Genomic DNA, 69,638 nt, shown 5'->3' with positions numbered 1-69,638 from the left:
CTCTACCTGGACCTCTCTTCGGGAAAGATATGTTTCCCCGTCTACCGGCTGTCTTCTTCAGCTCCGAAATGAGTTAATAAACACCAATCGTGGTGACTTGTCTATTGTTGATTTTTTGGATCGTGTCAATTTCATTGCCGATACTCTCTTTCTCTCTCTCTCTCTCTCCGGTTCTCTTATCTCTGACGAGGACTTGGTGGTAATCGTTCTTAACAATGTTGGCCGAGCTTATGAGAGTACTGTGGCATCTGCACAGGCTTGAGAGAAAGCCATTTCCTATGCTGCATTAGAGGCTCTTCTTCTCAGCGCCAAGCGACGCCAAAAAGGTCACTCCATTCGTCCTTCTTAAGCTGCACCGACTGTTCTTGCTGCTCAGTGTGGAGGACGCTCCGATGGTGGTTTCCAGGGCCGTGGATCTTCCTATCGTGGTGGACGTGGATCTTCTTCTGGTGGTCGTAATTTCCACACTGGGAATTACTATAAACATAGAGGATCAAGTTCTGCTCATCCATCAGGTCCTCCACATTGCTCCAACAAGATGGAGTCCTTGGTGCTGCACCTTCCAATAGTGGTCTTGGAGGTAATGGTTTTTATTATCCTGGGAGAGTTCAATGCCAAATTTTTCATCGTCGTTGATGCAGTTCACCCATCAGTCACGGTCACGCTGCCATTGATTGTTTCAACCATCTGAATATAGCCTACGATGGACGTGTTCCTGGCTCTCGTCTTCAAGCCTTTGCTGTAGTTGCTCCATCCTCAGGCACCGGCAGTGCCCCTGTTGTTCAGAACTGGCTCTTTGATTCTGGCGCTAACGCCCACATCACCAACGACTTAGCTCAAGTCCCTGCTGCCCGTGACTATCATGGAACTGATCATGTGAACGGAGTAGTTGGTGGCACAGGTTTGCATATTTCAAAAGTTGGACATTCTTATATTCGAACACCTACTCAAACTTTTAAATTATCAAACACCCTATATTGCCCTAATGCCACAACTAATGTCATCTCCATCAATCGCTTTACCACAGATAATAAGTGTTCTCTAACTTTGTCTTCTACCTCTTATCATGTTCAGGACATGCAAACGGGGAAGATCCTTTTGCACGGCCAGAGTAGGAATGGATTCTATCCTTTTTCTAGTCTTTCCATCTCAAACAATAATGGCGTTTTTGCATGCATCGGTGCTCGTGTGTCGGATAATATTTGGCATTCTCGTGTCAGATGGTATTTGGCATTCTAGTTTAGGACATCCATCAACTTCAATTTTTAAATTTCTTGTAGCTAGGAATAAATTGCCCATTTCTGGTAAAGTCACCAGTGACGTGTGTCACTTGTGTCCATTGGGCAAGAGTCATAAATTACCATTTTCATTATCTACTTCTTTGTCGTCATTTCCTTTAGAATTGATACACTCCGATGTATGGACGTCCCCGTCCCATTCTATTAATGGATTCAAATATTATGTTATTTTTATCGATGATTTCTCTCGCTATTCATGGCTTTATCCTTTAAAATTAAAATTTGACGTCAGTGCAACATTTGTTACTTTAAAAAAATTAGTGGAAAACATGTTCAATACCACGATCAAATCATTTCAAATGGATGGAGATGGAGAATATATTAACACAAATTTAAAAAAAAAATTTGGCTACTCATAGCATACATCATCGTTTCACTTGTCCACATCATCCGGAACAAAACTGGTTAGCCGAAAGGAAACACCATCATTTGTTTGAAACTGGCCTTACCCTTCTTGCCCTTGCATTTTTGCCTGCATCTTTTTGGGTTGAAGCCTTTCATATGGCTAATTACCTTATAAATCGGTTGCCAACAAAAGTTTTACAACATGATTCTCCTTATCACAAATTATTTTCCAAAACTCCACAATATGATTTTCTTAAAGTATTTGGTTATGCATGTTTTCCATACTTACGTCCCTATAACAATAACAAGTTGCAATTTCGTTCCAAAAAATGCATATTCCTCGGGTATTCATTGAATCAACAAGGCTATCGTTGTCTAGATCCATCCACAGGTGGCATTTTCTTTTCTCGCCATGTTGTTTTTGATGAAAATTCTTTTCCATACAAAGAATCCATTCCTACTGTCCCGTCTCCTTCCTTTGACACACCTACTAACATGATAGAAATAGGGCTCCATTATCCTATCAATCCACTCACTCCCACTGCTTCCACTCATATTGCCACTTCCTTACCCTGCTCCGCCAGTCCTCAGGCACATCCTCTTCTTACCCTTTCATCACATCTTATCACCACCACCTTAGACCCATCGACGTTAGGTCCCACAAACACCAACTCTTTCCCAAGTTCGAATATAAGGCAAACTTCAACTAGTCCGCACCCACCACTAACTACTTCCTCTCACTCTATGGTCACACATGCTAAGGATGGGATTCGACAACCCAATCCTAAGTATGCTTTACTTGCTACTAATGTTGATAACTTGGTTAAACCTATCTGTTTCAGTCACACAAACAAGTATCCTAAATGGCGGTAAGCAATGGTAGAGGAGTTTAATGCACTCCAACGCACAGGTACCTGGACTCTTGTTCCCTATCAGCGTCATTTCAATGTCCTTCCCAACAAATGGGTGTATCAAATCAAGCGTAAGTCTAATGGTTCCATTGAACGATTCAAAGCACGTCTTGTTACCAATGGGTTTCATCAACAGGTCTCAATTATAGGGAAACTTTTAGTCCTGTTGTGACTCATGCAACAATCCGTCTCATCCTATCTATTGCTCTTCACTTCAATTGGCCTATTCGTCAACTTGATGTCCAAAATGCATTTCTCCATGGCACACTGGCTGAAGAAGTGTTTATACGACAACTGTCAGGTTTTGTAGATCCTCAATATCCTACACATGTTTGTAAGCTTTATCGTTCTTTATACGACATTAAACAAGCACCCAGGGCGTAGTTTCAGTGTTTTTCTCATCACTTGGAGGACTTAGGATTCATTGCTTCCACTGCTAACTCCTCCCTATTTACATTCTTCAATAGGGCCACTATCATTTATCTTTTGATTTATGTTGATGACATTTTAATCATAGGGAATAATGTTGCTCAAATTTCACGTTTCATTGCTCAACTTGGAAGCCTATTCTCTATGAATGATCTTGGGCCACTTAATTTTTTTTCTTGGTATGGAAGTCACACGTACACCTACTGCCGCGCATCTTTCTCAATCCAAATACATTATGGATCTTTTCCGTTGCACCAAGATGACCGACTGTAAGCCCACTTCCATTCCTGCTCCTGCTGGTCGTCGTCTCAGTCTCCATGAAAGGGAACCTCTCTCTGATGTCACAGAATTTAGAAGTATTGTTGGTGCTCTTCAATACCTCATCTTCACACACCCTGACATTGCTTTCGCGGTTAATCAAGTTTGCCAATATATGCATTCACTGACAACCACTCATTAGGCTGCTGTCAAACATATCATTCAATACTTAAAAGCAACGCATGATCGTGGCCTTGTCTACACTGTTAGTCCCCTCACTATTACTGCACGCTATCATGGTGGTGCACGCTATTGTGGCACTGGACGAGGTGTTTCTCCGTCCAACCATGGTGTTGTTTTCAATCAACTAGGTTCCAACCCTCGCAACAACAACAATCCACGACTTACTGCAGGTATTGTTGAAAGGTCTAATTTTGGTGAAAGAAATACTTGTGGCGGTGAAAAGATAGTTTGCCAAATTTGTGGCAAGCCTGGGCATCTAGCCTTTGATTGTTACCAACGAATGAATGCAGTAATCGAAGGTCGAATCCCAGCCAAACGCTTGACAGCCATGGCGTCCTCACCAATGACTCTTAATAGACAACAGAATGTATCATGGCTTTTTGACACAGGGGCCAATGCTCATATTACTCCCGATCTACAGATCTGGTGAATGTAAATGAGTATAATGGTAATGAGAACATTGGTGGTGTAGGTAATGATACTGGCATTTCTATTGCTCATTATGGTTCAAGTAAAATTCGTACTAAATCTTACTCATTTGATTTAAACCATATCCTACATTGTCCCACTGCTTCCACTAATATCATCTCTGCCCATAAGTTCACCTTAGATAACCATTGTTACTTATTTTTCCCAATTTTTTCCTTGTGAAGGACCTCAAGACCCGAAAGACGCTTTTTCGAGGGAGATGTGAGAATGGCTTATACCCATTTCCTAATGGCGGTGGACAATTTCATTATCCTATTTCAGCATTTGTAGGGACTCGAGTGTCAATTCATAAGTGGCACTTGCGACTTGGCCACCCAACGTCGTCAATATTAAGTTTTTGGTTTTCAAATAAATTAGTACCAGTTCATGGTACTTCAAATGTAGATTTCTGTCTGTCATGTCCTTTAGGAAAGAGTACTAAGTTACCTTTCACTTTGTCGGAGTCTGTTTCTTAATTTCCATTGCAACTCTTACATTCTGATGTTTGGTGTTCACCGGTCATTTCAATTGAAGGTTTTCATTATTATTTGCTCTTTGTGGATGATTCGATACTCATGGATATTTCCAATGAAACACAAGTCTGAAGTGTGTGATATTTTTATCAAATTTAAGGCAAAGGTCGAAAACATGTTGAATTTATCCATCAAAACCCTTTAATGCGATGAAGGAGGTGAATACAAAAGCCATGCATTTCAACAATTTCTTGTTGTCCATGGGATTTCTCAAAGATTTTCTTGTCCTAAACATGCTGAACAAAACGGTCTTGCGGAAAGAAAACATCGTCATATTATTGAAACCAGTGTTGTTATGCTTTCTCAATCTCACATGCCCAATAAGTATTGGTTCGATGCTTGTTCAATGGCCACATATTTAATCAATAGGTTGCCAACAAGAGTTTTGTCAAACACATCACCATTTGAAGAATGGTTTAAACGAACACCAAATTATCATATGCTAAAAATTTTTGGTTGTAGATGTTTTCCTTGGTTAGTGCCTTATTCACAAAACAAACTTCAACCAAAATCCAAATCATGTGTTTTCTTAGGTTATTCCTTGAATCATCAAGGATACAAATGCTTGGATTTTTCTAGGAGACGAATTTACTTGTCAGGATCTCACATCTTCCCAGGAAAACGTCAATCAAAAAGCTCAATCTCCTAATTTGTTGTTTACGATTCCCATAATTTCAGCACTCTCCAGTCTCCCCGATGCCTATAGAGTCCCATGATCTCTCATCCACCATTGTAGCCACAAATATTAATCATGTCCCTACTACTCAAAACACGATGCCCTCAATCCAAAATCCCACCCCACAAATACCTATTCCAAGTTCCAATGAACCTGTGACTCTACCACACCCCTCAATCCAAAATCCCACTACCCAAATACCTATTCCAAGTTCCAATGAACCTGTGACTCCACCACACCCTACTAATCCTAGCCCACAATCAAATGAGCAAGAGGTGGTCAACATTGAACCATTGCCAATTCAACCTTCACCTGTTGTTGCACCGAACCTGGCTTCGTTGTCACAGCATCCCATGACAACTAGATCATGTGCTGGAATCCAAAAACCAAACCATAAATATGCCATGAATGTTTCTATTAACAATATTGTTGTGGAACCGACATGTTTCAGTCAGGCGGTAAAGCATCAAGAGTGGAGGAATGCTATGATGCAGGAGTTTAATGCTTTGCAACGGTGTGGAACTTGGAGTTTGGTGCCTTAATCCTAAAATGAACCTTCTTCCTAACAAGTGGGTGTTCAAGATTAAGAGACGTGCCGACGGTTCCATTGAGAGACATTAAGCCTGTCTTATAGCCAATGGTTTCCATCAGAAGCCTGAGGTGGATAACATAGAGACTTTCAGTCATGTGGTCAAGCACAGTACAATCCGCCTTGTTCTTAGTCTTGTTGTATCCAAGAGATGGCATGTTCGACAATTAGATGTACATAACGCATTTCTGCACGGGTATCTTAATGAAGAGGTATATATGCGTCAACCGTCAGGTTTCATTGACAAGCAATATCCTAATCATGTTTGTAAGTTGCAGCGAGGCATTTACGGTCTAAAGCAAGCACCGAGGGCTTGGTTCCAAAGGTTCTCAGAGTTCTTGCTTCAATTGGGTTTCCAAGAATCCACGTGTGACTACAGCTTGTTCACGTTTAACCAGCAAGGGGTATACCTGATCCTTCTTATATATGTCGATGACATCTTGATCACAGGTAATAATTCTTATGAAATGTCTCGCCTAATTAAGAAACTGGGAACTTTGTTTTCCATGAAAGATTTGGGTTCCTTAAATTACTTTTTGGGCATGGAAGTTAAGTATGATGGTAGTCATATGCATTTGAGTCAATCCAAATATGCTTTGGATTTGCTAAAAATGACCAAGTTCACAGAAGCCAAACCCATCTCTACTCCGGTGCCATCTGGACAGAAACTCAGTGCGTATGATGGTGATCCTCATGAGAATCCAGAGATGTATAGAACTGTTGTTGGAGCACTGTAGTATCTAACCATCACACGACCTAATTTATCTTATGCAGTAAATCAAGTTTATCAATTTATGCATTCTCCAAAGACAACTCATTGGACAACAGTCAAGAGGATTCTTCGTTATTTAAAGGCCACTTACAATCATGGTCTCTTGTACAAACCTGGTGGTTCACAACTTATAACCTATTTTGATTCTAATTATGCTGGGAATCCAGATACAAGACATTCCACTGGTGGTTACTGTATTTATTTGGGTTCAAATCTTGTTTCCTGGAGTTCCAAGAAGCAAAAGACAATTTCTAGGTCGAGTGCTGAAGTCGAATATAGGCAACTGGCCTACACTGCTGCTGAGCTATCATGGTTAAGATCTTTATTTAGGGACCTACACTTGCATCTTGTTCGACCCGCGATATGGTGTGATAATGTGTCTTTGATAGCCCTAGCTTCTAATCCGGTTTTCCACTCTCGTACCAAACACTTGGAGGTTGATTATCACTATGTTAGGGAGAAGGTGGTTCGAGGTCAGTTACTTGTCAATTATATTTTCTCACAAGATCAAGTAACCGATCTTTTCACCAAAGGGCTATCTTCATCTCGGTTCAAATTGCTTGTATTCAAGCTTCCAGTTGTTCCTCTAACTATTAGCTTGCGGGGGGATGTTAGACCAAGTCGTGGTACAGCTGCAGTCAACACTACTTCAACTGTTTGAGTTGTTTTGTAATTCTTATCTTTACAGAAGTTGGCTAAGTGTAGGACTTCTTCAAATATTTGTTGTATGGTCAAACAGTCTGTAACTTATTTAGTGCTTCTGTTTGTATTTTGAATTTTGAATCTTCCTTGTAAATAGGGATTTCATTCCCTGATGTAATCTGGAGTTGAATATAAATACATGCAACCTCTCTTTGAAAAGGTAGGCAATTGAAGTGAAACATTGAGTCCTTAAAGTTTTACATTCATCGAGGCCTAAATCCTTGAAGCCATTGGCTTAGACTACGTCGACGAGAGTAAGATCCTCACTCTCCCGTTCGTCTGCGGCTGTCAAATTCTTAGCGAGGTCGCCACGATGACTCCCGACAAAGGTGGAAGCTGGTACTGGAAACATCATCGAGGTCGTTGGACTCGTGCGGCGTGGCAACTTGCACGTACACAAATGATGCAGTTAGGGTGGAAAAAAAAAAAGGATTTAGATATTTGAGGTTATTTTAGGAATAATAGGGTGGATTAATAGGATTTTAGTTTTTTTAATTTTTATGGTGGGTAAGATTATACTGTGGGTGTAGAAGTAGGACAATGAAGTGGGTCTAGTAGCAATCTTAAATAAATTATCAAGTGTCAACAAATGGGTCTGGGCATAGAGATGCTATATAGAATTGTAAGTGCAAAAGGTTTGAACTCATAAATCATGGACATTTGGTATTAGAAAATTTTCAGTGTGTTAGAAACACGACCCGTCGCACCAAATGTAACAATACTGGTTGCATTTTTTTTCTTCAAATTTCTAATTATTACATTTAATGCACCGAACCGTTATTCCGGAACAAAATTATAGTTTCTAAGAAATAGAGCACTGGTCTGCGTAATAAAATCTCTGACCCAAAAAAATATAAGGAAAACTAATGAAAATGGCTTTAAAACTTTTAGTTTTAACGATAAAGACAAAATAAAGGATAAAGTGAATAGTATCAGATTTGATTTTTTAATATAAAAATATAATTTTTTGTTAAAATAAACAGTAATACGTCTTTTTGTTAAAACTCCCAAAAATATATACGTAAAAGGTAAAAACGAATGTGTCCAAAAACACGAGAGAAAACATTAAATCTCGTATAGAAAACAAACTTTAACTCAAATCGGAGCGTCTATAGGAGCCGTTTAGCATCCAACGGCTACGATTACACGGAGTCTCAGGCTGGCCCCAACGTCTAAATTTCTTCCCAACGGTCAAAAATCTCAAAATACAGAGAAAATCAATATCCTCTCTCTTTCTCTCTCTCATCCAAGAATCGCAAATCAGCAGTTACAGTACAAGAACCCATCATCTAATCTTCCATATCCTCCTCAAATCGTTCGAACCCAGTGAGCGAAAATGAGTGTTGTTGAATACCCAGACGTCATTAACGCACCAGACCTTCAGGTATGGAACAACGCCGCCTTCGACAACGAAGACTCCGTAGGCGGCTCCTCCGTCATCAAAGCTTCCTGGTCCGAGCTACTGCAACCCCTTTCGCTGAATCGTTCTTCCGAGTCGTTTGATTCGGGTTGCAGCAAAGAGAATCTGAGCCCAGAGATTCTGAAAACCCCTGTCTGTGTCAAATCTTCGGTGCCCTTCAAGCCGCTGGACACAAATACGAATCTTGAGCCCATCTCGGTGGTCGCGAAGAAGAAGGGTATTGGGAAGGTTGAAGAAAGAGAAGAGAAAGTTCGAGATGAGGGAAAGATCGATGCTGAAATTGAAGAGATTGAGAAGGAGATTAGTCGATTGAATTCGAGGCTCGAAGCGCTTAAACTCGTAAAGGCTGAGAGAAACGAGAAGGCGGTAGAGAAGCGCGGAAGGGTTGTGGCGGCGAAGTTCATGGAGCCGAAACAGAGTGTGAAGAATTTGGACGGGCTGAAAAAGATTGAGTCTTTGATGATGAGTGTGAGGCCAAAGGTTAATCGGAGAGGAATGAGTTTGGGGCCCTCTGAGATTATAGCTGGAGCAGGATTTCGGAGGCCGAGTAAGCTCGAGATCACCCCTGTTCAGGCAACGCAGAGTCGCCGGAAATCTTGCTTTTGGAAGCTTCAAGACATTGATGAATTGAGGGCTACAAAAGAGAGGGGCAAGAGTTTGAGTTTGAGCCCGAAATCACGGAAAACTGTGTCCAAGGTTCAAGCTCCTAAACAGGCTGCGACTACTGTTGGAGGGTCTAAGAGACCTGTGAAGAAGGAAGACAAGGTTCTTGCATCAATTGAACCCAAGAAGCTTTTTAAAGACGGAGCCGAGAAGTCTGCGGCTGCCAAGAAAACACCATTCAAGCCTGGGAGGGTTGTGCCTAGCAGGTACAATCAGATAGGGAATTCGGCAGTGAGTGATGGCCGGAAGCGGTCTTGGCCCGAGGATGACAAGGATGACAGCAAGAGGTGTGACAAGAGGCGGGTATCCTTGGCAGGGAAGCCGCGTGGCATTGGCCGTGAAATGTCCAGGAGTCAAGGACCGGAGTGCCGGGTGAAGAAGAGGTGGGAGATTCCAAGTGAGGTAGTGGTGTACCAAGGTGTGGCGGAGGATGGTAAGTCACCTTCAGTTGTTGCTGAGATAGGAGATGTGCTTCCAAAAATTAAGACTGTCCAATGTGGTGTTGATACTCCGAGGGGTTCGGGGCCAGCCAAAAGGGTTGCTGAATTGGTTGGGATGAAATCCTACTTTAGCACCAATGGGGAGGTTTGCCAGGAATTGAATTTTGCAGAAGCAGATGCTGAGGAAGAATAAGTGGAATCGCCGAGGAACTTCACCTCCACTGAAATTGTTAATTTTTGTTCCGAAGTTTGGCTTGATTTTCGATTAGCCATAACTCTTGTTATGGAGACTATGCATTTTGTATTCATTAAGGAAAGTGTAATTGGTATTCCAAAAATCTCATTCTACACTCCTCACAAGTGTATTTTTTCTTTCCAAATATAGAAAGTTTGGAGTGTAGGATGAGATTTTTGAAGTTCCAATAACAGTTCCCTTAATCGGGTTTGTAAGTCTGGTTTCTCTGCTATGCAATAATGGATGAAGCTACTTTTCTTGCTTCCTAGCAAGATGAGTTTGTTTCAGCCTTTACAATCCGAGTTATCAGTCTGCTAATAAAACAGTTTCACTCGAATAAAAATGTCGAATTTGAATCATGTTTGATACAAATCTTTCGAAAATGGGCAAAGAAATTGATTTAATAGATACTATACCAATTGGCAATAGGAAGAGACACCTTCAAATCGAAAACAGAATAGTAACTCCTGCTTCTAACTACTTACAACGGTTTATTTCGTTTGAAATCCATAGGACCGGCAATTTGAGCGTAATCAGTCTGCTGAAAACAACAATTTTGCTCGAAGAAAACTGTCGATATTTGAGTCATGTTTGATACAGATCATTTCGAAAATGAGCAAGGAAAGTGGACGGCAGATTCAAAGCACTATAATACACCAAACCATATCTCCAACTTCTAACTGCTTACAATCGTTTGTCGTTTGAAATCCATAGGACCAGCAAGCTCCAAACTACACGAATCCATCTCCTCCGTTAAACTCAATGCCAAGTCCACCTTCCTCATCTTCTTCAGGTTCGTGATCAGCGATCGATAAACATACAGGGAAGTTCGAATCTCCCTCACCTTCATCTCATCGAAGAATCGGCATATACAGTATGGACTGGCATGGTTTCATGAAGTAATGCTAGATGCCAATGTACGCAATGCAAGTGAGAAGAAATTAAAGTATACAGAGTTTCATTTGAAATAAAATGCCAAAGATGTTCCATGTACTGTAAAATACTTCCAAAACAAAGAGAAAACGACAAAATCCATCCAAAACAAAGCTAAACAGAAACTATGCAAGCTCGTATAAAGATGCATGTTAAAATAATAGAAATTCTCTGTACATGACGTCTGCTCTTTATTAAAAAACAGACGCAGATCAATATTTTAAAAAATGTATCTATATTGGCAGTCTATTATTTTCTTTAATTAAAAAACGGACGTTATTTTCATGAATGGACATGATCCTGAAAGTCACAACAAAAATCTTGAACAGAGAGGAACGTTGATGAAAAAGCCTAGAGGCTATCTCAAAGAAAGAATGTCCTCCCCATTGCGAAACCCAAAATTTTGTGTTTCTGATTCTTTATGGGAAGAAAAGGTTTAGAAAGTTACAATGGCGGAATATATTTTTCTTTGATTTAGAGAAATACGAAAACTGGGGAGCGACAGATTCTAATGGCCGGGGTATGCGAGGGTCCGGGGTCCAAAGGTTAATCGGACACACTGCTTTTCTGGGTCCGAGGTTGACTTGTCAAACCGGAGAGTTAGGAACTTAGTAATATAATCCAAGAATCAAAAGACAACCACCTCATCACATGGGAGATTTTTTGGTGTGCCTGTAACACGGGATAGTAATCATATGTAACTATATAATTGGAGGAACACTTGAAAAAAAAATTCTTACTACTTAATAATAACAAGTGGCGTACTGCCTCGTGTTGAAGAATCTCTCCACATAGAAGAAGTCAGCTACTAACCAATTTTTTTAAGGGAATTTTAACGAAAGCTTTCGGGACTGTTCATTTTAACGAAAAATCATATTTTTACATTAAAAAGTCAATCCTAATAATATTCATTTTACCCTTTATTTTGTCTTTATCGTTAAAACTCAAAGTTTTCAAATATTTTTCATTAGTTTATTTATTTTTTAAATCATTAACTGTAAACTAGGTTTTTTGTTTCACAAAAAATTTAAAAAAAAAAAAAGATAAAAGATTAAGCTAAAAAATAGCAAATTGCAACACGCGTTAATTGGCAAGAATTTAATTAATTTGTAATGCTTCCACCATCTAATCAAACAAGGATCTCTCCAATGATGCATAAACTTTGTAGGACGTGAGTAGCCGATTGATTGGTAAAATCCATTCGATCGGTCACTCATTCACATTCCACAACTATTTCATGAGATTTGTCATTAAAGCATCTCCAGAGGTGGTAACATTTGGATAGCAAAAGGTAGATTAGCTAGTTTCCAAAAAAAAAAAAAAAAAAAAAAAAACCCTAGATTAGCTATGCTGCGTTTTTTCCAAGAAAGTAACAATCTGATTAGCAAATGAAAGAATTAGCAACTCGAATATGATCCTCTCTGGATCCTTTTGGTAAGGATCTTCGAGATCTGTAAATCATATCCGTTTATTGTACATCATGAGGTCAGTTTTTATCAAGTACGGTTTATGTTTATTTTTAAATAAAAATATTTAAAATAATTTTTTACCGCACAATGTATGATAAACGTACACAATTTACGAATCCTCGGATCCTCACAAAGATGATCCAGCGAGGATCCGGACTCTTAGCAACTTACTTTGTATATTTACAAGTTCAATTGCTACTTCTCCTAGTTATCAACTTTTCCAAGTTAGCAACTTTTGAAGAAAAATTTTGCTAACTCTTGGAAATGCTCTTATACAAATCAAATATGCATTATGTGAGTCTGTGACATTGTGTTGATATTGTACGTGCCATTAAAGAATCCAATTATTTGCCCGAAAATTCTCATTCAATAGAATGTATAGAACAACATTTTTACTGCAGTAAGTTCGACATATCGCAGAGTCAGAAGAACCGATAAAACAACCAATCTACTGCAGTAAGGGCGACATTTGCACATTCAGAAGGATTTGATAGAACATCATATTTACTAAGTATGTTCGACATTTCGCACATTCAGAAGAATGTACAAAAGAACATATTTACCGCAGTAAGTTTCGACATTTTGACAGTAAACGAATCGCATAAGCAAATGCAAACACTCATCATGGCACAACAATGAACCTAGCTATTAAGGATAACAATTTACATGTGCCAGAAATGCGCTTTGCCCTCTTCAAATACGGCTTGAATCTCTCCCGAAAATGAATCTCCTGGTCCAGTCCGATACCACAAGAACCCTAGTGCGCCAGCTCACTTGCTTGCTGAATAACGAAAACATCGTATAAAATCAGATTCAACTGTGCGCATATTGTATTACAACTTACAAGAAGTAAGCAGATGAGGAATACCTTGCATATACAGAATACCAGAGCCATTGTGTGCTATGACCCATGGAAACCCAGTCCCCGGGTAGCTCCGCTGCTGCTTGCTCTCCCCCCAACGGTGCAAATTGCCCGAAATGCTTGTACCTAGTGATTCACAGGTTACCGTTAACACATTGGTTAGAAAAATAAAAAGAAAGCAAATGAGATATAGCATGAACTTGATATTGTACATTGTGTCAAATGAAGAATCGTCAGAAATTTAGCATGAAAATAAGAAGGCATTTATGGAAGTTCTTGAAACTTTCATTTCCATTTTCAAATCATGAACAACAGCTGCCATTTCATGTACTAAACATTCGGGGATGACAATTTTGTGAAACTATATGTGAACGAGTGATAGCACAATTTGGTTTTCACTAAATGCCATCAAGGCGAATAATTGTGTTGTTTTCCAGGTGAATCTTTGAAGTATATGGTTGAAAGACAAGTAGAAGTAAAAAAAATCACATAACGTGAATAGGTTATATGACATGCAGTAATAAATGGCGCGAGTGAGTACATACCGAAAGGGAAGAAACTCATGTTGCCCAGAACTTTTAAAACGCCTCGGACCTTCAGGATGCTCTTTGCAGTGCTCTCTCCGGTTAAAGCAACTAGAAAGATATGTTCCCTGTTGCGCAGCAACCTGAATGCCAAAAGAGCGTACAAATTGAAGGTCCCTTTCTTATATTTGGTCGACCTGAAATCATATGTCACAACCAAGAAAGAAGTTTACTCCAACCATAAGATTAAAGACATATACCTGAGCAGTTGCAGGCAGACTCTTCATCTGTGAATCCACTTGAGAAAGGGCTAATTTAAATTCTTCCACGTTCACTTCCTTCTTATCACTACCATCGAGATCTTTCCATAGGTCTGTCACATCCTGCAGATGCCTGCTCTTTAAATAGAGTTCCACTTGGGGGTACCTTATGATTATGTCGTCAACTACATCTCGAAATTCATCAACCGTTAAGGTACCAGAGTTATCTTTGTCCGCAGCTTTGAATATGGTGAAGATATCTTCCTGAAGATGACAAGATGGTGATTAAGTAATAGTTAACAATAACATGTATAAAATAGCTTCAACTACAAGTTTAAAAAGGTTGAATATATTCTGCATACCATGATTTTACGTTGACTAATTGAAGCACAATCACCAATGGCATACACATCTTCACATCCCTTTACACGCAGCCATTCGTCAGTTACCAAAACACGTTTATCAGCCTGCACATTGAGCAGAAGATAAACTATGATTGAATAACCATGTTGCCCATACAACAGTTGATTATACTGTACATTCTGTGTTTCTCGGTCGTGTATGTGCATAAAATTTATGAAACAAACCTGCCCAATTTGTTGCATAAAGTCCCTCACAACTGGACGAGTCCCAATACCAGTAGACCACACAACCAACCCATGTGGTATAGAGCAAACCTCTCCCTTCGATTTCACCTTCATCGTGATTTCCTTATCAGAAACACTGACAACCCGACAACCTGTTTGAACATCGATACCATCTCTTGTAAACTTCTTCTCAGCAAAAGTACTAATTCTGTCATCGAACCTACAGTGTGAGGATACGAATTTTAGTTAGTTCTCTGAATGAACTTGCTATTTGCTCTTGGATATAATAAGAGTTCATCATTAAATCGGGTTTATTATCGAAATGTTTCCAAAAAGCAATCAATAATCTAAAACATGAGTGCATCCTTCGTACATGTTCAAGATGTGATCTCCAGATTGGATAACTGTTATTTTCACAAGATCCTTAACCATAGGATATAACTTGACTAAATCTTCTTGGAAATAATCATGCAGCTCTGCAGCAAATTCCACACCAGTAGGACCTCCTCCAACAATTACAAAATGAAGATTTCTCCTACGCTCTTCTTCACTTAGACCTGGAAGTACAGCCATTTCAAAGCAATCTATCACACTCATACGTATCTTTTGAGCATCTTCCACTTCCTGCATTAGAAGCCAAATACGTTTCGTTAGAAAAATTTCACATCAGCACCTTATGAAAGAAGAGTGAAAGCAATTTAGTTTTGCTGAAAAAGTTCAATAAACCAGACTTGCCTTCAGAAAATGACAGTTCTCCTTGACACCAGGGGTGTTAAAAGTATTCACTTGTGCTCCTAAAGCTATGACCAAGTAGTCATAGTCAAGGGAAAATTCCTTATTTCCCACCAAGTTTTGGTCAAAATTTGCCCGCAAGGAAACATTTTTATTTGCTGCATCAATCTTGACACATTCTGCTTCCCAAAATTTGATTTCTCCATTTCTCTGCCATGAAATAAAAGTAAAGCACACACGACTTGTATATCAAGTAAATGATGCTTAAGAAAGAAAAGAACAGTGCGATAGTGCATGTCTCGATTTGAGACCAATCTCCATTAATTTGTCTTATGAATTGGAACTGTTGAATGTGTCATTTACCTTTTTTATGATATTTCGAACGGGTTCTACTATGCTTCGTGCTTCAACCGTCCCACACGTGACACTCGGTAACAAAGGAGTAAACGCAAAATAATTTCGGGGTGAAACAACCTGAACATCATAAGCTGAAGCATCCAGGTACTTAAGGAAACTAGTACCAGCCCATCCTGTCCCAAGCACCACCACTCTCTTTTTCCTAGACTCGTTTTGATTAGGATCGACAATAGGAGAGCCAACGTTGGACTGCGATTCTGCATACGCCAGGAGACCTCCGCTACTGCAATAGTCCAAACGGAAACCGAAACAGAAAAAATATGATCGACAATGAGTTTAAGCGAACGAAGTTTTCTTCTTTTTTTTTTTTTTTTATGAATTGTGCATTTTGTCTACATTTGCTTGTCAATAACCATGTGGATGGATGTCAAATTGGCAAAAACAAAACAATGTGAGCTAGTAAAAAAGGTTACAATTCAAACAAAACAAAAAGGTAAAAAGACATGCTTTAATAAAGTATTTTATATCTTCAACATAACCCCTTTAGCGGTAGATCTATGTCAAGTTGCTTGGAATATGTAAAGTAATTGTAAATCTACAAGCTAATCAAGCAAAAGGGTAACTTAAGGGGTGAGGATTCTTTTCCGCAGTGAAAGATCACATGAAAAGAATTAACAACCTTAAAAGGCATGTTTGGTTGCTCAGAAAACAGAGAGAAAATTACATAAATTCAGCATAGCTAAGACTCCAAAACAAACATTTGCAGTCTATTTTCTCAGTAACCAAACAAAGTCTAGTGTCTGGTGGCTGAGAAACTGAGATTCAAAGAAAAGTTTAGATTCAGAGTTAATGAGCTGACATTTTGCTTAAACCACAGAAAGAAAAAACTGGCACTTGATTGAAATATAACCAAAATTAAAAAAGAATGTGTCTTTATATGCTATGATAGAAAATATTTCAACCCAACTCATTTTCTGGTCATGCATTTTCTCAGAAGCCAAACAGATCGAAAAGAAAATAACATGGTAGGCAAGAAAATTGCGAACCTGATAGTACAGAGCACCAGAAGCTTGGAGGCAACAGGGTGGCCATTGAAAGCTCTTGAAGCTCTGGTGAAGAAGGACAAGATCGTCATTTGGGGGTTGACCAGAATCCAGAGGCTGATCAAGTGAGAAGAGACTGGTCCTCAAATCACTCAACAAGAGGAGGGAGGGAGTTGCGGAGCAACTGTATTATTCATTGATTGACAAAAATAAAATAAAATTAGTCATCATCCAATGGACGCGTGGCACTTGTTAACTTGAGTTATTTTGTTGGATGAGGTCCTGAGGAAACTGAGTTGGTCCCACTCCTTTCCATCGGACAGTCGACATGTAGCCTGTAGGTAGGCTGCGCCCCACAGTACTGCCAATGTGTGATCCAATTATTTTGCGGTTTATCCTTGAGTCATCTGTTTCATCATTTACGTTTGAAATGGATGTCTTCTTTCACGTTTGCTTGTGATTGGATGCCAAACATGAAGAACGACTTCATATTAGGGAAATGTTTTAATTTTAATAGTCAAAGTATTACATAGTGTTTTAATTTTAATAGTTAAAAGTATTACATAGTTGAAGTATTACATAGTGTTACAACATTCTTACTTAGCGATTTAAGCCATGAGATAAGAACTTGACTTTTAGAATTATAAAAACTAAATTGTTACTAGCAGTTGAGTTGTTCATATTGTGAATCGATACGAATATTTGATGACTGAAAGAACAAAAGAAGAGAAAAAGAATATGAGTTTACAAGTTGCCCAAAGCCAATCTAGAAAATTTGTAAGAGAATCAACAATCAAATTAGGAATGCCAAACAATTTTCTTTTTATTTCCCCTTTGGTTTTTTACATCTATGCTTTCTTCTCACAAAAGAAAACAAATATGAGAGAAACTCAAGTTCGAATCGTCGTTGATAAAAAATTGATCGGGCACATAGTTTACTTGTAGTTCTAGTTGCCAAATTCCAACCCTAGGAAAATCCATGTTGTCAATTATGGATATACTAATGTTAAATCCTTTGTTCTAGACCAATTTTGTTTTTAGTTTTTATCTTCTGAAAGTTAGATGTAAAAAACTCTCCTCTTTATTCCCTTCATACAAGCGACATTCTATTTTAAACTAATACAAACGACATTCTATTTTATTTCCCCTTTGATAGAAGGGGTGTGGTGGGAACATATCTTGAAGTATGGTTACACGCACATTTGCACTTGAAAAATACATAACATAAATTTAATATGCTGCTATTATAGGTTTAGTTTGGATGGTCAAAAACCATAAAACGCACAAACAGCTCGAGTAATGTGTAATTGAACCCTTGAAGTGTTTGTATAAAACTGCTAGTTGTCGGGGTGTTTATTCTAATATACTATACTATTTTATAAACTGCTTGCTAGTCACTACTCTTCCAATGCCTATTGACCTTCTGGCAAACTCATGGTCATTGTGTTTTGGGAAAAAATGGTAGGCATTTTCGAAGAGTGAGCATGACTAGAATTTCTGTGTGTTGAAAAGGCAGGTTCTTTGGAAGGTGGAAGAGATGTAGATTCATTGCCCTGCAGCATACGAATTATCGAAGACATTGTTGGTCGATCAACTGGAGTTTCTTGAACACACAAAAACCCTACATGGATACACTTCAAAGCTTCATCGAGCCGGCATGTTTCCCTTATCTATTCATCAATAACCTCTATTCCTCTTCCATCTTTCCACATCTCCCATGCCTAATAAAAATGTTGAATTTACGGTCATTTGCAAATATGGCAGGCTTAAAAACAAAATGATAATGAGTTAGAGTAATTTTTCAGTACTTACCCATCCAGCAAGAGTTGGTGAATGTTCAAAGCGATAAAAAGCAGCATTCTTCTTTCCGCTTACAATCTCCAACAACAACACTCCGAAGCTGAATACATCTAATTTCTCAGAGAAATGACCATATCTCGCATATTCGGGTGACATGTAACCGCTGCACATGGATGGACAATATGTATAGAAGTAAGCAATAGAACATTACTAGAATGAAAACATGTGCCAGGTATATGTAGACTTACTATGTGCCAACAACCCTATTTGTATTTGCTTCAGTTTGATTCATCCCGAAAATCCTTGCCATTCCAAAGTCTGAAATTTTGGGGTTCAAGGCTCCATCCAATAGTATGTTACTTGCTTTTAGGTCCCTGTGGATGATTTTCAATCTCGAATACTTGTGGATATAAAGTACTCCTTGAGCAATGCCTTCTATAATTTGAAAACGTCTTCCCCAATCTAATTCTCCTTTTTCAGATGCATCTGATTGGACAAACCATGAAGAAAGATGAGCAAGTGTTTTTCTTTAATTTCATTTTAGATCAAAAGTTGGACACAGTGCATTTGATGTACATGGCATTTAAACACAAGGAAAACAATTTGCAGAAACAAAGAATCAACATGTCATTAGCATATATATATATATATGTATACATACCAAACAAAAGTTTGTCCAAACTCCGATTGGGCATGTACTCGTAGATCAATATCATTTCCTCGTCTTCAAGACAGCAACCCAAGAGCCTAACGAGATTGGTATGTTGGAGCTTGGCAATAAGTTTTAACTCATTCATGAACTCCTGTTGTCCTTGGCCTGACTTTTTTGATAACCTTTTTATGGCTACTTCTTGATTTTCACCCAAAATTCCCTGAACAGAGGAAGAAAAGCGCATAAGAGAAAAGTTTGTAAAAGTACAAAGGAACGGTCGTATTTTTGAAAGGATAAAATTAATTTTGAACACCTTTTTTTCTTTTCACGTCTATATGAAATTTGTTCCGTGATACGTCTTTTTAGAATTATTTGATTTAAAAGTTATAAATAAACAAGGATGTATGAGAAGAAAAATATAATAGTTTTTAAAGTACACAATGGAATTGTCACCTTGTAGACAGGGCCAAATCCTCCCTCTCCGAGTTTATTAGCTTCGATGAAATTGTTTGTAGCAGCTATTATAGCCCTTAAACCAAAGATAGGCAGTTCTGCATCGTTCTTTTCACCATTTCTTTTCCTATGCTCTCTTTTCTTTTCCAATGTTTTCTTCAGTAAGTAATAGCCAAAAATGACAACCAGCAAACCTGTGATTATTGAGACAATTGCAATCACAACACCAACATTCAATCCCTTGTTACTTTGAGAACTCTCTAACTCAGAAGCTGCAAGTCTGAGGTATAAAGTTCTTCCCTGGTCGTCACTTGATGTTGGTTGTTGCAAATCCAAGAGTTCTCCGTTCCAAATCGAACATCCGCTGCTGTCATAAGCATAAGCAGTGCAAGAACAGCCTATAAGGCAGAACACTTCACATTCGGTAATACTCCTAACCTCCATAGTGTAATTATTTTTAGGCAATGACATGGTACGAAGTTGAAGAAACCACTCTGGCTTTCCGCTCGCACTAGTAGCATTTCCACAATGCAGATCGGTTTTTCTCGAACACCCACCAGAGTAATCCTTTAAATCCCAATCTCTCTTCACCTTCGGCTCAAAACCTTCCAAGCAATTACAGGCGAGGGGGCTTACCTCATTGCAACTTCCGAAGGCCCCACACAAATCATAAACTTCGCATTGCTTTCTCTGTTGAGACCAAACCAAATTCCATTGCGTGGAATTCTCCATCCATGTCAGCTGTTGAATCTGGCCCGAAGTAAGCATCACGAATCGAGATATTCTACTAGGATCATAAATAGAATAGGTGAAATAACTTTCTGTTGCGTTCGTAACATAGCTGAGGTTGTATATTTTTGTATTGAACCCTGTACTAACCAAGCGGAAAACCCTTAATTTTGCGTCCCATGACCCACTAGTCCAATTCTGCCTAGACCTATTCCACATTATGAAAAACGCACTGCTTCCGTTCGGGTCTAACTCGAGCGAGAAAAGACCCGGTGCAGGATCCTCCGAACTCTTCCATGAAGTAAGAATTTGGGTTTGTTTGGTAACATTGTTAAACCCAATTCTACCTCCTGGCAGCCAAGTATGCGTTGGATGATCAAAGCTTTGCCATAACAGCTCTGATAAATTATTACTAGACCCGGCTCTCAAGACCAGGTTTCCGGTATCCAAAAGAAGTGCAGTGGCGGAGGAGGAGGAGGAGGTTAAATTCGTTGACCAAATGAGCTCTTTGGACTCGTTAAGCAGGACTAAATTACCATCTGAAATCATTAGAACCGAAGAAAATATATCGGAAACTGGTTTTTCCCTGTTTGCCACCCAAACAATGGTCCTCTCGGATACTACTCGGTCGGTGTACCATATGCCTATGTAGAAGTTTGAAAGGTTACCTGGTTTGAAGAAACCGAGCTCAAAAATCCCACCTGAAATGGTTTGATTGCCCGAGAGAGATTTGTTTTCGCTGATGGTGGCAGCTGCTAGGTAAACATGGTACTCGAGAAATGCACATAATAAAATAACGGAGAACACGAACTTTGAGTTTGGTTTGGTATTCATGGCTGCACAAAGAATTCAGCAGGCAGGCAAAGATTTACCGTATGCATGTTACTGGAACTTAACCTATATGCCCTTTTTGCGATGATCATTGCAAGTCAACTAAGTCAACTATTCAACCCTTCACATACGGTTCATTAGCTGGAAAATGAACAAAGTCTTTGGAAACTTAAATGCATGGAAAGGGCATCAACATTGGCCTCCCTCTGTCAAAGCTTCTGGTAGTATTACGGTTCCGTTCAAATTCTTCAATACTCTACGGTTACGGTTTTGTTCAAAATTTTCAGTACTCTACAGTTACGGTTATGTTCAAATTCATCAATACTCTATAGTCTACAATGTTAAACCCTGGAGGCATCACATATCTAAAACCCTGGAGGCAAAGATTTACCGTATGCATGTTACTGGAACTTAACCTATATGCCCTTATTGTGATGATCATTGCAAGTCAACTAAGTCAACTATTCAACCCTTCACGTACGGTTCATTAGCTGGAAAATGAAAAAAGTCTTTGGAAACTTAAATGCATGGAAAGGGCATCAACATTGGCCTCCCTCTGTCAAAGCTTCTGGTAGTATTATGGTTCCATTCAAATTCTTCAATACTCTACGGTTACGGTTCTGTTTAAAATTTTCTATACTCTACAGTTATGGTTATGTTCAAATTCATCAATACTCCAAAATCCGAGAAGAGATGGAGGTATGAGTTAAGATTAGAACATGTTCGAGTTAGATTGCTTCAACTTCAAGCTAATGTACCATACTAAGCACTCATGTTTACTGCAACTGGTAATGCTAGGATGACCAAATTTCTAAACCAAATTGTTTAAATTAAATAATGTGGAACAAATGGGAAATAAGCACATTATTAACACTCAAGTAAAAATCCAATCATCAACATCCACATCATTCGGTTACAAAATTTGGTTTAGAAATATGGTCTTTCTAGCATTACTCTAATACAAATTTTGGTTCATGTGTTAGTGATGCTCTGAGCTTAAATGTTGATAATTATCATAATCTTTTCCGATCCATACAAGTTTAACTAACAAAAATTGATCACAAAAACAAAATATATGCTAAATTTTTCAAATTCCGATTACAACAAAGTTTACAACATTCATAGACAATTAGACGTCCGTTTTTGGCCTGAATTCCAATAAAAAAATTTGTACAATCTGAACCCATCAAGACATGATTAATCGAAGGTAATGATTTTCGCATGCCATTTTCTCCACCAAACATCCTCTTGTTTCGATCCTTGTTTGTACCAATTGATACTCCTGCAAACAAATTAATCAGTACACAATCTAAATCCTCCAACAACAAATTGATTAGCAGGGCTTTGCGTTTGCCTGCCGATTTCTTTAATTCCAGCTCGGCCGTGAAATGCGCTGGGAACAGAAGATAGAAAAAGGTCCATGTAGCTGCTAATTTGATTGAATTCGAAGGCCATAATCATAGAGAAAAATAATCCACATACGAAGCCAAAAACGGCTGGGGAGAGGAAAGGTTCCACTTTCTAGGGTACTCAGTGGAGACGGGATGGGGCCTATAGATTTTAGAAATTATTCACTATATAAATTTCTAGGGTACTCAGTGGAAACGGGGTGGGGCCTGTAGGCTACTGAGCATACATTTTGGAGTCTATTTTCTCTAATTAAATAAAGTCAGCCTAGCTAGGACTCCAAAACAAACATTTGCAGTTTATTTTTCTCAGTAACCAAACAAAGTCTAGCGTCTGATGGCTGAGAAAACTGAGATTCAAAGAAAAATTTAGATTCAGAGCTTATGAGCTATGACATTTTGCTTAAACTAGGAAAAAAATGATGCTTCATTGAAATACAACCAAAACTAAAAAAGAATGTGTCTTTATACGCTATGATAGAAAATATTTCAACCCAACTCATTTTCTCGTCATGCATGCATTTTCTCAGAAGCCAAACAGATCGAAAAGAAAATAACATGGTAAGCAAGAAAACTGAGAACCTGATAGTACAGACTACAGAGCACCGGAAGCTTTGAGGCAACAGGGTGGGCAGCCATTGAAAGCTCTTGTGCTCTGGTGAAGAAGGACAAGATCGTCATTTGGGAGTTGACCAGAATTCAGCGGCTGATCAAGTGAGAAGAGACTGGTCCTCAAATCACTCAACAAGAGAAGAGAGTGAGTTGCGGAGCAACTGTATTATTCATTCATTAACTAAAATAAAATAAAATAAGTCATTATCTAACGGACGCGTGACACTTGTTAACTTCAGTTATTTTGCCGGATGAGGAAATTGAGTTGGTCCCACTCCTCTCCTCAGAAGAGATTTTTCAACGTGACTGTCACACGGAGTGGTACACCACGTGTCATTATATAAATTGTGAGATATGTGTGTTAAAAAGTTAATAACATAAAAAATAAAATTTCCCACCACTTACATGAAAACACATGATGTACCATCCGTATTCCCGTCACAACTAAAATTTTTTCCTCCCTCGGACAGTAACGTGGTTTCATGTTGTTGGTAGGCTGCATCCTACAACTGACTTTTCTGACACGTGACGTACTATATAGTATTGCCAATGTGTGATGCGATCCAATTATTTTGCAGTTTATCCTCGAGTCATCAGCTCCATCATTTACGTTTGAAATCAATCGATGCTGTCTTTCACATTTGCTCATGTGTGGATGCAAAACGTGAGGAACGGTGTGATTCTGGGAAATGTTTTAATATTAGTAGTTAGAGTATTACGTGGCGTTATCAATTATCATCATGATCCGTATACATGTAATTTTATCAAAATTAACACAATACTAACACATGCAATAATTAACCTGATGTTCCCGTCCCATGCAATAATTTTTAAAAAATCAGGGAATAAAGTAAGCAGTGGCCAATGAGCAACGAACAAGACCACCTTCCACTCCCACCAGCATGATCTATCCAATGCTTACTAAGCCACATTATTTATCACTTTTGATTGAACATGAATTACTTGCCAAACTAACCAGGGGTTCTCTTTTGCATTGTGTGCAGAGTTTTAGTAGCATCTGATAGGATTTTTATCACTTACAAAATAGGGATAAAAACACTTTAAAATACTTGCAAGAGTACAATATTATCATTGTATAACAACTCAAGCAAGATCGTTTTCCACAGGGATTGAAAGAATAATTTATATTTAAACTAATCCTTAGCTAATTATTTATAACAAAGATTCAAAAAGGTTGATTTTGGAATTTAAAATAATAAAAACGAATTTAAATAAAATATAATTAAATAATTGACAAAGTAAAGAAAGCAAAAGACAAGGGTTTTGGAAAACAATTTAAACACTAAGGTTCTACCGTCATCATTAACAATCTTATGCAATTTTACCAATTACTTATGAATTTCTACATACATGCTTTGAAGGTTAGGCTTTCCTAATACAGATTTTCCTCGTGATGTTTAAGCGAAAACGTATATCTAACATGTAACCCTTCTGTGATGTTCAAATCAAATATAAACATGCAAGACTCATTAAACTTTGTGAAAACCCTTTGAAAAACCATGCAACCCTTAAGAGCGTGATCCTCGCCTTAAGTGAACTTACAATTACTAATCACTAGAAGCCCTTCTCAATTTCAGGGTGATGTTCCAACAGAAATTGCATCAAATTACTTGTCTAAAAACTCTAATGGTCGCGAATCACTAAGATAATTAGATAATTTAATCGCGGTGATTAATACTTCAAAGCAATCATGCATTCATTCATAAGCAATTTAATAAAATCATATATTCATGCTAAGGCTCAAGACACCACCCTAGCAAAAGAACTAGTTACGAACAATCATAATAAAAACTAAAGAAAATATATTAACTAGAAAAAAGATTGAAAACACCTTGTAGATAAAAAGTCTGAAGTTCTCCAAAATAATGCGTCTCCTCCCAATGTTTCATCCTCAACCCTAATGGCTAAAAAGCCTTATTTATACTACTCCAAATTAAAACCCTCATAGAAAAAGGTTTTCCAAAAACTAGAAAATAAAATAATAAAATGATAACTAGGAATTACATTCCTATTCTGACTAGAAAATCTGCCCGGCATATAAATAGCCACGTTTCTGGACCTTCAGGGCACCAAAACAGGCCCAAAACGACTCAAATTAAGGATTATGACCTCCTCTTCAAGTTCCAAGAAGAGCCCAAGTCCAAAATCCATCATCTTTCAGCCCAAAAGTCACAAATAAATTCTGCAACCCAATTTGCCAGCACTGCACGCTTGACATAAATTAATTCACCATGATCAGATGCTTCGGAATAAAATTATGAAATTTTGATACAACCTTCTTGACAGATTCACGACGCTCCAACTGGAATCACTCAAAAATTCTACCGTTTGAATACTTTATGCTCAGAACAAGTTAGCATGTCCTACGTTAAAAATACATAACAAAGCATCAAAATCTCACCAAAATAATAACCAAAATATACCAAGAATAGGGAATAATATATAGTATAAAATTGACCCATCAACGTCACTTACCCAATGAACATTGTTTACGTTTTTACAATAAAAGATCGACACATGACACATTTCGTTAGATAAGATGAGACTATCTCTCCACAACAAGAAGCATAAGTACCCTGCCTCCATTTTGCATCAAAATGGGTAACTTCACAATTGTAGGGATCCAAAATATACGGGAAACCAAATCAGGCAGAAAAAAAGTAACAAGAAACAATGCTACCAACCTTATCGACAACATTCTTATTTAGCAATTTAACCCATGAGACAAGAACTCGACTTCTAGAATTATAAAGACAAAATGTTGCTAAACTAAATTGTTATTGGCGGTTGGACCATTCGTATTGTGAATCGATATGAATGTTTGATGACTGAAGAACAAAAGAAAAGAGAAAGAATATGACTTTACAAGCTGCCCAAAGCCAATCGAGAAAACTTGTAAGAGAATCAACAATCATATTAGGAATGCCAAATAGTTTTCATTTTATTTCCCCTTTGGTTTTCACGTCTATGGTTTCATCTCACAAAGGAAAACAAATACGAGAGAAACTCAAAAGAAGAAAGTTGAAGCAAAAAAACTAAGCCCCAAAACTGACACAATTTATTTGTACGCCCTCTATATTATACCATATTCATATTGTCTCTCTCAAACACAAGTTTGGTCTTGATTCTTTTTCTTTCTGCTTTAGCCGAAACCACAAAAGCTAGTCCCGATAAAGAATCAACACAACCATGGGTTTCAAGGTTGTGGAGAACAATAATGTCGAAACTGGCAGCGGAGCTTTATTCGAAATCAAACTGATGTCCTTACTGTAAAATTTGAAGTGTTCGCTGAATGGTTTATTTTCCAATAGTTCATTCATACAAGGATACAAGCTTTATACAATCAGATGCAGCCTATTCTAGGTAACAAATCTCTAATTACAAGTTGATTGCAATCTGGTCCTATGATAGCTCTAACCAGATCATTGACTATTTACATTCCCTACAATCATGTTTAACCAAATTTACTTTCCTTGAACACTCCCCCTCAAGTTGGAGCGTGGATGTCAAGAACGCCTAACTTGCGGAGAAGCAAATGGAAAGCAGGTGTTCGTAGTGGCTTAGTAAACATGTCAGCCACTTGTTCCCCAGTGTGCACATAGGCTGTCTTGATTTCTCCTCTTTGAATCCTCTCATGAATGGTGTGGCAATCAAGCTCAATGTGTTTGGTACGCTTGTGGAACACAGGATTCACTGCAATGTGTAACGCAGCTTGATTATCACAAAACAGCTTCACCGGACTAGGATGGGTTATTTGCAAATCCTTCAATAAGTATCTCAACCACGTGAGTTCACAAGTTGCTGCAGCCATGGAACGGTACTCTGCTTCGGCAGATGATCGTGCTACCGTGACCTGTTTCTTGCTCTTCCAAGATATGAGTGAGTTGCCTAGGAAAATGCAATAACCTGTAACTGAACGGCGAGTAGTCGGACATCGTGCCCAATCCGCATCACAATAGCCAATCAAATTTAGCTTACTTTGAGAAGAAAATAGCAAACCTTGTCCAGGGGCATTTTTAAGGTATCGAAGAAGTCTATGTGTTGCGTCAAGATGATGTCGTCTAGGTTCCTGCATGAATTGACTCAAGGTGTTGACGGCATATATGATTTCCGGTCTTGTGATTGTCAAGTATATTAATTTCCCAATCATTCGTCGGTATTGCGTAGGATCTTTGAGAGGATCACTACCAGTGGGTAGTAGCACTAAATCAGGTTCCATTGGGACCTTTGATGGTTTCGCACCAAGTAAACCCGCCCCTTCCAGTATGTCAAGTGTGTACTTGCGTTGACTGATGGTAATGCCAGCTTTGGACCGTGCAACTTCAACTCCGAGAAAGTACTTTAGGGGTCCAAGGTCTTTAATTCGAAAGCAGTGGCTAAGGAATTGCTTGAGATCATTGATTGCTCTATCATTATTTCCTGTAATAACCATGTCATCAACATATAATAAAACAATGGTAATGGAGCTGCCAGAGACCTTGGTAAACAAGGAATAATCCGCCCGAGATTGTGTGAATCCAATGTCATGGATGACAGAGGAAAATTTCTGAAACCAACTGCGGGATGCTTGCTTAAGTCCGTACAAAGACTTTTGGAGTCGACATACAACATGCTCCCTCTGTCGACGGTAACCAGGTGGAGGCACCATATACACCTCTTCGTGGAGTTCACCGTGAAGGAAAGCGTTCTGCACATCCATCTGATGTAAGGGCCAATGACGAACGGCAGCAACAGTCAATAAGCATCGCACAGTGATCAGCTTAGTAATAGGGGCAAAAGTTTCTTTGTAATCGATCCCCTTTCGTTGAGTAAAACCCTTGGCAACGAATCGGGCTTTGTACCGCTCAATTGTACCATCTAAATTGTATTTTATTTTGAAAACCCACTTGCATCTAATGGCACGATGACCAACAAGCAGAGAGACCATGCTCCATGTCTGATTGTCTTCGAGAGCTCGGAGTTCAGTGTTCATAGCAGCAACCCAATTAGGGTCATGGCGGGCTTGGTCATAGGATGTGGGTTCCATCTGATAAGAAACATTATGGATGAAGGTATGATGAGCAGGAGATAAGGAGGCATAAGAGACATACCGGTGGAGGGGATGGCGGGTGCTGGACACGGAGGAAGAGGCGACGCCAGGCGCAAGCAAAACAGCATGATGGGCCACATAATCTTTGAGATAGGCAGGGGGTCGTGTCAGGCGGGATGAGTGTTGAATGGGAGGGTGTAGAGACGGTACAGGTGGGGGGACAGGTAAGATGAGAGAATAGGTGGCAGGAGTGGGTGAGGTTGGGACAGTCTCGGGTAGGGATGGGGAAGGTGTTAGAGTTTGGGAAACTGGGGATGGTAAAGTGGGAGGTTGGGTCAAGGCATCTGGATTTGGACTAGGATGATGTGGGCCGGGAGTGAGTTGACTGGGTAGAGTGGGTAATGAGTCTGGAGAAATAAGGGGAAGAACGAGATAGTCATCCTCATGTTCAGGTGTTGATTGGGAAAAGGGAAAAATTGTTTCATGGAAGTGGACATCACGGGAAGTAGAGATTTGATGCGTGTCGAGGTCATAAACACGATAACCTTTTTGACCAAGGGGATATCCAAGGAAAAGACAACGGCGAGCACGAGGGTCAAACTTGTGTTTTGGGTGAAGGTTGGTGACATAACAAAGACATCCGAACACGCGAAGGTGAGAGTAATTGGGCAAGTGACCATGTAAAAATTCGTAGGGAGATTTATGGAATAATAAGGGTGTGGGAATGCGTTTGATGAGATAGCATGCGGTTTGAACACTATCTCCCCAAAATTTTAGTGGTAAATTGGCTTGGAACCGAAGTGCACGCCCAATGTTCAAAAGATGTCGATGTTTACGTTCAACAACCCCGTTTTGTTGAGGGGTGTGAACGCATGAATACTGGAAAATGGTGCCATGGGTGTCTAAAAAAGTGCGCATGGAGAGGAACTCTCCACCATTGTCAGCGCGTAGAATTTTGATGTTTTTTGTGGAATTGAGTCTTGACCCAAAAGAAGAATGATTTCAATAGTGTTTGTGTATCGGATTTAAAACGCATAAGGTGTACCCATGTAAAACGAGTAAAATCATCCACGATGGTGAGAAAATAACGTGTCTCGGAATATGTGGGAACTTTGTGGGGCCCCCAAATGTCACAATGAATTAAGTCGAAAGGTGCAGTGGATTGAATTGAACTAGAAGTAAAAGACAATCGAGTTTGTTTTGCCAAAGGACAAACTTCACAAACATGTTTGGAATCGAACATGATTTCTGGAATTGTTTTTGACAAAAAATGTAAACGGTGTGTAGAGGGGTGGCCTAAGCGTTGATGCCAAAGACTGGTGGTGCGGCTAACATGGTTGGTAAGATGGGGATTTTGACTTGGCGTAAGGTAATAGAGCCTATTAAATTGCTTGCCCAGGCCAATCGTCCTCTTCGTATCCATGTCCTGTATAACACAAAAATCCGGAAAGAATATTACGATACAGTGGAGAGCCCGTGTGAGTTTACCCAAAGACAATAAATTGACACGAAATTTTGGAAGATGAAGAACTCCATCAAGTAATAACTCATGTGATATTTTTACGGATCCAATACTCTTAATGTCTGTCGTTCCCCCATTTGGTAATCCCACAAAATCATTTTTAGCATCAATCTGATTGTGTGTTAATGGTGAATGTGATATGTGATCAGATGCCCCGCTGTCTATAATCCAGTAAAGGGTTGAATGCAAGTCATGTTCCGTCATATTACATGTGGGTGTGACAATACCTGTTGCATTCGCAAGTGGAGGAATTTTACCGTTTCCAGATCGAAGCAAGGCAAGAAGTTGATGGTACTCTTCGGTTGTGAATGTTGGCTCGTTGGAAGATGTGGCCTTGGTCGCGTTGGTATGGGTGGCTTGTGATTGAGGTGTTTCGACATTGTGGGCTGTTGGATTTGAGCGTTTGTTTCTGGGCAACACATGTTTCCCATGCCATTTATGACCTTCAAGAAACCCAATAAGAAAGTAGCAGCGCTCTACGGAATGTGAGCCATCACAGTAGCTGCATTTGGAGGCTTTGCGTGAACTGGAACTACCAGGTGCAGACCATCCCTTTGGCGTGGTGGACCGATGTGTTTGCATCGCGTGGCCAGCAGGTTCACGATGATTTGCCACATCCATTTGGCGTTCGTGTTGCAGAACCAACCCGTGGACACGTCGAGTATCAGGGAGTGGATTTATCATTAAGATGGAGCCTCGTATGGTTGAGTAAGTCTCGTTCAAGCCCATTAAAAATTGCATGACTTTCTCTTTTTCCTCCCTTGCTACACGAGTCTTGGATCCCTCACAATTGCAAGCAATTGGTTCATAATACGAAGCCAATTCATCCAAGAGAGCCTTTAACTGGGTGTAATAGTCTGAAACAGATAGTTGTCCTTGTCAGTGTTCAACGATTTCTTGTCGAATTTGGTAGATCCTGGAATCGTTTCCTTGCGAGAATCAATCCTCAAGATCCTTCCACGCTGCGGATGTAGATTTGCAGTAGAGTATGCTGCGTGCGATGTTGCCTTGCACAGACTGCCAAATCCATGACAAGACCATGTCGTTGCATCTCTGCCAAATTGAAAATTTGGAGTCCGTAATTGCAGGGCACTTGATTGATCCATCAATGAACCCAAGTTTGTTCTTGGCATTGAGGGCAATGCGCATAGATCGACTCCACTGTCCGTAGTTGTGTCCGTCGAGGAGTTGTGAAACCAAGATGAGACTTGGTGAATCTGAGTGGTGTAGGATGAGAGGGTCGGATGCATGTGGCACCATCTCTGCTGATTTTTCATCACCCATGTTGGTTGTGTGTGTTGGAAAAAATTTGGGTTCTGTTTGTAGCGGAAGTGGAATGGACGCCTAGAGTCACCAGGATCGGTGCTCTGATGCCATGTAAAATTTGAAGTGTTCGCTGAATGGTTTATTTTCTAGAAGTTCATTTATACAAGGATACAAGCTTTATACAATCAGATGCAGCCTATTCTAGGTAACAAATCTCTAATTACAAGTTGATTGCAATCTGGTCTTATGATAGCTCTAACCAGATGATTGACTATTTACATTCCCTACAATCATGTTTAACCAAATATACTTTCCTTTAACACTTACTGGTGCTAATTGTAACCAAACCGACTCTTACATTGGTGGTAATCGGACTCCAATTTATGTTATTAACGCCATTAGAGTGGTGCATTCGTTGGTTGATCCATACTGCTATGTTGGTTTGTTTTGTAGTTGTAGCTTGTAAGTGAAACTATCCTAGGTCCTTCAATTTTCTAGATCGAAGTGATATTCACTAACTGTCTATTTATATTCACTAACAGTTTGTTTAATTGATTTATTATTGACTTGATCTGCAGGGTGCATTCAATTCCTCTGTAGTTTGAGCAGACTGGTGAAGATGTTCCAGCTCGACAATGGGACTGTTGAGGATTCGAATCCAATTATTCTTGCAGGCCAGCAACCCCTCTTCTCGCCAAAAGCCCATCATCACCAACCCATTCCTCTTGTAAAAAAAACTTAAGTTTAACATGATCGGGCGCATCAAGTGTGTAATGATATTTTCTTTCAATATTAAAATAGGCATCAAGTTCAAATCCTCACCGATAAAAAATTGATCGACTTGCCATTCGGTAGATTCTATATGATGATTGTCAACTTTTCCATTCCAACCCTAGGAAAATCCATGATGTCAATTACGGATATGGTAATGTAAAATCCTTTGTTCCAGACCCTCTGTTTTTTTTTTAGTTTTTGTCTTCTGAAAGTTAGAAGATGTAAAAAAATTTCCTCTTTACTCTTTGATACAAGTAGGCATGGCAAACGGGTCGTGTCTGTCGTATTCGTGTCGTTTTCGTGTAATATCTATTATCTTAACGAGTCGTGTCGTGTCACACCCGTTATTTTAACAGGTTCTTAACAGGTCATGTCACTTTACCCAACATGTAAAGTGACCCGACCCGTTATGACCCGTTAAGAAAAATATTTTATTTTCTTAAATTTGCACATACCACACATTGCCACATAAAAATTACTTTAAAATATTAAAACACATTTGTCGTTTAAGTATTACATCTACACTTGAAAATAAGAGCCTAATAAACAAACATCCATACAGTACAAGTCTATTATAAAATATTAAATGTGCAAGGAATGTAAAACGAAAGAGTTTTTCTTTCCAAGGTTGTGAAGTCTTTCTCAAAAGTTTAAACCTTGCGAATGGAACTCAAAGCTTGCATGTTATTCATTTAACAAAATCTTCAATTTTCATCGATCATCATGCATAAGATTTTGTGGTATCCACTAGTGTAAATATTTTAAATTGAAGATCGAATTCATTTATTGTATTCATATAGGGTCAAGGAGTGTAGCTGTTAAAAATCACCAAAATCAGAGTTAAAATAACCGTGCAATCGTGATTTTTCGTTGATAATCGTTGAAAAGTTTTGTCCCGTTATTTGATATCTGAATGTTTGTTTTTTGCAATTTTTGGCGTATGCGATCTTGAAGCAAATACAAACAAGTTTGGCGGTTGGATCATTAAATTATTTTCGTAGAATGCATATCCCATCATAACGATAAATTCACTAACACTTAGAGTTTATTAATACTTTCATTAAGTATAACATAAGATTTTGTGATTGGGTAAATATTTTAAATTGAAGATAGAATTCATTCATTGTATTCATATAGGTTCAATGAGTGTAACTGTAAAAAATCATCAAAATCGAAGTTAAAATAACCGTTAAATCATTGATTTTTCGATGATAACTGTCGAAAAGTTTTGTCTCATTACTTGATCTCTAAATGTTTGTTTTTTTCAATTTTTGGCGTATGTGATCTCGAAGTACATACAAACGACGGTTGGATCGTTTAAACTAGTTTCATAGAATGCATATGCCATCAAAACAATAGATTCACTAACACTTAAGAGTTTATTCATACTTTCATTAAGTATAACATAAGATTTTGTGGTATCCATTAGTGCAAGTATTTTTAATTGAAGATCGAGTTCATTCATTGTATTCATATAGGGTCAAGGAGTGTAGTGTAAAAAAATCATCAAAATCGGAGTTAAAATAACCGTTAAATCGTGATTTTTCATTGATAATTGTCGAAAAGTTTTGTTCCTTTACTTGATCTCTGAATGTTTTTTTTTTTTGCGCTTTTTAGCTTAAGTGATCTCGAAGCATATACAAACAAGTTTGACGGTTGGATCGTTGAAATTAATTTCGTAGAATGCGTATCCCATCAAAACGATAGATTCACTAACACTTCAGAATTTATTCATACTTTCATTAAGTATATATAACATAAGATTTTGTAGTACCCACTAGTGTAAATATTTTAAATTGAAGATCAAGTTCATTCATTATATTCACATAGGGTCAAGGAGTGTGGCTGTAAAAAATCATCAAAATCAGAGTTAAAATAATCGTTAAATCATGATTTTTTGTTGATAACCGTCGAAAAGTTTTGTCCCGTTACTTGATCTCTGAATCTTTGTTTTTTGCAATTTTTCATGTATGCAATCTCGAAATATATACAAACAAGTTTGACGGTTGAATCGTTGAAACTAGTTTCGTAGAATGCATATCCAATCAAACAATAGATTCACTAACACTTAAGAATTTATTCATACTTTCATTAAGTATAACATAAGATTTTATGGTATCCACTAGTGTAAATATTTTAAATTAAAGATCGAGTTCCTTAATTGTATTCGTATAGGGTCAAGGAATGTAGCTGTAAAAAATCATCAAAATCTGAGTCAAAATAACCGTTAAATCGTGATTTTTCATTGATAACCGTCGAAAAGTTTTGTCCCGTTACTTGATCTCTGAATGTTTTTTTTTGTAATTTTTCGTGTATGCGATCTCGAAGTATATACAAAAATGTTTGACGGTTGGATCGTTGAAACTAGTTTCGTAGAATGTGTATCCCATCAAAACAATAGATTCACTAACACTTAAGAGTTTATTCATACTTTCATTAAGTATAACATAAGATTTTATGGTATCCACTAGTGTAAATATTTTAAATTGAAGATCGAGTTCATTCAATGTATTCGTATAGGGTCAAGGAATGTAGCTGTAAAAAAATTATCAAAATCGAAGTTAAAATAACCGTTAAATCGTGATTTTTTGTTGATAATCGTTGAAAAGTTTTATCCCGTTACTGGATCTCTGAATGTTTGGTTTTTACAATTTTTGGCGTATGCTATCTCGAAGTATATACAAACATGTTTGACGGTTGGATCGTTGAAACTAGTTTCATAGAATGCGTATCCCACCAAAACAATAGATTCACTAACACTTAAGAGTTTATTCATACTTTCATTAAGTATAACATAAGATTTTGTGGTATCCACTAGTGTAAATATTTTAAATTGAACATCAAGTTCAGTCATTGTATTCATATAGGGTCAAGGAGTATAGCTATAAAAAATCATCAAAATCAGAGTTCAAATAGTCGTTAAATCGTGATTTTTCGTTGATAATCGTCGAAAAGTTTTGTCCCGTTACTTGATATCTGAATGTTTGTTTTTTGCAATTTTTGGCGTATGCGATCTCGAAGTATATACAAACAAGTTTGAAGGTTGGATCATTGAAACTAGTTTCGTAGAATGCGTATCCCATCAAAACAATAGATTCACTAATACTTAAGAGTTTATTCATACTTTCATTAAGTATAACATAAGATTGTAAATATTTTAAATTGAAGATCAAGTTTAGTCATTGTATTCATATAGGGTCAAGGAGTGTAGCTGTAAAAAATCATCAAAATCGGAGTTAAAATAACCGTTAAATCGTGATTTTTCGTTGATAACTGTCGAAAAGTTTTGTCTCATTACTTGATATCTGAATGTTTGTTTTTTGCAATTTTTTGCGTATGCGATCTCGAAGTATATGCAAACAAGTTTGACGGTTGGATCGTTGAAACTAGTTTTCGTAGAATGCATATCCCATCAAAATAATAGATTCACTAACACTTAAGAGTTTATTCATACTTTCATAAAGTGTAACATAAGATTTTGTGGTATCCACTAGTGTAAATATTTTAAATTGAAGATCGAGTTCATTCATTGTATTCGTATATGGTTAAGGAGTGTAGCTGTAAAAAATCATCAAAATCGAAGTTATAATAACCGTCAAATGGTGATTTTTCGTTGATAACTGTCACATCCCAGCCCGGGGGGACCACTTTTCGGGCCCATTCCACTACCGTAGCACAATATTGTCCGCTTTGGGCCCCGACCACACTCTCACGGTTTTGTTTCTAGGAACTCACACGAGAACTTCCCAGTAGGTCACCCATCATGGGAGTGCTCTCGCGCGTTATTTGCTTAACTTCGGAGTTCCCATGGAACCCGAAGCCAGCGAGCTCCCAAAAGGCCTTGTGCTAGGTAGAGATGAGAATATACATATAAGGATCACCCCCTAGGCGATGTAGGATGTCACAATCCACCCCCCCTTAGGGGCCCGATGTCCTTGTTGGCACACCACGGCCAGGGTTAGGCTCTGATACGAAATTGTCACATCCCGGCCCGGGGGGACCACTTCTCGGGCCCGCTCCACTACCGGAGCACAATATTGTCTGCCTTGGGCCCCGACCACGCCATCACAGTTTTGTTTCTGGGAACTCAGACGAGAACTTCCCAGTGGGTCACCCATCATGAGAGTGCTCTCGCGTGCTACTCGCTTAACTTCGGAGTTTCTATGGAACCCGAAGCCAGTGAGCTCCCAAAAGGCCTCGTGCAAGGTAGAGATGAGAATATATATATAAGGATCACCCCCCTGGGCGATGTGGGATGTCACAATAACCGTCGAAAAGTTTTGTCCTGTTACTTGATCTCTGAATGTTTGCTTTTTGTGATTTTTTGCTGATGCGATCTCGATGCATATGCAAATAAGTTTGACGGTTGGATCGTTGAAATTAGTTTCATAGAATTTGTATCCCATCAAGTTCAATGGTGTGTGTGTATATATATATATTAAGTAGATTTAAATTTATTTATTTTGTACGTATAACACTTAAGAAATTGAATGACATGTATATTTAACCGATCCAACGGTCACCAATTTTTAATATTTAATTTAATATATATTATACATATACTAAAACTCAACACAAAAATACTGTTCATTAACTGTAAACGGGCGAAAATGCCCTCCAATTCCTTTGTTATCTGCCTTTTTTTAACAGTTAAAAGATGACTTTGCCCTTCGTCTCCACCTGTCGATCACTTCTCAGCTTCTGTCGTTTTCAATGTCATAAATGCCCTCCGATTCTTCTCCATTATGCGTTTGTCCACGCGACGCTCATCGCTCTGCACGACTGCTTCTCGACCTTTCTTCTCGACTTTTCCCTCCGTTCCACTTTTTTCCCTCACAATTCCCTGCTTCTGTCGCTCTTGAACCTCAATTCCTTTCGCTTTCCAAAGCTGCCTTCTCTCCTTCTCCGACCCTGCGAACTTTGTCTCACAAATTACCAACCGCACTTTCTTGCTGAAAAACCACCTAACCTGTAGAAGTTTCTTCGGTTCTTCAGTTGGATTCGGAGAAATTTTTTACCTAGAAAAGCTAGCGTTTCCTGGTGAGTTTTTATGGCTTTCTCAATTTAGGTGTTTCAATTTCTTTTCTGTGATTTTGGATATGCAGATGGGTTTTCTGTTCAAATTTATTTTTTTTTGCGATTTTGAGGGTTTTGTTCGTACCAGCGGATCCTGCGTGTGGGTGTTTAATTCAGCTGCATGTATGTGTTTAATTCGGCTGCATATGGGTTTTTACTTTGGTTTTGTTTTCAGTGTCAGGGGACCCTGGTTTTTCCTTTTTTGCGGTTTTGTAACTCAAGGTGAGCAATTTCAGCTTCTCTTTGGGGCTTTTGTGGAACCAAATTTTTATTTTTTTTCGTATTGTGAAAGTTGAAGACAAAACTCTGTTTAGTTTCCATTTAGTTCATTAATGCATAACTCTGTTTTTCTCTCCTCTTTAAATTCATATATGGAAATAGGAAGTTTAAGAATCTTTGTTCTTGCTAATAGGTTTAATAATAGTGACATTTGAATGATCTTTGTTCCCAGGAAACTGATTTTAAAGAATGGTAGCTGGTGATTCAGAAAATAGTTAGATTTTTTAAAGCTGACACAGGTTTTATGAATATCAGGCTTTGGAGAGTAACAGCCACGAATCCGGGGCTCCGATTGAGTTGGGTTGTTCTTGCAAGGATGATTTGGCCGCTGCCCACAAGAACTGTGCTGGTACTTTGGTTCAAGGTTAAGGGCAACAAGTGAGTAAGTTTCTGTGTCTTTTTTATATATTATATTTTGAGTCGTTTGGTAAATTGTTTGCTAACACGCATAGACAGAAGGAAAAATCGAAGACAGGAATTGTTGGCTATGACGCTTATGCAGAAGGAAAAATCGAAGACAGGACCTCGGTTTTTAGTTTCTTGCATTAGGCAATGTTTATATCTGGGATTTGATAAAGCATACAAATATAATTGTTAAGTCTGCGATATTGCCAGCAGAGCCTACGTATAGTCTTCGACAACCCAAGTTAGAACATCTGTGTATGATCAAATATTGAACTATAAACTACAAATTGTCAGAACCATATACGATTTATATGGAAAGGTGAACCTGGCTGCATTTTGTTGTAGTTTCTGTGAGTTTAAGTCCTATGCTTTTCTATAACCCTATGCTGATTAAGTTTCACAGCATCAGTTGTCATTTACTTATTAAACAGTACGACAGAAATCTCCTCATGGTCTGCAGGAAAGGAAATCTTTTGTGGCTGTAAAATTATTTCATGAAATGAAAACTCAGAAATGTAGACCCAACATATGCATGTATTCGGCTTTGGTAAATGCAATTTCGTATTGTTTGTTTTGTCTTGATATCTTCTTGCTGGTGTGAACGTTATGCCAATCCGACGATCTTGATATTTTCTTTGATGATTTTGGTGCACAGGTGGAAGGTGAGAGAGAGAACTGCAAATCATTTTCTGGAATATTGAGGTGGAAGTTCCTTGAATTGATAATCTGGCCTTTCCCAACTCAAAACAAGTTCTATTATTGTGCTGCACCGGAGTGATGGCAGAGTCCAGACCATATGCTTGCTGGTGGGATAGTCACGTTTCAAGGAATTCAAAACGGCTTCAGGAGAATCTTACAGGTCTTGATTTTTTTCCGTAAAATTTCTCTGTTTAGTAGGACAAAACAAAGGACAGTATAAGACTCCCATGTCCTGTTACTTTTCTTTAAAACTATGATCAATAACATCTACGTTCCCATTTGAACATGAAACTATCTCAAGTTATGTGATCTATGATATTAGCATGATATAATGTCAAGCATATGAAAATGTTTTAAAAGAAATTTTCAGGTCACCGATAAAGAAATGAACGTCTTATTGCTTAGAATTATCTAATTTATTCATTGGCCTCATATGAAAATTCACCTCTTTAAATGTGGGAGCATGGTATTTAGTAATACATTGCCACCACTTTAGGTGTTAACAATAAAGAGTGCAAAAGCGCTGCAGCATGAAATTCTGATGTATGTTAACACCATTATCTTAAATGTGGTTTTTTACTGGATTCCACTCTTAATTTTTCTGTGCTCTTTTTTCGCAGAAGTTTCTCTGATAAGTACTTTACATAAATGCTTTACGAATTTGAGTTTTTATTGTCTGATTATTTTATGCAGAGGTTGTATTAATTTTGTTTTAACTGGAAATTTTGGGGTTTCTTAAGGTACAATGTTATCAAATTCGATTTTTCTAATTTTCGGATTTTGGGTTTTCCAGGGAGTGGAATTTTGGTCTCTGCAAGATTTTTGGGCTTTGAAATGGGTATGTGCTGTTTTTAACGTTTTGGTTCTCGCGTGTTCCTTTCTTTGATTTCTGTTGTCTGTTTGCTTATACGTTACTTTGTGATTCCTTTTTCAAAGTTGGGTGATGAAATCTAGGATTTTTAGTAAATTTTCTGTGTAATTCCAAGTCGAATTGCCACCTGGGTAATCAGGAAAAAAAAAAAAAAAAAAAAAAAGAAAGAATTTGGTCTCTGGTTACAACCTCTCTCTCTCCTCTTTCTCTCTCTCTCCAAAACTTAATTTTGAAGTTATCGTGCATATATTTTTTGGATCAATGTCACCTTTTGATTTGTCTTATGGTTTTATCGTCGTACATCATTGGTCGACTGTCTTTGTTTTCTTCTGCAACATGGAGAGCTGTACAAGGGAATTTTTGCAATTTTATTGCAAAAATATAATGTCAGTTTTCCCTTCTTTGGATACAGCTCAAACCAGGAGCAAGTCTAGTATCCAAGCTCTGCATTCGTTGCATGTAGCACATGAAAAGTCTAAGTATGTAGTAAGCTTTATTTGGCAGGTATTCCCTCAATATTACATTTATAATTGATGCAGTTATCGTTACTCCAACTATTTAGTAAATAATTATTTTCCCCTTTCTGCTTTGAAGAAATAGAATTCTCTTAAGATATTTAAATTTGTTTCATTTATGATGAGGTTGTGTATAAACTGCGTTGGCATTTGTAACTCAATTGTTTACTCGAACATTGTTTATGAAGATTGCAGTTGCATAATCTTTCATATAATTTTCAATCTTGCAGCAACGCGCGGGTACAAATTCTAGTAGCTTAACCAAAGGTAAAGAGGAGTTAGAGCCCAAACAAGCAAATTATGTTCCAACACTTAATACTACAGTTTAATAGTATTTATTTTTATATGTAAGTGAGATGTTTTAGGTTCGATTCTCATCAAAAGCGAATTTGGACCACATTATTGTTCACTTATCTCCTGTGTAGATAATATCGTTTATTCATAAAAATAAAAAAAATTAAAAAAAAAAGTATTGTGATGTGTACAAAATAATACAAAAAATATTATAAAAAACACATAAAAGCATCTAAAGCCTAAATGGAAAAATCCTCCAGAGAGCCCCAATCGGTAAAGGTTCTATACGCCATAAGATTGAAATAAACCATTTTATTGTGCACCGTAAGATTGGAAGAATCAATCTTATACCTGGCCAATTACCAATGGTTGATCAAAGTTCTAGTGTGTGTGTGTGTGTATATATATATATATATATATATATATAATTATTATAGTTTTTAGGGGTATAAAATTGTTAAATTAATATATATATATATATATATATAATTATTATAATATTTTTTTAGGGTTTTAAAATTATAAAATTAATATTTTGCTTATTGTGTATTGTGTTATCCACGTGTATACCCGAACCAACCCGTTATCTTAACAAGTGCTTATCGGGTTACTTGATAACAATCCGATTCGTTATCGTGTCGACCCGAACACCTGTTAATTTCGTGTCGTGTCGTGTCGTGTTGGATTATCGGGTCGTGTTAGAAATTGCCGAGCCTAGATACAAGTGACACTCTATTTTAAACTAATAAAAATATGGTTGTGCCGAGGAATGAGGTGGTTTGCAGTTGAAAAATACTTTAACATATATTTAATCTACTACTATTGTAGGTTATTTTCTTTTCTCAACTGCTTGCCTGTCACTGCTCTTCCAACGCCTATCGACCTTCTGGCAAACTCATGGTGACTGCATTGGGGGACAAACCAGTAGGCGTTTTAGAAGAGCAAACAGGATTGGAATTTCTGTGTGTTGAAAAGGCAGGTTCTTTGGATGGCGGAAGAGATGTAGATTCATTGCCCTGCAACATATGAATTACCGAAGACATTGTTGGTCGATCAGCTGGAGTTTCTTGAACACACAAAAACCCTATATGGATACACCTCAAAGCTTCATCGAGCCGACATGCTTCCCTTACTGATTCATCAATATCCTCCATTCCTCTTCCTTCTTTCCACAATTCCCATGCCTAATTAAAATGTTGAATTTACAGTCATTTGCAAATTTGGAAGGCTTAAAAATGGAAAGATCATGAGTTGGAATAATTTTTCAATACTTACCCATCCGGCAAGAGTTGGTGAATGTTCAAAGCGGTAAAAAGCAGCATTCTTCTTTCCGCTTACAATCTCCAACAACAACACTCCGAAGCTGAATACATCTAATTTCTCAGAGAAATGACCATATCTCGCATACTCGGGTGACATGTAGCCGCTGCGCATAATTGACAATATGTAGAGAAGTAAGCAATAGAACATTCCTTGAATGAAAACATGTCCCAGATATATGCAGACTTACTATGTGCCAACAACCCTATTTGTATTTGCTTCAGTCTGATTTATCTCGAAAATCCTTGCCATTCCAAAGTCTGAAATTTTGGGATTCAAGGCTCCATCCAACAGTATGTTGCTTGCTTTTAGGTCCCTGTGGATGATTTTCAATCTCGAGTACTTGTGGATATAAAGTACTCCTTGAGCAATGCCTTCTATAATTCGAAAACGTCTTCCCCAATTTAATTCAATTTTTTCAGATGCATCTGATTGGACAAAACACGAAGAAAGATGAGCAAGTGTTTTACTTTTCATTTTAGAAAAAATGTTGGACACAGTGCATAACATGCATCTTGCAGTACATGACATTTGCACACAAGGAAAATAATTTGCAGAAACAAAGAATTAATAAGTCATTAGCGTGTATTTACCAAATAAAAGTTTGTCTAAGCTCCGATTGGGCATCTACTCGTAGATCAATATCATTTCCTCATCTTCAAGACAGCAACCCAAGAGCCTAACGAGATTGGTATGTTGGAGCTTGGCAATAAGTTTTAACTCATTCATGAACTCCTGGTGTCCTTGGCCTGACTTTTTTGATAACCTTTTTATGGCTACTTCTTGGTTTTCAGCCAAAATTCCCTGTACGGAGGCAGAAAAGCGCACAAGAAAGAATTTTTTGAAGTTCAAAGAAAAAAAATCATATTTTCTGAAAGGGGGAATGATTTTTGCACAGCCTTTTTCTCCTACCCACCCCTATTTTTTCCGTCCTTTGATTCTCTTTGGATTTGTTCAATCTAAAGGTCAGAAATAAACAAAGGTGTTCAAGAGAAGAAAAATGTACTTGTATTTAAAGCACATGGTGGAAGTGTCACCTTGTAAACAGGGCCAAATCCTCCCTCCCCGAGTTTATTAGCTTCAGTAAAGTTGTTTGTAGCAGCTACTATAGCCCTTAAACCGAAGATTGGTAGTTCTGTATCATCCTTTCCACCTCCACCTCCAACATCAAATTTACTTTTAGTCTCATTATGGTTCTTCTTATGCTCTCTGTTTTAGTCATACTGTTAGAACACGTTTGAGGGATAAAGACATAGAAAGAGATGAAATCGAGTGGTAGCCGTACCTTTTATTTCCCAAAGTTTTCTTCCATAAGAAATAGCCAAAAATGACAACAATCAAACCAATGATTGTTACGACTATTGCAATCAAAAGGGACGGCTTAATTACACCTGCAAGGAGAAGAAAAATATTTTGTTGACAACATCAAGATAATGGCTCCAAATAATGATCACTAAGTGCGACACGAATATCATTCTCTTATTACGTTTTTTCTTAATGTCGGAAGCTGCAGCTCTGATGTATAAAATTCCTCCACCATCATTTGCTTCTAATACTTGCAGATTCAAGACATCTCCATGCCACATTGAACATCCATCGCTGCTGCTATAAGTATAAGCAGTGCACTGGCATTCATTTAAGCAGGCTGATCTACAACTTTCGATACTAAGAGCACCTTCATATTGTCTATTTTCAGGCATTAACTCCATATTTACTTTTAGAAACCCGTCTTGCGTAGCATTCCCACACTTCACACTGGTTCTTCTTGAACATCCACCAGAATAAATCTGCGAGTCCCAATCACTCTGCAGGTTTGGCACAAGGCCCTTCAAACATTTGCAGTAGTTCAAGGATGTGGGTTTGCAACTGGAGAAAGTCCCACAAGAAGCATAAACATCACACTGTCTTGGTTGAGACCAAAACAAATTCCACTGCTTGGAATTCTCCAACCATGTTCGTTGCTGAATCTTTCCCGAGGCAGACAACAAGAATTGAGATACAATTTTAGGATTGTTAGGAGAATATGTGAAATAACTTTCATTCTCATTCGTAACATAAGTATAATTGTAGATAGAAACTATCCTCATTTCAGGAATTTGGTTGAAAATGTGCGAACTTTCATCCCATGGTCCGCTGGTCCAATACTTTCTAGACCTATTCCACAATAAGATATATGAACTTCTTTCCTCTGGGTCTGGCTCAAGAGAGTAAAGACCTGGCGCAGGATCCTCCAAATTCTTCCATGAAGTGAGAATTTGGGGATGATTTGTAATTCTGTTGAATCCAAATCTACCTCCTGGTAGCCAAGTGTGGGTTGGATGATCAAAGCTTTGCCATAAAGGCTCTGATGTATTATTACTAGAGCCCGCTTTCAAGACAAGGTTTCCGCTATCCAAAAGAAATGCTTGTACAGAACCAGAATTGGTGGTGGAGTTTAAATTTGTTGACCAAACCGGGGTTTTGGACTCGTTCAAGAGAACTAAATTACCATCTAAGATGCTCAAGACCGAAGAAAATCTATCAAATACTGGTATTTCCCTGTTTGCTACCCAAACAACAGTCATCTCAGATACTACTTGCTTGGAGTACCATATGCCTATATAGTAGTTTGAAAGCTGACCTGGTTTGAAGAAACCTAGCTCAAACATCCCACCTGCAGAGACAATGGTTTGATCGCCTGAGAGAGATTGGTTTTCGCTGATGGTGTCTGCTGCAAGGGAAACATGGGACTCGAGAAATGCACATAATAAAATAACGGAGAACACGAACTTTGAGTTGGGTTTGGTATTCATGGCTGCACAAAGAATTCAGCAGGCAGGCAAAGATTTACCGTATGCATGTTACTGGAACTTAATCTATATGCCCTTTTTGTGGTGATCATTGCAAGTCAACTATTCACATATGAACGAAGTCTCTGTAGAAAATTCAATGTATGGAAAGGGCTTGAACATTGTTCTTCCTCTGGATGAATGAAGTCTTTGTAGATAATGTTGAGAATGAGTCCCACATTGATGAGAGAAGAGACCTTATATGGGCTTAATAAGAGGTTGGGTTTTATGGTGGAACCTCAACTTTCTTCGTGGTATCAAAGCAAGTTTTTCCTCGTATGAAAGTCCAAAAGCCACACGTGCTCATGCGTCACCTAGTTGTTGTCCACGTGTAGTCTTGAAAATTGGTTGGGGCGTGTTAAGATTTGATGATGTGAGGAAAAGATTGTCCCCAATCCATAACTAACAAAAATTAATCACAAAAACAAACAAAGATATGTTGAAAGTTTTCAAACTCCCATTACCACAGAGTTTACAATAACATTCATTTACAAGTGCAAGTCTGTTTTTGGTCTGAACCCATCCATACATGACTAATCCAAGGTAAAGATTTCCAAGGAATTATTATCACTACATAAATTACTTAAAACACAATTCAATTAATAGAGCATACATATCAATTCATCACTAGTCACCTCCAAGGAAATTTAGATGAAATTTAAAAGGTTTTTTTAGCCAAAATGTTCTCTGAAATTTGTATAACTCCTCATTTTGGTCTCTGAAATATGATATCAATAAAATGATAAAAAAAACTCCCAATTTTTGTCAAATCATTTTGACCCATTATTTTCTATATTGAGGATAATTTTGTGTATATTGATTTTTATATACATAATTTTTCACTGTAGGACCAAAATTGAAACCACTTCTATTGATTTTAAATCTTAAAGACCAAAATGAGAAGTTAAGCAAATCTCAAGGATCATTTTGGCTAGAAAGCAAATTTAAAATGAATCAAGAAAATAAAAGAAACACAATAAATGTGATTAGATGTAGTGTTGTTGTTTAACTCCAGTCTTGATCAGTAACACAAGATGAAGCTGATGACAACACTCTAATTTATGAGTTATTTCAGATCCTAAACCTGATCAAAAAAGGATAAGGGTATAGTTGAAACTCAAAACCAACATTTCAACACAACACACAACAAAACCATATGACTGCAATGCCTCAGCTACATCATTTCTGTCAAGGGATGTAGTTTCCACGAGTAGGTTCTACCTGCACAAATGCAGGTTCTCGCTTCCGCCACGCCTCAAACACGTTGGATTGAAACATCATTGAAGCCTAAACATTACTTAATCCTAACAAAATAATAAACATTACTCAGCAAAACAAGCAATTCGCACAAAAACAATGGATTTTGATGCAGTAATTAAGACTTAAAACCTCAGTTAAATCCATTAATGTCATATGCAATGTAGCTTCACCGAGGGGTTCTCCTTGTAAACAAGGTCTCAGCTCCACTACACCTCAAAAAAGCGGATTGAACCATCACAGGCCAAAAGACAAGAAGATATCACCAAAATTTAACACACCAATCACAATCAATTAATAACATACCAAACAACTAATCTAATCTTAGACAGACAACAAACCAAACAAGTAACACAAAGTCATTTTACGAGGAGGGTAAGTAAGATTAAAACCTCAGTTAAATCCATTAAATTCATATGAATGCAGTTTCACTGAGGGGTTCTCCCTGTAAACAGGGTCTCAATTCCACTGCACCGCACCTCGAACAAGAGGATTGAATCGTCAACGGCACCACCAAAAACACAGAAATCCAAAACACTAATTAATAAACAAAAGGCTCAGAGTATGAAACAGCTCTCTCAATCACGAATTTTCTGAAGCAGAACTGGCATAAAGCTGTAAAATTTAGTCATCACTGCCAACATTAATCGACAAAACCCATAAATATCACCACCACAAACCAGCAATAAAAAACTTAAATTGCTCATATCAAGAAATTCAACCATTGATTATCACATTCTACTTCATCGATTGCTCTCAGAAGCGCGAATAATTTGTAATCATCGCCAAAAATTCACAAAACAACATCAAAATACATAAAATAAAAAAATTCCAAATTTTGAAAATTTAGCGGACGTTTTTAGAGGCAAAACTATGAGAAGAGAAATACCTCCACGTTTGACACCGCAATAGGATCTGCGCCTCCATGACTAGCTCTGTCTTCGGAGATTTTTCAAAAACAGGCTTAAGGTGTGTCGAGGCACATCGGATGGGACGCTATTGAAAATTGATGAAAAGATTTTGTGGGAGATGTAGCGGTCGATTTGACACAGAAAAGCCGTGGAGTAAAGAGAGGCTAAACTGCAACACTTGAGGCGACGGCGGCGTCAGAGGGAGGACGCTTTACGATGTCTGAATTCGTCGACGACGGCGGCGGTTGTCCACCATCGCTGTACCTCCAGTACGCGTCCGCCATGTTTGAAGCTTGTCAACCGTCACTACTTGGTTTGTAGGCTCCACGGATATGGGGAGCAGAAAGAAAGGAAGAGCAGAGGAAGACTAAAGATTATGGATTTTCCAGTAGAGAATGAGAGAGAGGAAGAGTAAGAGATGAGAGGAGAGGAGAGGAGAGGAGAGCGGAGAGGGGGCTCCCCTTCTGAGATCAGTGAATGAAAGTAACAGGAAAAAGCGTAGCTTCTCCTTTCCTTTTCACGATGACCAACACGCGTTCCTTCAAATTTTTTATTTTCTGATCATGCATTTTCTCAGAAGCCAAACAGATCGAAAAGAAAATAACACGGTAAGCAAGAAAATTGAGAACCTGATAGTACAGAGCACCAGAAGCTTGGAGGCTACAGGGTGGCCATTGAAAGCTCTTGAAGCTCTGGGGAAGAAGAACAAGATCGTCATTAGGGAAAAGTTGACCAGAATTGAGAGGCCGATCCAGTGAGAAGAGACTGCTTCCTCAAATCACCTCAACAAGAGAAAAGAGTGAGTTGCGCAGCAACTGTATTATTCGTTAACTAAAATAAAATAAAATCAGAGAAATTAAATAAAATAAAATCAGTCATTATCTAACGGTTCCACTGCTTTCCCTCGGACAGTAACGTGATTACACAGAGAAATTAACTGTGACAGAACACAACGTTAATTTTAATAGAAATGGTGAGAAATTTTATATTTTAAGTTATTAACTTTTTACAACATATATCTCATCATTTGATAATAACACATAATATATCATTACGTGTAACGATCAGATTGAAAATTTTCTTCATTAAATGACTCTATAGCCTGTTGGTAGGCTGCATCCCTCAGCTGACTTTTTCGACACCTGGTACTATACAGTATTGCCTATGTGCGATCCAATTATTCTGCAGTCTATCTTTAAGGTCTCGTTTGACAGCTCGGACTATACTGATTATTTATGTCGGATAGGATAAATAGTCATAAGATAGTACTGACTAAATTAGTCGGGCGTTTGGTGCAGTATCGGATTAATGACCGTATTATTTATACTGTGTTTGGTACTGAACAGGATAGGACAAGAGAAAAAAAAAATTTAACAAATCCTTCTTTGTTTGTTGAACCTTTTTCATATTTATACCTATTGAAAACCACATAAATTTTCAAATAACAAAGAAAAATAGTAAATTTCATACATCAAATTCAAAATATTTTCCAATAACATAAAAGAAGGTTTACAAAAAACAACTACAATCGTTACGATATATAATCCAACCACATATCCAAGTTCATAAAATATACAAATGCAAGGTGGTTTCAATAAGAAACTGTTTGTCCAGATAGCCAAAATATATGCATGCTACTTTTAACAAAATATATGCATGCTGTAGCTTTTAACAAAATATATTGTTGTTGGTTTGAAATGTCAATTGGGGTTACTTAGTCCAAGTAACATGAGTACAAAGGCTTTTTTCATTGCACCATCCAAAGACGAGAATGTCCTCTCATTCTGTGACTTTTCGAAAATGATATTTAGTGTCTTGATTTGATCCTCAATAGACAAATCCATCTTTGACAATTCTAAAACAATCTCAAGTTTTGGATCCACTCCTTTCCCAAAAGCAACTTGTAAAACTTCACCCAACTTATCAACTGATTCAGAAAACATTTCTTTAAAGGCCACAGCAAGATCATTATCATTAGTAGCTCTCTTCCTTTTTCGGGTACTTGAACTACTGGACCGTTGAGCAACAGAGGGAGAACTAGTCTCTGCCTCATCTTCATCTTCATTAATGTGCTCAGGCTTATTCATCATCTCAGTAGGAGTTGCAGCTCCTACTCCGGTTGCTCGGTCTTTTCCAAAAATAACATTCAATCTGTCATACAATGGAAACGATTTTCCTAGCCAGCGAAAACAAATCACATTATCCATAAAATACAAATAATCTTATTTTGTTCCCTTCAACCTGTCTTGATATAATCAAGCATCCATTAATTTAATTAAGCTGTTATAATGAATGGGGCTAAAGGATATGGTTTGGTAGACACAATCATACTATTAAATTGTATGTAAAGGAACATGTTAAGTAATCAAATATGTAAAGTTAAATTCTAGTATTATGTTAGAGAATTACCTTTACATAGGATTGCCACACTTCAGTGCTATCAACCTCAATACACTTTCGTACATCTCAATGCAAAACCAATTTTATTAACCATGTCATAAACTATTGCATAATCTTTTTTCCACCACCTCATTTTGGACTCAATATGTGGAACTGCCTTTATATTGGCATTAGGACATTTCAAATTAATAGCTGTTTCAAACTGAGCCATTGTTCCGAGTTTGAAACAATCGTTATCACATCGCAAATTTTTAACAACTGCCTCCTCAAGTATGGAGAGCAATGCATCTTCTTCATGTTGTTTCCAAACCCTTCTACTTCCTTTTGGTTGACTACTTTGTTCACTTTCCATTCCTACAATTACATACACAACATGTGGAACTGCCTTTATGTTGGCATTAGGACATATAATCAATAATGCATATAATTAATAGTAAGTGATAAAAACCATAAGCAAATCATCACACTTTTTAAATAAATACATAACCAGGTCACACTTTGTTCGAATAAAGTATCATAACTGAATACATAAGAAATCACTATTTGTTCAAATAACAAACCATAACCAAATCACAACATGCATATATAAGAAAATTTAATCAAATCACACTTGTGCACGCCACTCATTGTACATATTCATAGCCAAAGTGTTTCTCCATGCAGTCCATTCTTGTGTAGGTTGAACACTCTCAATCATATCTTCATCATCATCACTACTTTCAAATTCGTCCAAGTTTAGGATTTCATTTTCTATTGGATCAGTTGACATATGCCTTCTAATAAGATTATGTAATAGGCAGCAGACTGTCATAATCCTAAATTGTGTTTTAATTAGGAAAAATGATGGACCTCTTAAGATGCTCCAACGCATATTAAGTAGTCCAAAACATCTCTCAATGACATTTCTAGCTTGAACATGTTTCATATTGAAATACTCCTCATGATTAATCAGGAGTCTTCTATTTCTCCACTCCGAGAGATGGTAACGCACTCCCCGATACGATGCAAGGTATCCTGGACCATTTGTGTACCCACCGTCCACAAGGTAGTAACACCCTAACACACAAAAAAATGTATATTACTATATATAAGAAAAATGAGGATTCAAATTACTAATATAAACAAATAATCTATTGTTACCCATGGGAACTTTTAATCCCGATGGTCTACTTATCGCATCTCAGAGTACTCTAGAATCAGATGCCGACCCTTCCCAACCTGGGTACACAAATATCAAATTCATGTCCACATTACAAACTCCCAACATATCGATCGCAATCTCTCCCTTCCTTGATCGGTATCTTGGTTTATCTCGCTCAGGGACATGAACGTTAATGTAAGTCCCATCCAATGCCCCCAAGCAATTCTAAAAAAAATCATTAACATTAGTATGCTCAATATATTTAGTTATATTAATTTTAGAAGTAATTTTATAAAATATGAAGAATACCTCAAACCAACTCCATTTAGGATCTGGGTAGGCATTAGGAATGGGTTCTGGCACTTTCAAAAATGTACCTTGTAGCCTTAACACTCCATGTAGAACGGAATTGAAATACCTACTTATGGTCTCCCCCGATCGACAAAACCTACTTCCAATTGTACGATTCTTGACATGATGTGCAAGTATATGCAAAAACATGCAAACTTGTTCTTCCATTGTCACTACACCATCCAATTTTACTCTACCGTGGTCACGAAGCATTTGACATAAATAATGGAACGTTCTTCTATCCATTCTAATTTGGTTCACACACTGAACATCATCATATCCTATTATGCTATCTAAATAGGCTGACCCTACCATTCTCCTAACAAATGTGCGATTTCTAAGTGCAAGTTGCCGATTCCGCCTTCTAGCTGAATTATGATTCTTGATGAACCACATCATCAACCAAGTCACAATATTGAAGTACCACACGTTAACAATGAAGCATGCGACAATCTTTCTTTGATCCATGTCTAGTGAAAATATAAAATAACATTATTAGATAGTGGCAAAAAATTAAGTAACTGGAGCATGAATGCATAATAACACTGAAAACAGAAGGAAGCATGTTAATAAGTCCTACCAAAAAATGTCATAGGCAGATAATAAATCCTACAGACTGTTGCGGTGATCAGAAGGAAAAATTACAATGAAATCAGAAAGATGTCTTGACATTCATCAGTCAAGGAAGCATGTTACGAATCGAATTCAAAAACACACACTCTAAGGTAATTACTTTACAAACTGGAATAAATGTCAATCAACAATTCAACAACCCTAGTTTGAAATTTTTCACAGACACACACACACACACACACATACATAGAGACACACAGACACACACAGACACACACACACACACACACACACACACACACACACGCACACCCACACGCACACCCACACACAAACGCACACACACACACGCACACACACACACACACAGATATATATATATATATATATATATATATATATATATATATATATATATATATAAAGTAAAATTCACATAAAAATAAAAAAAATTTGGAATGAGATTTGTAGTTCAGGTGTGGTTAAGAGTTGTCACCGTCGTACCCAAGGTCAAGTTTCCGTATGGTTGTGTTGCGGCTGCGAGACAGCGAGTGAAACGGGAGCTGCGCCAGAGACAAAGTTTTGTTTAGGTAAGTGAACCTGCACACTCCCACTCTACCCAATCATTAAAATTGTAAGTTCAACACCAACAACAAACCCTAAATTTGACCCCAATAGCAAACCCTAAAATTCAAAAATTCTAATTAAAACACAAAATTACATAATCAATTGCATAATTAGAGAGAAAATAATAACTAGATTCAATCAATTGAAAGAAAATTGCAAGAAAAATAGGAGGAGGGGGAAGAATAGAGGGAGGGGCGGAATCCTAGAAGAAGAAATCTGAAAAGACGAACTGTGATTTAAACGAAGAAGAAGAAGTTGGGAAGACAAACCTGGGATGAGAGGAAGAAAGAGCGCCTGGAGAGGAAGAGAGGGCGCCTGAAGAGGAAGATTGTGTCTCTCAGCGAGCCCGACTAAGTTATACCGTGAATTTGGACGGTATTAGTAAGCGGGTAAACGCCGTGTAAAAAAGGTGGCCTCGGATTATTTAATCCGGTGCCTATTTAATCCAAACGGTCACTAAACACGGTACACCGTATTATTAGTCATATCCGGTGCCTTATACGGTATGCCAAACAGGACCTAAGTCATCAGTTCATCATTTACGTTTGAAATCAATCATTGTCGTCTTTCACGTTTGCTTGTGTGTGGATGCAAAACGTGAAGAACGGCGTGATATTAGGGAAATGTTTTAATGTTAATAGTGAGAGAATTACGTAGTGTTAACAATTATCGTCATTGTTCAATATAGCGCATGATGTTCAAAAATTCGATTCTTATCGTACACATACATGTAATTTTATCAAAATTGACATAACACTGACACACACAATAATTAACCTCATGTTTCTGTCCCACACATAATTTTTTTGAAAATCAGGAAATAGCAAGCAATGGCCATGAATAATACCACTCCCATAAGCATAATCTATCCAACGCTCACTAAGCCACATTATCTCTCTGTTTTGATTGAAACAGGAATTACTTGCCAAACCAACAAGAGGTTCTCTTTTGCATTGGGTGCGCAATTTTAATGGTGTCACTCACTCAATGAATGTTGTTTATGTTTTTAAAAAGTAAATCTTTTATTCAATAAAAGATCGATACATGACACATTTAATTGGATAAGATGAGACTATCTCTCCAAAACAAGAAGCATAAGTACCCTGCCTCACAATTGTAGGGACCCAAAATATACGGGAAACCAAATCAGGTAGAAAAAAAAAGTAACAAGAAACAATGCTACTTACCTTGCCTACAACATTCTTATTTAGCAATTTAAGCCATGAGACAAAAACTCGGCTTTTAGAATTATAAAGACTAAAGTGTTATTAGCGATGGACCATTCATATCGTGCATCGATATGAATGTTTGATGACTGAAGAACAAAAGAAAAGTGAAAGAATATAAGTTTACAAGTTGCCCAAAGCCAATCGATCGAAAACTGGTAAGAGAATCAACAATCATATTAGGAATGCCAAACAGTTTTCTTTTAATTTCCCCTTTGGTTTTCACGTCTGTGCTTTCTTCTCACAAAAGAAAACAAATATGAGAGGAACTCAAAAGAAGAAACTTGAAGCACAAAAACTAAGCCCCAAAACGGAAACATTTTATATGTACGTCCTCCATACATATACCATACTCATGTTGTCTCTCTCAAACACAAGTTTAATCCTGATTTTTTTTTTTCTTTTTCTGTTTGTGTTTTTGGGCTCGTCCCAATAAAGAATCAGCACAATCATGGGTTTCAAGGTTGTGGAGATCAATAATGCCGAAACTGGCAGCGGAGCTTTGTTCAAGATTAAACTGATGTCCTTACTGGTGCTAATTGTAACCAAGCTGACTCTTACATTGGTGGTAATCGGACTCGAATTGATGATATTAACGCCGTTAGAATGGTGCATTCGTTGGTTGATCCACACTCTTACGTTGGTTTTGTTGTTGTAGCTTGTAAGTGAAACTATCCAAGGTCCTCAAATTTTCTAGATCGAAGTGATATTCACTAAATGTTTGTTTAATTGATTTATTATTGACTTGATCTGTAGGGTGCATTCAGTTTCTCTATAGTTTGAGCAGACAGGTGCATGTGTTTCAGCTCGACAAAGAGAATGTTGACGGTTTGAATCCATTTATTCTTGCAGGCCGAGCAGCCCCTCTGCTTGCCGAGAGCCCATCATCTCCAGCCCGTACTATCGTTAATAAAAGTTGAGTTTAACATGATCAGGCGCATCAAGTGTTCTAGTGATATTTTGCTTTTCAATGTTGAAGGAGGCATCAAGTTCGAATCCTTGTCGATAAAAAAACTGATCGGGCACATAGTTTACTTATAGTTCTAGTTGCCAAACTTGCATTCGGTAGATTCTATATGATGATTATCAAATTTTCTATTCCAACCAAAGGAAAACCCATGTTGTCCATTACGGATATACTAATGTAAAATCCTTTGTCCTAGACCAATTCGGTTTTTAGTTTTTGTCTTCTGAAAGTAGGAAGATGTAAAAAAATCTCCTCTTTATCCTTTTGATACAAGCGACATTCTATTTTAAATTAATATAAATACGGTTGCACCAAGTGGTGCGGTGGGAACATATTTAGAAGTATGGTTACACTCACATTTGCAGCTGAAAAATACATAGCATAAATTTAATCTGCTGCTATTATAGGTTTAGTTTGGATGGGCAAAAACCATAAAACGCACAAACAACTCGGGTAATGTGTAATTGAACCCAAAGTGTTTGTATAAAACTGCTAGTTGTCGGGGTGTTTATTCTAATATACTATACTATTTTCTCAACTGCTTGCCAGTCACTGCTCTTCCAACGCCTATCGACCTTCTGGCAAACTCATGGTGACTGAGTTGTGAGAAAAAATGGTAGACATTTCAGAAGACCGAACAATATTGGAATTTCTGTGTGTTGAAAAGGCAGGTTCTTTGGAAGGTGGAAGAGATGTAGATTTATTGCCTTGCAACATAAGAATTACCGAAGACATTGTTGGTCGATCAACTGGAGCTTCTTGAACACACAAAAACCCTACATGGATACACTTCAAAGCTTCATCGAGCCGACATGTTTCCCTTACCGATTCATCAATCACCTCCATTCCTCTTCCATCTTTCCACAACTCCCATGCCTAATTCAAATGTTGAATTTACGGTCATTTGCGAATTTGGAAGGCTTAAAAACAGAATGATCATGAGTTGGATCATGAGTTGGAATAATTTTTGAGTACTTACCCATCCAGCAAGAGTTGGTGAATGCTCAAAGCGATAAAAAGCAGCATTCTTCTTTCCACTTACAATCTCCAACAACAACACTCCGAAGCTGAATACATCTAATTTCTCAGAGAAATGACCATATCTCGCATACTCGGGTGACATGTAGCCGCTGTGCATGAATTGACAATATGTAGAGAAGTAAGCAATGGAACATTACTTGAATGAAAACATGTGCCAGATATATGTAGACTTACTATGTGCCAACAACCCTATTTGTATTTGCTTCAGTCTGATTTATCCCGAAAATCCTTGCCATTCCAAAGTCTGAAATTTTGGGGTTCAAGGCTCCATCCAACAGTATGTTACTTGCTTTTAGGTCCCTGTGGATGATTTTCAATCTTGAGTACTTGTGGATATAAAGTACTCCTTGAGCAATGCCTTCTATAATTTGAAAACGTCTTCCCCAATTTAATTCAATTTTTTCAGATGCATCTGATTGGACAAAACACGAAAAAAGATAAGCAAGTGTTTTTCTTTTCATTTTAGAAAAAATGTTGGACACAGTGCATAATATGCATCTTGCAGTACATGACATTTGCACACAAGGAAAATAATTTGCAGAAACAAAGAATTAATAAGTCATTAGAGTGTATTTACCAAATAAAAGTTTGTCTAAGCTCCGATTGGGCATGTACTCGTAGATCAATATCATTTCCTCATCTTCAAGACAGCAACCCAAGAGCCTAACGAGATTGGTATGTTGGAGCTTGGCAATAAGTTTTAACTCATTCATGAACTCCTGGTGTCCTTGGCCTGACTTTTTTGATAACCTTTTAATGGCTACTTCTTGATTTTCAGCCAAAATTCCCTGTATAGAGGAAGAAAAGCGCACAAGAGAAAATTTGTTAGAGGAAGTGCAAAGGAACGGTCATGTTTCTGAAAGGATAAATTATTTTGGAACACCCTTTTTTCTCCTTTAGCACAACCATGTGTACTTTGTCCCGTGATTCTTCTCTTTGGAATCACTCAATCCAAAGGTCATAAATAAACATGGGTTTGCATGAGGAGAAAAATGTACCAAGTATACAGTGGAAGTGTCACCTTGTAGACAGGGCCAAATCCTCCCTCTCCGAGTTTATTAGCTTCAGCGAAGTTGTTTGTAGCAGCTATTATAGCCCTTAAACCAAAGATCGGCAGTTCTGCATAGTTCTTTTCACCTCCAGCAGCAAGTTTACTTTTAGTCTCACCATATCTACTCCTACGCTCTCTTTTCTTTCCCAATGTTTTCTTCCATAAGAAACAGCCAAAAATGACAAGAAGCAAACCCGTGATTGGTGAGAGTATTGCAATCAAAACGGACGACTTAATTACACCTGCAAAGAGAAGAAAAAAAATCATTGGGACAACATTAATATTAACGGCTCCAAGTAAGACATGAATAACCATTCTCTTCTTACGTTTTTTCTTGATGTCGGAAGCTGCGATGTCGGAAGCTGCTGCTCTGATGTATAAAGTTTTTCCATCACCGTCATTTTTATCAACTTCTTTCAGATCCCAGACATCTCCATGCCATATTGAACATCCATTACTACTGCCATAAGCATAAGCAGTGCAACGGCAGTCCTTTAAGCAGATCGATCTACACTCTTCGAAACTATAAGCATTTTCATCTTGTTTACTTTCAGGAAATGAATCGCTATGTATTTCTAGAAACCCGTCTCCCGTGGCATTCGCACACCGCACACTGGTTTTTCTTGAACACCCACCAGAATAATTCCGCAAGGCCCAATCACTTTGCCGGTTCGGCTTAAAGCCCTTCAAACATTTGCACAAGGTTGTGGGATTACAACTGGAGAAAGCCCCACAAAAACCATAAACATCACACTGTTGGCTTGGTTCAGCCCAAATCAACATCCACTGCTTGGAAGTATTCAACCATCTTAGTTGCTGAATATCCCCCAAGACAGATATGGAGCATCGTGATACAATTGTCCGATCGTAAGAAGAATAGGTGAAATAACTTTCGTTTTCATTCGTAACATAACTATAATTGAAGTTATAATCTTGCCTCACGTCAAGACCCCGGTTGAAAGTATGTGAACTTTCATCCCATATTCCACTGGTCCAATACATTATAGCCCTATTCCACGATAAGAGATATGATTTGCTTTCATCCATAGCTAGCTCAATAGAGTAAAGACCTGGTGCAGGATCCTCCGAACTCTTCCATGAAATGAGAATTTGGTTATGATTGGTAATTTTGTTGAATCGAAGTCTACCTCCTGGTAGCCAAGTATGGGTTGGATGATCAAAGCTTTGCCATAAAGGCTCTGATGTATTATTACTAGAGCCGGCTATCAAGACAAGGTTTCCACTATCCAAAAGAACTGCTTGTACAGAACCAGAATTGGTGGTGGAGTTTAAATTTGTTGACCAAACCAGGGTTTTGGACTGGTTCAAGATAACTAAATTACCATCTAAGATGCTCAAGACTGAAGAAAATCTATCAGATACTGGTATTTCCCTATTTGCTACCCAAACAACAGTCATCTCAGATACTACTTGCTTGGAGTACCATATGCCTATATAGTAGTTTGAAAGCTGACCTGGTTTGAAGAAACCTAGCTCAAACTTCCCACCTGCAGAGACAATGGTTTGATTGCCCAAGAGAGACCGGTTTTCGCTGATGCTGTCAGCTGCAAAGGAAACATGGGACTCGAGAAATGCACATAATAAAATAACGCAGAACACGAACTTTGAATTTGGTTTAATATTCATGGCTGCACAAAGAATTCAGCAGGCAGGCAAAGATTTACCGTATGCGTGTTACTGGAGCTCAACCTATATGCCCTTTTTGTGGTGATCATTGCAAGTCAACTAAGTCAACTATTCAACCCTTCACATATGGACAAGGTCTTTGTAGAAAATTCAATGTATGGAAAGGGCTTGAACGCTGTTCTTCGTAGAAAATTCCATTGAACGTTGTTCTTCATAGAAAATTCCATGTACGGAAAGGGCTTGAACGTTGTTATTCCTATGTATGAACAAAGTCTTTGTAGAAAATTCAATGTATGGAAAGGGCTTGAACATTGATCTTCCTTTGTCAAAACTTCTGGTAGTATCACAGTTCCGTTCTAATTCACCAATACTCGACAGCATAAAAAGTGTAAACCCTTGAGGCATCACATATCCAAAGCCCGTAAAGAGATGGAGCTTCGAGTTAGGATTAGGACACGTTCAAGTTAGATTGCCTCACCTGCAAGCTAATGTGCCAAGCTAAGCACTTACGCTCGCTACAAATTTATGGTTCATGTGTATCAATTAGGCTACCTACCATCATGATTCCTTTGGTTCAGGAGGTTTTGAGCTTAAATGTTGTTACAACAACAAAGCCTTTTTTCACTAAGTAAGGTCAGCTATATGAATCCTATATAAATCTTAGAACGCCGTTGCGCTTGGTTCTGTGTCACTTCTTCCGTTAGATCCAAATACTCTTAAGTCTTTTCTTAGAGGTTTTGAGCTTAAATATTGTTAATTATAATAAAATCTTTTCCAATCCATAACTAACAAAAATTAATCACAAAAACAAACGAAGATATGTTGAAAGTTTTCAAACTCCCATTTCCACAAAGTTTACAACAACATTCATTTACAAGTACCAAGTCTGTTTTTGGTCTGATTCCAATCAAAAGTTTGCTTATTTATATTCTTTATTCTACCGGATTTTGGGAATTACTTAATACCGGTCCCCCGGCACGGTGGAGATTCCGTAGCATGTCATGAGCACCGAGCTAAGGGGTGGTTGGGCAACTCAAGCGAACCGCTCTACCTTACCGGGAGGGGCTAATTCAAACCCCTTGGGTAAAATAAGAAAAGCCCCGACATTCAAAGCTCCTTTTTTACCATTAGCAAGAACTTGTTTCAATTGTAGATCATAAGGAATTCGAACAACTGGTAATGATTTCCGCATGCCATTTTCTCCAACAATCATCTTCTTGTTTCGATCCTTTAGAAAAAAAGTAACAAGAAACAATGTTACCTACCTTGCCTACAACATTCTTATTTAGCAATTTAAGCCATGAGACAAGAACTCGACTTTTAGAATTATAAAGACTAAAATGTTATTCGCAATCGGACCATTCATATCGTGAATCGATATGAATGTTTGATAACTGAAGAACAAAAGAAAAGAGAAAGAATATGAGTTTACAAGTTGCCCAAAGCCAATCGATCAAAAACTGGTAAGAGAATCAACAATCATATTAGGAATGCCAAACAGTTTTCTTTTAATTTCCCCTTTGGTTTTCACGTCTATGCTTTCTTCTCACAAAAGAAAACAAATATGAGAGGAACTCAAAAGAAGAAACTTGAAGCACAAAATCTAAGGCCCAAAACGGACACATTTTATATGTACGTCCTCCATATGTATACGGTATACCATACTCATGTTGTCTCTCTCAAACACAAGTTTAATCCTGATTTTTTTTTTTTCTTTTTCTGTTTGTGTTTTTGGGCTCGTCCCAATAAAGAATCAGCACAATCATGGGTTTCAAGGTTGTGGAGATCACTAATGCCGAAACTGGCAGCGGAGCTTTGTTCGAGATTAAACTGATGTCCTTACTGGTGCTAATTGTAACCAAGCTGACTCTTACATTGGTGGTAATCGGACTCAAATTGATGATATTAACGCCGTTAGAATGGTGCATTCGTTGGTTGATCCACACTCTTACGTTGGTTTGTTTTGTTGTTGTAGCTTGTAAGTGAAACTATCCAAGGTCCTCAAAATTTCTAGATCGAAGTGATATTCACTAAATGTTTATTTAATTGATTTATTATTGACTTGATCTGTAGGGTGCATTCAGTTCCTCTATAGTTTGAGCAGACTGGTGCATGTGTTTCAGCTCGACAAAGAGAACGTTGACTGTTCGAATCCATTTATTCTTGCAGGCCGAGCAGCCCCTCTGCTTGCCGAGAGCCCATCATCTCCAGCCCATACTCTCATCAGTAAAAGTTGAGTTTAACATGATCCGGCGCATCAAGTGTTCTAGTGATATTTTTCCTTTTAATGTTGAAAGAGGCATCAAGTTCGAATCCTTGTCGATAAAAAAAACTGATCGGGCACATAGTTTTCTTGTAGTTCTAGTTGCCAAACTTGCATTCGGTAGATTCTATGCAATGATTGTCAAATTTTCTATTCCAACCATAGGAAAACCCATGTCGTCCATTATGGATATACTAATGTAAATCCTTTGTTCTAGACCAATTTTGTTTTTAGTTTTTGTCTTCTGAAAGTTGTAAGATGTAAAATAATCTCCTCTTTATTCTTTTGATACAAGCAACATTCTATTTTAAATTAATATAAATATGGTTGCACCAAGGGGTGCGGTGGGAACATATCCAGAAGTATGGTTGCACCCACATTTGCAGCTGAAAAATACATAGCATAAATTTAATTTGCTGCTATTATAGGTTTAGTTTGGATGGGCAAAAACCATAAAATGCACAAACAACTCGTGTAATGTGTAATTGAACCCGAAGTGTTTGTATAAAACTGCTAGTTGTCGGGGTGTTTATTCTAATATACTATACTATTTCTCAACTGCTTGCTAGTCATTGCTCTTCCAACGCCTATCGACCTTCTAGCAAACTCATGGTGACTGAGTTGTGAGAAAAAATGGTAGGCATTTCAAAAGAGCGAACAGTATTGGAATTTATGTGTGTTGAAAAGGCAGGTTCTTTGGAAGGTGGAAGAGATGTAGATTCATTGCCTTGTAACATAAGAATTACCGAAGACATTGTTGGTCGATCAGCTGGAGCTTCTTGAACACACAAAAACCCTACATGGATACACTTCAAAGCTTCATCAAGCCGACATGTTTCCCTTACCGATTCATCAATCACCTCCATTCCTCTTCCATCTTTCCATAACTCCCATGCCTAATTAAAATGTTGAACTTAACGGTCATTTGCGAATTTGGAAAGCTTAAAAACAAAATGATCATGAGTTGGAATAATTTTTCAGTACTTACCCATCCAGCAAGAGTTGGTGAATGTTCAAAGCGATAAAAAGCAGCATTCTTCTTTCCACTTACAATCTCCAACAACAACACTCCGAAGCTGAATATATCTAATTTCTCAGAGAAATGACCATATCTCGCATACTCAGGTGACATGTAGCCACTGCGCATGGATTGACAATATGTAGAGAAGTAAGCAATAGTACATTACTTGAATGAAAACATGTGCCAGATATATGTAGACTTACTATGTGCCAACAACCCTATTTGTATTTGCTTCAATCTGATTTATCCCGAAAATCCTTGCCATTCCAAAGTCTGAAATTTTGGGGTTCAAGGCTCCATCCAACAATATGTTACTTGCTTTTAGGTCCCTGTGGATGATTTTCAATCTCGAGTACTTGTGAATATAAAGTACTCCTTGAGCAATGCCTTCTATAATTCGAAAACGTGTTCCCCAATTTAATTCAATTTTTTCAGATGCATCTGATTGGACAAAACACGAAGAAAGATGAGCAAGTGTTTTTCTTTTCATTTTTAGATAAAATGTTGGACACAGTGCATAATGTGCATCTTGCAGTACATGACATTTGCACACAAGGAAAATAATTTGCAGAAACAAAGAATTAATAAGTCATTAGCGTGTATTTACCAAATAAAAGTTTGTCTAAACTCCGATTGGGCATGTACTCGTACATCAATATCATTTCCTCATCTTCAAGACAGCAACCCAAGAGCCTAACGAGATTGGTATGTTGCAGCTTGGCAATAAGTTTTAACTCATTCATGAACTCCTGGTGTCCTTGGCCTGACTTTTTTGATAACCTTTTAATGGCTACTTCTTGATTTTCAGCCAGAATTCCCTGTATAGAGGAAGAAAAGCGTACAAGAGAAAATATTTTTTGAAGTTCAAAGAAAAAAAAAAAAAATTCATATTTTCGAAAGGGGGAATGATATTTGTTTAGGTCAAAAATAAACAAAGGTGTTCAGGAGAAGAAAAATGTACTTTTATTTAAAGCACATGGTGGAAGTGTCACCTTGTAAACAGGGCCAAATCCTCCCTCCCCGAGTTTATTAGATTCAGCAAAGTTGTTTGTAGCAGCTACTACAGCCCTTAAACCGAAGATCGGTAGTTCTGCATCATCCCTTCCACCTCCACCTCCAACATCAAATTTACTTTTACTCTCATTATGGTTCTTCTTATGCTCTCTGTTTTAGTCGTAGTGTTAGAACACGTTTGAGAGAAAAAGACTGAGAGAGATGAGATCGGTGGTAGCAGTACCTTTTCTTTCCCATAGTTTTCTTCCATAAGAAATATCCAAAAATGAGAACAATCAAACCAATGATTGTTACGACTATTGCAATCAAAAGGGACGGCTTAATAACACCTGCAAAGAGAAGAAAAAGATTTTGTTGACAACATCAAGATAATGGCGCCAAAATAATGATCACTAATTGCGACACGAATAATCATTCTATTATTACTATTATTACGTTTTCCTTTGATGTCAGAAGCTGCAGCTCTGATGTATAAAGTTCTTCCATCACCGTCATTTGCTTCAACTTCATGCAGATTCAAGACATCTCCATGACAGATTATACATTTATTGTTGAGGTCATAGGAATAAGCAGTGCACTGGCATTCATTTAAGCAGGCTGATCTACAACTTTCGATACTAAGAGCACCTTCATATTGTCTATTATCAGGGAATGACTCGCTATTTACTTTTAGAAACCCATCTCCCGTAGCATTCCCACACTTCACACCGGTTCTTCTTGAACATCCACCAGAATAAATCTGCAAGTCCCAATCACTCTGCCGGTTTGGCACAAAGCCCTTCAAACATTTGCAGTAGTTCAAGGATGCGGGTTTGCAACTGGAGAAAGCCCCACAATAAGCATAAACATCGCACTGTCTTGGTTGAGACCAAGACAATTTCCACTGCTTGGAATTCTCCATCCTTAGTAGCTGAATCTGTCCCGAGACAGACAACAAGTATTGAGATACAATTTTAGGATTGTTAGAAGAATATGTGAAATAACTTTCGTTCTCATTCGTAACATAACTATAATTGAAGAGATTAAGGGCCCAGATCTCAAATATACTCATTTCAGGAACCATGTTGAAAGTATGCGAAATTTCATTCCATGGTCCGGTGGTCCAATACTGTCTAGACCTATTCCACAATAAGATATATGAATTGCTTTCATCCGGAGCTAGCACAAGAGAGTAAAGACCTGGTGCAGGATCCTCCAAATTCTTCCATGAAGTGAGACTTTGGGTATGATTTTTAACTTTGTTGAATCCAAGTCTACCTCCTGGTAGCGAAGTATGGGTTGGATGATCAAAGCTTTGCCATAAAGGCTCTGATGTATTATTACTAGAGCCCGCTTTCAGGACAAGGTTTCCGTTATCCAAGAGAACTGCTTGTATAGAACCAGAATTGGTTGTGGAGTTTAAATTTGTTGACCAAACCGGGGTTTTGGACTCGTTCAAGAGAACTAAATTACCATCTAAGATGCTCAAGACCGAAGAAAATCTATCAGATACTGGTATTTCCCTATTTGCTACCCAAACAACGGTCCTCTCAGATACCACTTGCTTGGAGTACCATATGCCTATATAGTAGTTTGAAAGCTGACCTGGTTTGAAGAAACCTAGCTCAAACATCCCACCTACAGAGACAATGGTTTGATCGCCCAAGAGAGATTGGTCTTCGCTGATGGTGTCAGCTGCAAGGGAAACATGGGACTCGAGAAATGCACATAATAAAATAACGAAGAACACGAACTTTGAGTTTGGTTTGGTATTCATGGCTGCACAAAGAATTCAGCAGTCAGGCAAAGATTTACCGTATGCATGTTACTGGAACTTAACCTATATGCCCTTTTTATGGTGATCATTGCAAGTCAATTAAGTCAAGTATTCAACCCTTCATACACGGTTCATTAGCTCGCATATGAACAGAGTCTTCGTAGAAAGTATTCAACCCTTCATGCATTTTAGAAGGAGTCCACTCACCTTATATTGTTGGTGCACAACTGTACAAAATAGAAATAACAGAATCATTGCTATTATTTGCACCTAAGCACATAAAGAGTACAATTACCAAAACTATACTCAAACGATTGAATTTAGGGAAAACAGACGTCAAAAACGGGTCTTGGACGTCGAAATTAGCCTAATAGGGGTCTCGGATGGAAACCAGAAAATCGGGTCAAAGTTCAGTCAACATTGACCGTTGACCTGGTCAACAGCCAGACCGGGTCAAAGTCAATGGGTCAAGGGTTGGGGTCAACCGGGTTGGGCCTAAAAGGTTTGGGTCCAAGTGTTTAAAGGGTTTGGGCTTTAAGCCCTGCCCACTTGTCTTTGGGTTTGGAAATTAAAAAGGATAAATAAAACAAATAAATGGGTTTTGGGCTTTGGGTTATAAGGATTTGGGCTTGAAGACCCGGTTTGAAATCTGGGTTGGGTTCAGGTATGGGCTTGGGTTAATGGTTCGGGTTGACCCATTTCTAGGCCTAGGTTTTGGCCCGTTTCTGGGCAAACTTCAAATGTCCATAACTTCTTCATTACTCAACCAAATCAAGTGATTCAAAAAGTAAAGTTGTATTACTCGACGAGAGGAAGAGATTGGTCGCTTGCACAACAGCTAACTCGCCATGGTTTAGCCAGAAAACGCTTCAAAAGTGGCCGTACTCGTCGGAAAATTTGGAAAAGCTTCCCCAAGCTATTTTCTATGATTCAAATGTATATACAACTTAAAACAAGCTTCTATCTAACCCTAAAACACATCCCAAGGGTTTTTAGAAGCTTACCAAAGTTGAAAAAACACGAAACTCGTCGGGGAAGACGATGAACAGTACCGGCCGGAGGAGAGGGAAGGGTTTGGGGTTCTTTCTTTGTTTCTAAGTTCACTAGGGTGTTAATGGACATGTTGATGTTGTTGTTTGTTGGTGAGAAAAGCCCTCGGAGGGGGCTAAGATAGAGAAAGCCGAGAGGGAGTTTGGAGAGAGAGAGAAAGAGAGAGCTTTTTTTGAGAAAAATAAAGGGGTGTGATATCCACACATCTCATTTTACTTCTCACACACCTTTTTAATTTTTGACCGTCAGATCAGATGAATTGAAGAAAATTAACGTACAGAAATTATCAAGGGTGTGTGGATAGCACATCCCAAAATAGAGAAAAGGAGTGGGGACTCACAAGTCCAAAGGTACCGTTTGGTACGCGCATGACAGAATAGGACGGTTGTTCCGTTTTACGTTTGATACGTGTTGGACGGAACGGAACCAAAAGATTGAATGACTGCAAAGCCATAGCTAGAGGTGAAGAGACTGCGGGGCTTCCGCCGGCATTGTAAGTGTTCATCATGCTCAGCAAACTCTTCGGTGCTTGCAAAATTATAGAATCGAAAATCGAAAACCAATTACAAAGAATTCGGCTTTGCAGTAAATCATACAATCTAAAACAAAAACCAACTAAAGAATTTGCAATAAATTATATAATCTAAAACAAAAACCAACTAAAAATTCCGTTTTTCAGTAAATTATGAATCGTAAAACAAAACCAATTAAAAAACATTCATCTTTGTAGGAAATTCTGGATTGCAAAACATAAACCAATTAAAAAGAATTCACTTTCGCAGTAATTCTAAAACAAAAATCAATTAAAATTAAAAACCCAATTCTCAAATTATCTGATAGAGGCGAAGATGGTAGAGATTGACATCGAGATTGTAGGTTTGCGAAGAAACCTGAAAAAACAACCAAATAAACCCAGTCGTTCAATCAAAATTAATCAAACCCAAGTATCGGTTCCCTGTCAATGAAGAGACAGAGACGGAGAGAGAGATACATACTTGCTCGTTGACGTAGTTTTCGAGATCGGGAAGGATGTCGGGGTTTTTTGGATTCTCAGCGAGCAGCTACTCCACTGCGAGCGCCACCTGCTGCTGCTGCTGTTGCTGTGGAACCTCTCTTCCCATTATTCTTCGATTTATTTATTTATTTATTTTCTTTGATTATTGGAAATAATCTATTTTTGTGAATTTTGTATCGACGTTTTTCTTCAATACAAAATAAAAGTAGAGAGAAAAACGAAGGGAGGGAGCAAATATGCCCTCGGATGGAAGCGAGGAGGAAAAAGGAGGCGAAGAGGTTATAATTTTGTGTTTCATAGATGTGGAACGAGTCGCTATAGGGAGTGAGGCAGAACGAAAATTCACCCAAAATTCGTCCCGTGAAACAGCGTGTTCCACCCGTTTTAGGCACACCAAATAGGGGTGGAAAAAATTCCCAAAAATCCCGAACCGAACCAAAAAAATCCCGATCCCAAACCAAAAATTTCCCAAACCGAAATTCCCGAAATTTTCGGGATGCTATCCCGAACCGATCCCAAAATTTCGGTATGGGATTCGGGATTGGCTTCTCGATATTTCGGGAATCCCATACCGAACCGAAAATATATAATATTAATTATATATATATATTATTATTTTATAATTGATGCTAGTAATTTCTAATTCATGCTCTGCAACCTGGAATGCCCTACACCTTGCATATTTTTCATGTTCTGTTTGATATTCATGTGGATTTTATTATTGTTGCTGCCATGGCTGATGATTTCAGAAGGCTTGATTCTTTTGTCTCTCAACATATTGCAAAAAGGGTTTAATTAATTTGAATTTTGACTATGATAAAAACAGTCAGGCATGCCGGTGTTCAATTAAATGGTAGTGTGAATGAAATGAAATTCTTAGTTCATGAATGTGTTCTTGAATTATATATTTGAAGAACAATTCATAATTTCATATTTCAATTTGGGATTCCCGATTTGTCCCAAAATCCCGAAAATATTTCGGGATTCCCGAAAATTTGGTTTGGGATTGGTCTTCAAATTCCCGTCCCGAAAAATTTTGGTTTGGGATTCGGGATACTAGTTTCGGTATGGTATCCCATACCGAACCACCCCTAACACCAAATATGGAATAGAACACCTAGTCCCACTCCGTTCCGTCCCGTCCCATGTACCAAACGATACCAAAAGGAAAGGAAAAGAAAGAGGGGCCGGGTAGCAGAGACCAAAAAGGAAATGGACCCCACGTGGCACACAATTTAACACCAAAAACAATTTTAAAAGAAAACAATAACCCAAAACAAAGTTTACAAGACGATTCATTTACAAGTATAAGTCTGTTTTTGGTCTGAACTGCAACCAAAAGATTGTACAATCTGAAGCCATCAACACATGACTAATCGAAGGTAATGATTTACGCAAGTCATTTTCTCCATGAATCATCCTCTTGTTTTGATGCTTGTTCGTACCACTTGATTCTCCTGCAAACTAATTAATCACTACAAAATCTAAATCCTCCAAAAACAAAAAGATTAGCAGAGCTTTGTCTGCCTATTTTTTTAATTCCAGCTCGGACTGGGAAAGCACTGGGAACAACGGATAGGAAAGGGTCCATGTAGCAGCTAATTCGATTGAATTCGAAAAACAAAATCATAAGAGAAAGAGAATCCACAGACGAAACGGCTGGGGATTGAAAAGGTTCGTTTTTAGGGTACTCTCGAGAACACAACCAGTGGAAAAGAGATGGGTCCTGTAGGGTTTAGAAATTATTATCACTATATAAATTACTTAAACCCAATTCAATTAATGACAGAGTCCAGCTGAAGCAATTGAGCATAAAGATGTCACCACCAACATAAATTTAGATGAAATTTAACATGAATCACAAAACTATAAATGAAACAAAATTAGTGTGATTAGATGTAGTGCTGTTGTTTAACTCCAGTCTCACTCTCGACCAATAACACAAGATGAAGATGAAGCTGATAGACAACACTCCAATTTATGAGTTATTTCAGACCCTATACCCGATCGAAAAAGGTTAGGGCATAGTTGAAACTCAAAACCAACATTTCAACACACAAAAAACCAATAAAAACATGAATCCTAGAACTATGATTACTGTTGAATACTGAAATAGAAAGGAACGAAGTTACCCCAAAAATGTAGAAGCCTTGAGTAGTGAATGATTCTTGAGATGAGTCGCGGACTAAGTCGCTCTCTTTAAGACGTTTCGCGGCTCTGCCCAAAGTGTGCAAGCAGTTCACAAACACCACGTCGTCCCCAGGATAAAACAACCCAGAAACTTCTTCTGATAAAGTTCTTCCTTGCACAGTGGAAGAACCTTTGAACTCACACCCTCTCAATATGTTGCTTACCAAAACTTATTCCGCACATATATATATTTTTTCAAATACCTTCATTGATTCTAAGGACTGCTATATATATTATAGAATAAAAAAAAACGTTGAGAATTTGAGAGATTAATGAGGGCTTGAAGGCAGGACAAAACGTAAAGCAAATTCAAAATGAAAAAGACAAAACGGTTTGAATATGCTTAATAACCTGATCTTCTTCTCTATATAGAAAAGGAATCCCACGTTTCATATTTAAGAGGAGATAACTCCTTATCTAATTGATAAGACCAAAATAAATTGGCTGTTATGTATATAATATTGGTAATTAAGCAAAACACAAATATTTAAACATTTAAATAAAAACATATTTACTCCAACAATCCCCCACTTGTTTTTGTTTAAAACTGTAAATCAAGCAACATATCATAAAGCTATGCATAAGTAAAGGTGTTTCTCAACTTGAACATGTACATAGTGTTAATGATCCAGATTATACTAGAGTAACTTATAATTTTGAACTCTATCGCTGACAACACCACACACATAACTTTACTAAGGTGAAGTTCAAAAAGCCAGCACATTATGGCTATGTGCTTGTATCCCAGTATAGTGAACGCTCTAGAAACTTGCCCAAGATTTCATAGGAAGCGGCCTCACTTCCACATTCACATAGGTAAGACAATCAAGGATATTCCTGTAGCTAGATATCCCACTCAACATAGAGTATAGACCTTACTAGGAGAAAAAAAATCTCAACCTAAAAACGCTTCAGGATGTCATGCTTCTTAGGGATGGACATGGAATAATATTCCAAATTAAAATTAGCAAGACTTCACTCATATCACTTGTGACTTGTTATTACCCTTTGAACCTATTTCTTGGGATCTCCAGTCTATAGGTTGGGTTGCTATCACAAATGACTCAATTTTCTACGGGCTTTGGTCCCATCCCTTTCGAGGTTTTCCAAACCTTTTCTCGTGCTAGTCCTTTCGTCAAAGGATCAACCAAGTTTTCTTCAGACTATATATGATCCACTCTTACAGCTCCATTAGAGAGATAATCTCTTACAGTGCTGTGCTTACAACATATTTGTCGTCTTTTCCCATTATAATAATGGTTTTGCACTTTAACTACTGCCGCTGTGCTATCACAATGGATCAAAACTGCTGGAATAGGTTTCTTCCATAAAGGGGTATCTGACAGGGTATTCCAATCAGCATCGCTGTAACCTTCTAGGACAACGGGAAACTTCTCATAGTGTAATCTGAAATTCATTGTCTTTTTAAGGTATCTCATAAGCCTCTCTATAGCATGCCAATGCTCCAAACTAGGTCTACTAGTAAACCTGCATAAAACTCCTACGACATAAGATATATCAGGCCTAGTGCAATCAATAGCATAACGAAGGCTACCAATAATACTCGCATACTCAGATTGTTTAACACTGTCACCAGTGTTCTTGAACAATTTTACACTAGGATTATAAGGAGTACAAGCTGGTTTACAATCAAAATAATTATACTTTCTTAAAATTTTTTCCATGTAGTGAGATTGATCTAAAGAAAACTCTTGTTCGGACCTAGTTATTTTCAAACCAAGTATTACACTAGCTTCACCCAAATCTTTCATATCAAAAGTAGCACATAACAAAGATTTGACATTATTCACAGCATGAATATTCGAACCAAAAATGTTCAAATCATCCACATATAGGCATATTATAGTGCATATATTATTTTCAGACTTATAATAGATGCATTTGTCACTTTCATTTATTTTAAAACCATTCGAAGTAACCAAACTATCAAATTTCGCATGCCATTGTTTATGAGCCTGTTTCAATCCATAAAGTGACTTATTTAA

At 37.9% G+C, this 69,638-nt stretch overlaps 7 protein-coding genes, 6 non-coding genes and 2 pseudogenes across 17 annotated transcripts; 2 read left to right on the top strand and 13 right to left on the bottom strand.

Annotated features, from left to right (window-relative positions):
- The first annotated feature begins 8,448 nt into the window (after window positions 1–8,448).
- Window positions 8,449–10,098, top strand: LOC137740352 (uncharacterized). Its single transcript, XM_068480219.1, has one exon. It carries the CDS (start codon window positions 8,561–8,563, stop codon window positions 9,938–9,940), a length of 1,380 nt encoding a protein of 459 aa, XP_068336320.1. The 5' UTR covers window positions 8,449–8,560; the 3' UTR covers window positions 9,941–10,098.
- A 2,738-nt stretch (window positions 10,099–12,836) lies between these two features.
- LOC137739270 (external alternative NAD(P)H-ubiquinone oxidoreductase B1, mitochondrial) lies at window positions 12,837–16,951 on the bottom strand. Its single transcript, XM_068478823.1, has 10 exons — window positions 16,753–16,951; window positions 15,713–15,989; window positions 15,353–15,559; window positions 14,991–15,241; window positions 14,618–14,837; window positions 14,393–14,497; window positions 14,031–14,294; window positions 13,792–13,913; window positions 13,253–13,372; window positions 12,837–13,165 (listed from the first exon to the last, which is right to left on the bottom strand). The coding sequence occupies exons 1-10, from the start codon at window positions 16,839–16,841 to the stop codon at window positions 13,078–13,080; spliced, it is 1,743 nt and encodes a 580-aa protein (XP_068334924.1). The 5' UTR covers window positions 16,842–16,951; the 3' UTR covers window positions 12,837–13,077.
- A 973-nt stretch (window positions 16,952–17,924) lies between these two features.
- On the bottom strand, window positions 17,925–21,217 carry LOC137740074 (receptor-like serine/threonine-protein kinase SD1-8; annotated as a pseudogene).
- Window positions 21,218–36,607: 15,390 nt separating this feature from the next.
- Window positions 36,608–40,268, top strand: LOC137740076 (uncharacterized). 5 transcript variants are annotated; one of them, XM_068479874.1, is made up of 7 exons: window positions 36,608–36,884; window positions 37,096–37,142; window positions 37,455–37,577; window positions 38,260–38,463; window positions 39,097–39,141; window positions 39,587–39,678; window positions 39,920–40,268. In XM_068479874.1, the coding sequence occupies exons 4-7, from the start codon at window positions 38,382–38,384 to the stop codon at window positions 40,016–40,018; spliced, it is 318 nt and encodes a 105-aa protein (XP_068335975.1). In that variant the 5' UTR covers window positions 36,608–36,884; window positions 37,096–37,142; window positions 37,455–37,577; window positions 38,260–38,381; the 3' UTR covers window positions 40,019–40,268. The 5 variants fall into 5 exon arrangements, 2 of the variants coding, with proteins under 2 accessions (XP_068335975.1, XP_068335974.1); XM_068479873.1 differs by having other exon boundaries at window positions 37,455–37,581; XR_011069131.1 differs by lacking the exon at window positions 39,097–39,141 and having other exon boundaries at window positions 37,455–37,581; window positions 39,587–39,653.
- Window positions 40,269–40,713: 445 nt separating this feature from the next.
- Window positions 40,714–47,072, bottom strand: LOC137740075 (G-type lectin S-receptor-like serine/threonine-protein kinase At2g19130). Its single transcript, XM_068479872.1, has 7 exons — window positions 42,790–47,072; window positions 42,589–42,694; window positions 42,341–42,512; window positions 41,897–42,107; window positions 41,494–41,731; window positions 41,259–41,409; window positions 40,714–41,167 (listed from the first exon to the last, which is right to left on the bottom strand). Exons 1-4 carry the CDS (start codon window positions 44,093–44,095, stop codon window positions 41,931–41,933), a joined length of 1,761 nt encoding a protein of 586 aa, XP_068335973.1. The 5' UTR covers window positions 44,096–47,072; the 3' UTR covers window positions 40,714–41,167; window positions 41,259–41,409; window positions 41,494–41,731; window positions 41,897–41,930.
- LOC137740404 (G-type lectin S-receptor-like serine/threonine-protein kinase At4g03230) lies at window positions 40,859–41,417 on the bottom strand. The gene is made up of 2 exons (XM_068480282.1): window positions 41,259–41,417; window positions 40,859–41,167 (listed from the first exon to the last, which is right to left on the bottom strand). The coding sequence occupies exons 1-2, from the start codon at window positions 41,415–41,417 to the stop codon at window positions 40,859–40,861; spliced, it is 468 nt and encodes a 155-aa protein (XP_068336383.1).
- Window positions 45,120–45,228, bottom strand: LOC137741238 (small nucleolar RNA snoR97). Its single transcript, XR_011069266.1, has one exon. It is a non-coding gene; the product is annotated as a small nucleolar RNA snoR97 (small nucleolar RNA).
- LOC137741226 (small nucleolar RNA Z278) lies at window positions 45,519–45,633 on the bottom strand. Its single transcript, XR_011069254.1, has one exon. It is a non-coding gene; the product is annotated as a small nucleolar RNA Z278 (small nucleolar RNA).
- Window positions 45,779–45,897, bottom strand: LOC137741227 (small nucleolar RNA Z278). Its single transcript, XR_011069255.1, has one exon. It is a non-coding gene; the product is annotated as a small nucleolar RNA Z278 (small nucleolar RNA).
- Window positions 45,939–46,031, bottom strand: LOC137741216 (small nucleolar RNA Z223). The gene has a single exon (XR_011069246.1). It is a non-coding gene; the product is annotated as a small nucleolar RNA Z223 (small nucleolar RNA).
- On the bottom strand, window positions 46,088–46,176 carry LOC137741249 (small nucleolar RNA U36a). Its single transcript, XR_011069276.1, has one exon. It is a non-coding gene; the product is annotated as a small nucleolar RNA U36a (small nucleolar RNA).
- A 2,231-nt stretch (window positions 47,073–49,303) lies between the features above and the next one.
- LOC137738843 (protein ALP1-like) lies at window positions 49,304–50,921 on the bottom strand (annotated as a pseudogene).
- Window positions 50,922–53,892: 2,971 nt separating this feature from the next.
- On the bottom strand, window positions 53,893–57,336 carry LOC137740862 (receptor-like serine/threonine-protein kinase SD1-8). Its single transcript, XM_068480667.1, has 6 exons — window positions 56,003–57,336; window positions 55,647–55,918; window positions 55,203–55,413; window positions 54,800–55,037; window positions 54,564–54,714; window positions 53,893–54,460 (listed from the first exon to the last, which is right to left on the bottom strand). The coding sequence occupies exons 1-6, from the start codon at window positions 57,321–57,323 to the stop codon at window positions 54,152–54,154; spliced, it is 2,502 nt and encodes an 833-aa protein (XP_068336768.1). The 5' UTR covers window positions 57,324–57,336; the 3' UTR covers window positions 53,893–54,151.
- Window positions 57,337–60,173: 2,837 nt separating this feature from the next.
- Window positions 60,174–63,421, bottom strand: LOC137740948 (receptor-like serine/threonine-protein kinase SD1-8). Its single transcript, XM_068480753.1, has 7 exons — window positions 62,057–63,421; window positions 61,845–61,950; window positions 61,600–61,771; window positions 61,215–61,425; window positions 60,811–61,048; window positions 60,575–60,725; window positions 60,174–60,482 (listed from the first exon to the last, which is right to left on the bottom strand). Exons 1-7 carry the CDS (start codon window positions 63,375–63,377, stop codon window positions 60,174–60,176), a joined length of 2,508 nt encoding a protein of 835 aa, XP_068336854.1. The 5' UTR covers window positions 63,378–63,421.
- A 3,915-nt stretch (window positions 63,422–67,336) lies between these two features.
- On the bottom strand, window positions 67,337–67,457 carry LOC137741240 (small nucleolar RNA snoR97). The gene has a single exon (XR_011069267.1). It is a non-coding gene; the product is annotated as a small nucleolar RNA snoR97 (small nucleolar RNA).
- Between the last annotated feature and the right edge of the window lie 2,181 nt (window positions 67,458–69,638).

This window comes from Pyrus communis, chromosome 7, assembly GCF_963583255.1.
Source record: "Pyrus communis chromosome 7, drPyrComm1.1, whole genome shotgun sequence".
NCBI classification, from domain to species: domain Eukaryota; kingdom Viridiplantae; phylum Streptophyta; class Magnoliopsida; order Rosales; family Rosaceae; genus Pyrus; species Pyrus communis.
Note: the sequence above shows the minus strand (reverse complement) of the source record. Positions and strands in the feature narration are given on the sequence as shown.

Excerpts from the sequence above, each read along its gene's own strand:
- LOC137740352 (XM_068480219.1), top strand. The coding sequence starts at position 8,561 with ATGAGTGTTGTTGAATACCCAGACGTCATTAACGCACCAGACCTTCAG.
- LOC137739270 (XM_068478823.1), bottom strand. The coding sequence starts at position 16,841 with ATGACGATCTTGTCCTTCTTCACCAGAGCTTCAAGAGCTTTCAATGGC. Across the intron at positions 15,990-16,752 it reads CTGGTGCTCTGTACTATCAG|TAGCGGAGGTCTCCTGGCGT; the intron begins GTTCGCAATTTT and ends GGACTATTGCAG. Across the intron at positions 14,295-14,392 it reads TTAGTCAACGTAAAATCATG|GAAGATATCTTCACCATATT; the intron begins GTATGCAGAATA and ends TGTCATCTTCAG.
- LOC137740076 (XM_068479874.1), top strand. The coding sequence starts at position 38,382 with ATGGCAGAGTCCAGACCATATGCTTGCTGGTGGGATAGTCACGTTTCA. Across the intron at positions 39,142-39,586 it reads ATTTTTGGGCTTTGAAATGG|CTCAAACCAGGAGCAAGTCT; the intron begins GTATGTGCTGTT and ends CTTTGGATACAG. Across the intron at positions 39,679-39,919 it reads TAGTAAGCTTTATTTGGCAG|CAACGCGCGGGTACAAATTC; the intron begins GTATTCCCTCAA and ends TCAATCTTGCAG.
- LOC137740404 (XM_068480282.1), bottom strand. The coding sequence starts at position 41,417 with ATGCGCAGCGGCTACATGTCACCCGAGTATGCGAGATATGGTCATTTC. Across the intron at positions 41,168-41,258 it reads CACCAACTCTTGCCGGATGG|GCATGGGAATTGTGGAAAGA; the intron begins GTAAGTATTGAA and ends CATTTTAATTAG.
- LOC137740075 (XM_068479872.1), bottom strand. The coding sequence starts at position 44,095 with ATGAATACCAAACCCAACTCAAAGTTCGTGTTCTCCGTTATTTTATTA. Across the intron at positions 42,513-42,588 it reads AAAACTTTGGGAAATAAAAG|AGAGCATAAGAAGAACCATA; the intron begins GTACGGCTACCA and ends TGACTAAAACAG. Across the intron at positions 42,108-42,340 it reads GATTTGGCCCTGTTTACAAG|GGAATTTTGGCTGAAAACCA; the intron begins GTGACACTTCCA and ends GCCTCCGTACAG.
- LOC137740862 (XM_068480667.1), bottom strand. The coding sequence starts at position 57,323 with ATGAATATTAAACCAAATTCAAAGTTCGTGTTCTGCGTTATTTTATTA. Across the intron at positions 55,919-56,002 it reads TTCCGACATCAAGAAAAAAC|GTGTAATTAAGTCGTCCGTT; the intron begins GTAAGAAGAGAA and ends TTCTCTTTGCAG. Across the intron at positions 54,461-54,563 it reads CACCAACTCTTGCTGGATGG|GCATGGGAGTTGTGGAAAGA; the intron begins GTAAGTACTCAA and ends CATTTGAATTAG.
- LOC137740948 (XM_068480753.1), bottom strand. The coding sequence starts at position 63,377 with ATGAATACCAAACCAAACTCAAAGTTCGTGTTCTTCGTTATTTTATTA. Across the intron at positions 61,426-61,599 it reads GATTTGGCCCTGTTTACAAG|GGAATTCTGGCTGAAAATCA; the intron begins GTGACACTTCCA and ends TCCTCTATACAG. Across the intron at positions 60,483-60,574 it reads CACCAACTCTTGCTGGATGG|GCATGGGAGTTATGGAAAGA; the intron begins GTAAGTACTGAA and ends CATTTTAATTAG.